At 35.7% G+C, this 72,089-nt stretch overlaps 1 protein-coding gene and 1 long non-coding RNA gene across 2 annotated transcripts; one reads left to right on the top strand and one right to left on the bottom strand.

Moving 5' to 3' along the window:
- Positions 1-25,158: 25,158 nt before the first annotated feature.
- Positions 25,159-28,683, bottom strand: LOC128248152 (uncharacterized). The gene is made up of 2 exons (XR_008264441.2): positions 28,452-28,683; positions 25,159-26,732 (listed from the first exon to the last, which is right to left on the bottom strand). It is a non-coding gene; the product is annotated as an uncharacterized LOC128248152 (long non-coding RNA).
- Positions 28,684-30,175: 1,492 nt separating this feature from the next.
- LOC106874323 (uncharacterized) lies at positions 30,176-68,007 on the top strand. Its single transcript, XM_014922010.3, has 14 exons — positions 30,176-30,566; positions 48,940-49,190; positions 50,788-50,957; positions 51,782-51,912; positions 52,453-52,606; positions 52,711-53,401; positions 54,795-55,020; positions 56,057-56,238; positions 56,995-57,259; positions 59,630-59,829; positions 60,822-61,692; positions 63,254-63,374; positions 66,331-66,545; positions 66,938-68,007. Exons 1-14 carry the CDS (start codon positions 30,269-30,271, stop codon positions 67,435-67,437), a joined length of 4,275 nt encoding a protein of 1,424 aa, XP_014777496.1. The 5' UTR covers positions 30,176-30,268; the 3' UTR covers positions 67,438-68,007.
- The last annotated feature ends 4,082 nt before the right edge of the window (positions 68,008-72,089 follow it).

Genomic DNA, 72,089 nt, shown 5'->3' with positions numbered 1-72,089 from the left:
CTCAGATTTTTCACAGCATGATATATTTCCATAAAAGGAAAAGAGACATCATAAAATTTCCTAATGCCAATGGGAATATAGTCTGGCCAATCAACACTGCTGACTTATTTATGACTAAAGTGGTAACTTAAGAGGAAGCAAGCAAGTTTTCCCACCAAACAGATTCTAGAATGTTCTGGGCTGATAGTTACTTAAAGGCAAGCTATTTCAAATTAAAGCTACTTCAAGATTTGCACAAATCAGTTGTTTTTCCTGCCTGGTAGTCTCTCAACTCACTTATCTTTCTCTCCTATTTACAGACATTCATTAGCTGTGTCAATCAATAAATACTCATTATATGCAATGATTTATATGCCCTGTACCACTTACACAAAATTAATTTATTGAATGTGCATATGTATTGAACGTTTAATTTGTTGAATGTACAAATAAAGTGGTCATAAATATAATACCAGGCAACTCAAATGAATCATAGAATAGTTATTGTCAACACATGCATATTTGATACGAGAACAGTAAGAAAAGCAGATAGGACTAACAACCACACACATGACTAAGTTGACTAGTCTCTGACCAGGTTACAGTTGTACAATGAGAAAATTAAAAAATGAATTTAATAGTTATGGAATTAATTGCTAAAGTGTCTCTTCATTTTATATTTTTTAAATGGTAAACTGGATGTTCCATGATGCAAACTCCTTCATTTTCAACAAGCATCTGATATGAGGTCACTTATTAAGCAAAGGGAATTCATTAATATTACTTCATTCATGCACATTAGCAGTAAACATTTGGGGAAGTATGCTTACTTCATTTCTTCCTGGTCATCACAAATGGCCCTCATCTGGCTATTGTACAACATACACTTTGTACACGAGTATCAATCTGCTCTTTACTCTAAGAAAAAACTCTTTATTACCAGCAGAGGTAATATTCCCCCATAATTTTCCAACCAGTTTTCAATCTGGCTACTACGCTTTTAAAGCATAAAACTCCAATAGTAATTAGGTCAGCTACCAAACAAAAGATTTCAAGCACTTCTAAGTAGTGTTCTGGATATTTGATATAATCTATTTGCCATGAGCACTTAGAGCTTAATATCTTTGTGTGCCTGTTGCATATGAGGTCTACCATCTCTGTTATTCTGCATGTGATTCTACATCTCATACATTCATAGTCTACACTGGATATACAACATGTAATTTGTACTCACTCCTTTTCTACTTATCAAGCATAATCATTTCCTTGTTGATGATAAAAGCCTATTTTCTTTCTTTCCTATTTACAACATCTTATGCATATATCTATATGTCATCATCATCATCATTGTTTAATGTGCACCTTTCATGCTGGGATGGGATGGGATGGACGATTTGACAGGAGCTGTCCACGAAGAAGGCTACACCAGGCTTCTTCATTTGTTTTGGCATGGCTGTTACAGCTCAATGACCTTCCTAACACCAACCACTCCATAGTGTGGACTGAGTGCTTTTTACGTGGCACCAGCACAGGTGAGGTCAATTTTGTCATAGTTTTTGCAGCCAGATGCCATTCCAAATGCCAACCACTTCACAGTGTGGACTGGATGCTTTTTACGTGGCATCAGCACCAGCAGGGTCACCAAGTAACTTGCTAGACAAGGAATTTTTGAGAGGGGAGCAGGCAATAGAGGAGGTGGTCTTGTGTCAGATGATGAAAGATTAAAGCGTGAGAGAGAGACAGAGTGGCAGAAACAGGTGTCTAGCTATAGAGGAGGTAAATGGTTACTCAGCTAGAGAGAGAGAGAAAAGAGAGAGAGTGAAAGAGAGGTAACAAGATAGAGGACAGAAACAGATGTGCTGCTTTAAAGGGGATTCTTGGTTGCCTAGCCAGTGGGAAGAGCAAGGGAAAGAGAGAGTGTGTGTGTGTGTGTGTGTGATCAAGAATGAGAGCAAAAACACACACACACACACATACCTTGAATAAAGTAGATTGATAGCAACATTTTCCTTTTATGGCAAAATATGCACCTAATTCAATAAAATTATGAAGGTTACTCTGGTTACTATACATAAAATGCAAAATATTTAAATTTTTTTGTAGATTAGGTAGGCATAATTTGCTCCTGCCTTTCAATCTCAGTATTTAAGCTATGCACAGTACTGCTGTAGTACACGTGTTGTGTACACTCCTACAACACCATTTTCTTTACGTGCTATAAAGGCAGAAGTAAATCTGCCTTCAACTCAGTCATGCACCTGTGTTTCACATACTTTTTGTGTGTTTTACTACATAAAGTCACCAACTGCCTACCCTGAGTAATTACTGACAACACGTGCCTGATACACACACACACACACACACATCTTGCATGTGCAATTAAAGTGGTATTTAATTAAAACAGTCATCTATGTATCATACCTAATGTATATACACTGTTGATAGGCCAGTTACTGCATATATAATTACTATATTTTTTGTTTGGCAGGGGATAACTTTCTAAGAAGTAGTCGTACGTTTTTTCATCAGACCAATTCTTACATTCTTTTTCAAAGATTTCTTTGTATCTTCGAAAATATGCAGAGAATGTAATTCCTTCTGGTTTATAACAGAATTCTTCAATTGAGTTTGCTAACATTATCTGGCAAGTATGAACCTGAAATATTTTCAGACTTCTTCAACATTAATTCCAGCAACTGTTGGTTTTGTTGTTGTAGTTGCTGTTGTAACTGTTGCTATTGCACCTGTACCACTGAAGCCAATAAGTCTTCCATGTTAAAATGATTTTTTCTTTGGTTTTGTATTAAAAAAAAAATTTAAACATCCAATGCAAGCTTCAAACAACTTGTTGCCACTTTTATATCCTGGTGTTGGTTATATAATTTGATGAAGCAGGGGGGAAAGAGAGTATTTACATGATGGAATACAATTACTATTATATGAGGCTAAACATTCTCAACCAATGGCTCACAATGAACTGCTTACCCCTGAACTACTGACAGTTCTTTATTTTATAACAATGATTCAGTCCACTTTTAGTCACTTGGGGGTGATTGGAATCCTTCCTCATATATATATATATATATATATATATATATATATATATATATATAATTATATGTATTTCTTCTATCTTAATGAATAATAATTCTTCGGATAGAATAAATGAGTTAATAGAAACCAATGTAGCAAAGAACACAAAATAACTTTGGTGTTGTTCCTGTTTTTAAGGCAGGAAGTCCTTGAAATTTTGGGTATTTGAGTATATTTAAAAATTTAAGGAATGGAGAAAACGCATGTTATAATTGCATAATTTATTCCTACATATGTTTCAAAGGATTACAACCTATGTGATCCATAGGGATCTGTGATATTAAGATTGTAACCTTCTCATCAGGGAAAGCATGGGAATCATCTTAAACGTAAGACACTATGACCGAGTATGAAAACAATAGATGGATAAGGTTATGACGTGATTCATTTGAAAAAAACCGTTAGAGAATTGGACGCTGCCGGATAGTAGGTTGGACAACGCATACATATAAATGTGTGAAAACATACATGCATACATAAATACATATACACATACATATACACACATATATATACACATATGTATGTGTATATATACATATATATATATATATATATATATATATATATATATATATATATATATATATATACATATACACATACACACACATACATACACACACACACATATATACACGCATACGTCCACATCTACATACATGCACATACTTGGTATCCCAGTTCCAAAATGCTATAAATAAGAACTTCCCTAAACATTCTCACTACTCCCAAGTCATAAACACACACAAGATTAGATTCGGTTTCTCTAACATGAAGAACATCTCACAGATAATATCTGCACACAATATGAGGCTTTTGCATCCAATAGAGAGTTCAAACAGTAATAACATTGAACCAAACATTATTAACCCTTACCAAAATAACAATAATAACACTAATAATAATAATATAGGGAACAATAATAATAGCACGACACATAATAGTAATAGTCACAACAACAAAATCATTATTTCAGAAGTCAATAGCAAAAGAATTAGTTTTTTAAGTGAAAATGCGAAACTCAGAAACACTATCTACCAATGCCAAGTTAGTACTCCCAAAAATACTCACTAGAATTTCTAACCATTTTTCATCCTTTAGAGATAGAAACAAACGTAATTCCACGGGCCTTAGCAAACTAATTTGGGATCTTAAAGATAATAACATTAAATTTAAACTAGACTGGCTTATTCTTTCTATTTCTAAGCCATATGAAAAGGGTGGAAAATTCTGCAATATTTGTGTTACAGAACTCCTCTTCCTTTTATTTTCAAAGAATAATCTGGTAAATACTTTCATAGAACATTCTTACAAATGTAAACACTGGCAAAAACATACATTTTCTGCATTCAAATAACAGTAAATTTTTTTAAACGCTATCATATTTACCCGTAATAAGTAAATTCTTCAAATAGTTCTAATAAAACATACTATTATTCCCTCAAACGTTAGAAGATTAAATTATTTACGATTCAAATTATTTATCTAAACTTTCGTAATTTATTAACCTAAATTAGAGCATATTTTAAATATTGATAAACTCTTGTAACAACCAAAACATACAAAATTTATGTACGTTTGAATATACCGGTATGGGTTTTTTTTTATATATACGCGTGTATCTGTGAGAGAAAATGTGGATATGTGTGTGTCTGTGTATACATATTCAGGGTTTTGTATAAACTAGAGGTGTTTCTATAGACTTCTTTGTGTACATATACGCATTATCATTTATATTTTTACTTTTACCCTTATATTTACTCTTATTAATATTATTTTTTTTTTAAATATATCAATATGCATTTACGTATGATTTTTTGGATGTATGTACATTTTCGTGTAAAGATGTATTTATTTACACATAGGTTTATTTAAATATTCATATATGAGTGTACTTGTGAATAAGTATGGGAGCATATTTGTGTAGTTGTATTTTTTATATATAAAAAAATACATGTCCATATTTAGATGTATGGGTGTGTGTAAATATACATGTGTGTATATGATTGTGTATACAAGTTTATGTGAGTGTGTATGTATATGTATGCATGTATATGTATGTATGTATATGTATATATATGTGTGTCTGTGTATGTGTGTATATATATATATATTTATATTATGTATGTGTAAACATATATATATGTATATATGTGTATATATGTATATTTTATATATATATATATATATATATATATATATATATATATATATATATATATATATATGGATGTGTGTGTGTGAGTGTATCTGTGTGTATGTATGTATATATGTATACTTGTGTGGGTGTGTGTACATATGTTTGTAGGTATATATGTGTGTATATGTGTACATATCTATGTATATGTATGTATGTGTATGTATGTATACATGAGAACACTCGAATTCTTTTTCTTTTATATATATGTATTTGTATGTATGTATGTATGTGCATGCGTGTGTTTACGTATGTGTTTGTATACATGTATGTATATGTATATGCGCATTTGTTTATTTGGTTATAGGCGTAGATGTATATGTATGTGTATATTTCTATTTATACATGTGTATATATATATATATATATATATATATATATATATATATATATATATATGTCTCTTAAAAGATAGAGCTCAAAATCGATGCATTGAAGATACTTTATTGCAGCAACAATTATAATAACAGAAACAACCACAATAAGCCAAACCTATGCACATTTCAATAGGGTATCCCGGATAAATAAACCACATTATAAGATGTCTCGTAAAATATTGTAACATATTACAACATATCACAAATTGCTGGATACTCCATCTCTTCAGGGTCGCATTATTGCCATCACCAATACTACTATTATTAGCAAAACACACACATCATCCAAGAGGGTGAAAGAATAATCGACGGTACGCAACCTACCATCGTTATTTTCTTTCAGAATGTAAACAAACAAATCAATTCAAATCCAGTGACGTACACCGTCAGGTTTACAGCGTAAAAATCCCTTGCCAAAAATTTATCCCCCATATACATCAAGATTTCCTAATGGATCTTTCTATAACCATAATATATTAATTAATTATACCCGCCCGTACACACGCACACACACACCCACTCACACACCCACACCCACACGCACATATATACCTATACTTACATACACACACCCATATATATCTATATATATATTTTTTAATATATAACTATATACACACAAACACATACATACACATATGCATGCATATACATATACACACATACATATACACATACATATACACCCACATATAAACGCACACAGATACACACATACATATACATATATACGTATACATACTCACATACACACATACGTACATACATACATACATATAGCTATACCTCCTTATATACACATATATATACACCCATACATATGCACATACACACATACAAACATATACACACATATATATGTATACATGTATACATGTACACACACACACATACATCTACATACACACACATACATACATATATATACACACATATATATACATATACGTACACATACATATAAATGTACACACATACATACAACCATAACACACATTCACATACATACAAACACATATACACACATATCCACATATATACACACAAACAAACATAACCATACAAAAATAAACACATATACACATCCACACATATATATCAAAAAAGTTACATATATATATAAATAAAAACCCATATATACATATACACATACATATACACACATACATATATACACATACACACACATATACATATACATACACACACATATATATATATGTACCCACCCACATACACATACATATACAAATACATACACACACAAATATATATATATATATATATATATATATATATATATATATATATATATATATATATATACATACACACACACATATATATATACATATATACACACATACACTCTCGCATGTCTCCACATGTATACCTACACCTATATACATATACACTCATATATTTGTGCCACAGACCTAATTCCAGTAAAATATATAGAGATGAATATACCTATTCCTAAATTGCGAACTTGTGCCTATACTCATTCCGGTAATTCCTATTTATAAAATGCAAACGTATGTCTATACATATGTAGACATCTGTAAGCTTTAAACGTTATTTTATTAACTAGGTGACCCTTGGAAAAAAGTATGGAAAATAATCCCAAGTTACATAACGAACAAGTACTTTTACCCTTGTCGTACGGCATCGATTTGCCTACTATCAGCCATTCAAGGGAGTAATCCCTTTTCTCATCTTTCAATTTCCAAACCAAACTACTAAGCGCCGTACTATATTGTTTACTGCTATCCCTAAAGGACGAGTAATGATTAGAAATTCGTTTCGAGACTTCAAGTGACGAAGCCCCAATATAACTCCAAATCTTCTTATCCGTTATAACATTACACCTATACACAATGTTTTTAGTTTTCGCATTTGCACTAAGGAATCTTATTCTATTAGGGTTATCTTCAGATATTTCTATTAGTTTATTATCAAAGTTAATGGTATTATCCATATCCTTTTTGTCTTGACTAACATCTCGAACATTGTCTGTATTATTATTATTACTCTCTGTGTTTGTGTCAACAGAATTATGACTAGAATTTGAGGATAAAAGTTTAAAGTTATGAGCGGCGATAATTTGGGTCAAATTTTTGGTATTTGAAAAACCGAACCTTACCTTATGATCGTTAATAACCTTATAGTAGAGCGAGTTTATTGGAAAATGTTTACTAACTACATTCCTAAATAAACTAACTAAATTTGATTTTACTTGCCTCCCATATGGGACGATGAACCATAGACTATCCTGTTTCCTAGAATAACAACTTACATTATTATCCCTAAAAAACTTAAGTCTACTATTTTCAGTCCTTGGTACACTATCGTTGGATCTTGGCCTATGCTTAAACTTATTAAATAGGTTAACACTATTCTTATTCTTATTATTATTATTATTATTATTGTTAGTTTTATAACTACCCTTATTCCTATTATTAACGTTATTAATTTTATTAATATTATTATTATTAACATCTTCATTCGAGGAAGCAGAATCTGGTTTAATATAGTATACCTTATCATTATATCCTGCTTCCAACAAAGCAGAGTTATAAAACTTTGCCTCATCTTCAAAGACCAAATTATTTGCAGAGAGGTTAGACAATCTTAATGATATACTATGAACTAAGTTATCTATTATTGCTTTTGGATGATTACTAGATCTATTAATATACCTCAGGTTACTTAAAGGTTTATGATATGGCCTATATGATTTATTATGCAGATCAAGTGTAACATCTAAGAAATTAGCTACAGATATATTATCCTCAAAAATAATATCCATTCCCATTCTACGAAAAAATCTAGCTAATCTATTTTTTACCCTTTGTACCTGTTGTTTCGAACTATTTCTGAGAAATAGCAGACAATCATCCCTATAAAGACCGCCTCTGATATCTGGGAATTGATCAGCTAACTCATAAAGTATAAAGGAACAAACCACATCAGCAACCTGAGCCGAATCTGAGCTACCCATAGGTATGTCAAACACATCAGGTGTACCCTTTCTAATCCAAACCTTGTTATTAAATTTCATAAAGGATTTCCTGGCAGCTAGAACTACATTAATCTCTTCTCTAGAAAGCCCAGCTTTATTGTGCATAAACCACAATGCTTTATTAAGAACAGAAGGATTAATAGAGGGATAGAAATTAGCTATATCAAATTGTATAAATTTGACATTATCTTTATCATTAATAGAATTGAACCAATCTATTACTTGCTTAGAATTGGACCACAGTTGTAGCTCAAGTTTTCCAATTATTACAGGGATATACTTATCTAATATACTTTTGCTTAGTATCCCTATATCCGATTTAGCTGGGCAAATAAGCCTTAATTTAGGATCAGTCCAAAAATTTTTCTTGTGATCTTTCAATATGAACCTCGGTTGCTTTGGCACTATAGGCTCAGTCCTATTTAAAAGGTTAAATTTCTTCATTAATTTTTTTGTTTCCATATTTGCATTTCTCAGTGTGTTCATATTAGTAGTCTGTTATAATTGTTGCTGCAATAAAGTATCTTCAATGCATTGATTTTGAGCTCTATCTTTTAAGAGACATATATATATACATATACAAAAACTCACCTGTGAGCTTTTTGCTAAGACTGTTAACAGATACTATATATATTTTGTAAAATTTTGTTTTATAAAAGTATATATTTAATAATATATATATATATATATATATATATATATATATACCGGAGTAAGCACATGAAATGTGCAACAAGGCGGAAAAAAGAGTACTCAAATACCAGAGGTAGAGTAATATGCTTTATTTAAAAGCAGCAGAAATATAACAAAAAAACCGTTACTCTGAGTTTCACGTTCCCGTTCATCGGACAGTTTTTAAATAAAGTATATATATACACATACATATGTGTATATATGTGTGTATATGTATGTATGTATGTGTATATGTGTATATGTATTTATGTATGCATGTATGTTTTCACACATTTATATGTATGTGTTGTCCAACCTACTATCCGGCAGCGTCCAATTCTCTAACGGTTTTTTTCAAATGAATCACGTCATAACCTTATCCATCTATTGTTTTCATACTCGGTCATAATGTCTTACGTTTAAGATGATTCCCATGCTTTCCCTGATGAGAAGGTTACAATTTTAATATCACAGATCCCTATGGATCACATAGGTTGTAATCCTTTGAAACATATGTAGGAATAAAGTATGCAATTATAACATGAGTTTTCTCCATTCCTTAAATTTATATATATATATATATATATATATATATATATACATATATATATTATTTAAAAGAGTTCCAACTCTGTCTGTTTTTTATGTTTTATCTATATTCTTATAAAATTAATGTGGGATATAGATGATGATGATAGAATATGGAATATATAATATAAAATATAAATAGTAAAATGAAATGAAGTATTGAATGTCTTATTGAATATATGAAATATTGAGTATTAAATATATATAGGGGCTAGTATACTTTCCTGCTTTATAGCAGTCATCAAGGTCACAGACACACACACACACTACATATATATATATATATATATATATATATATAAAACAACATACATATGTGTGTGTGTGTGTGTGTGTGTGTGTGATGGTTGATGTAGTGTGTCTCAAGTAGTAATGTTTAATTGGTATTGCTACATTCTACTTGCAAGCAATCCTCTCTGTAGTTAAACTAGGAAGCAACAAAGTGTTGCAGACAGCTTCTCTCTCATCAAGACTTCTGCCAGACCACCACAGCCAAAATCAGTAATTGGGTGCTTACAACTCCAGGCTAATTTGCCAAGTTGATTGCTTTTTGGCCTCATTTTCAGTGTTGAGCTTCTGTAATTTTTAGCAGTTTGGTCCATTAGGCTAAGATACAAGTTTCTTCAGTGCAGGGTGGTCATTCAGAAGCTGTAACTTTTACACTTTGAGGTTTTAGGTTGCAAACTGTATTCTTAGTTAGCATAGTCATTTTGCTTCAGTGTTAGAAAATATATATATTCTAATGGAAAAGACTCAATTACAAATGATATCTATTTAAATGTATAAAAACTTAAGAATCGCTTGCGTAAATATATTGTGTATGTGGCCATGTGTTAAGAAGTTTACTTCTCGCCCAGTGGTTCCAGGTTCAGTACTACAATGTGACATCTTGGGTAAATGTCTTCTACTAGAGCCCCAGGTCAACCAAAGTGTTGTGACAAGATTAGGTAGACAGAAACTGAAAGCAACTTGTAATGTGTATATATATATATATATATATAAAACCACAGATTTACAATATAAAATAGTGATGAATACATGGAATTCTTTACTAACCTAAACAATATTTTAGCCTAGTGTCCTAACAGCCTAGGGTCATAAAGTATTTAGCCCAGATTGATAATCCGTCACTAATAATTGTGTGTCTGTGTGCATGCATGTGTGTATGTTAGTGTCTACTCATCTTGATATCATGTGATAGATGTAAAATGATTGTCACTGTCATACAAGCAACGTCATTCATTCCAATATTCTGCAAGAACATGTCTAGCAACAAAGAAATATTAGCTTGCTTGGAAACAGATGAAGACTAGTAACAAGAAGGGCATCCAACCATAGAAAATCTGTCTCTTTCATTCACTATACTATGCTAGCCATGTAGGGATATCATTGGACCTATTCAATCTAGTCATCTCTCTGTCACCGTTCTCCTCTCACTAAGCCAAGCCTACCATGTATCATGAGATAGTACTGAACCTACCAGTACTCAGGGCGCTACTTGCCTACCATCTGCACTCAGTACATCTTTTAAACTAGTGTATATATATGTGTGTTACATATATTATATCATACCTTGGTACTGTGTGGATTGAGATCCCTGTTGACATGCCCCTGATATTAAATAAAGTGTTAAAACTTACAATATGCAAATTAGTAACCCCAGTTTTCTGTAGCTTCTGTAATTGTTGAGTATATAAAGAAATTGGCTGCTTGCTTCTCTAGGATTGGCCAAAGTGATGCAGACACTTTTGATGATAATCTCTGATTATGGCTGTTCAACATGTTTTTTCCCAATTTACTGAAAAATTGCTAAATAAGCCGTTTATGTATGTACTATATAGGTTATATATATATTTATTTTAATATATATGTATATACACACACACTCTCTCTCTCTTTCACACACATACACACAATAGACTTCTGTATAGTTTTGCCAATCAAATTTCACACACAGGGACCAGTCAGTGTGAGGTTATACAGAGGACACTTGCCCACTGCATTCTGCAGTGGGATGAATCGGAGATGACATGATTGGAAAGAAAATTTCTAAACTACACAGCCATACCAGTGCTTCAGCAAGCATACAAAATGAGCAACAAACTATTGATGACACTGATTCATAAATTATACCAGTGAGAATGTCTGAGAAATGAACTCCATGAGATGGAGTGACTGCTGCAGTATCACAGGCCATTCTCTATGGCAACGCCATTGTGGTCATTACGGCTGACCTCACCATTTGTTCTGGGGACTGTGGCCCATCACTTCCTCCCCCTCTATCTTCTGCTTTACCCCCTCATTGTTTCTTTCTTTTTTTTCTGTTTCTTTGTATAATTATAACATTTTAAATGTTCTAATTTAAAATGTGAGCTGTTGTATAAATGAATGTAGCAATAAAGCTTTTTTTCTGATTAATTATACCAGTTATATTCAGACTCAGTTTAGTTACATTAATCTGAATATTCAGTTTCATCTGGTTATGTTATAAGTAAAAAATCAATAAACTTAATATAAGTTTAAACCATCATTAGAATCATCCTCTAAGATGAAAATCTAAATTTCACATCAGAATAGACATAAGATATTGAAAGAATGTATTTTTAATAGACATCATATACACATCTTATGGTTTGATGAAATACTTCATTTTATGATTTGTGTATACCTTTGTAACATAAGAATTATAATAATGTTATCCCATTTTTCATTTATTTACCTACAATGTCAAATAAATCAACAGTATCATTCTTCCCTCTGGAAAAGTTAGATAGAATATGAATATTCTGTAATAACACAGTGTTATTGCAGAATACGAATATTCTGTAATAACACTGTGTTATTGCACTAATGTTGTGTGGTTGTTATCACATACTATTGTAGCTTCTTTATTGTATGAACACCTTTAGATCAGGAGGAGCGAGAGAGAGAGCAAGTCATTGATAAGGTTGCAAATGACAGAGAAAGGTCTTTGGCAAAAAAAAAAAAAACTGGGTTTATTATTGGTATAATGACTAAGATACAAAATTTGTTTCAAAACATGAGTAGTTAACATCAAAAATTTTGCAAACCAAATACAAAAAAAAAAGTCACACACATATAATGTTATATATATATATATATACATTTTAATGGAATTGCTTTAGACATTGATATAGTTAATTTTCTCTCATATGTTTAGTTGACATACAATTTTGAGAAAATGATTTACCACAGACATCACAGTTATATAGTTTCTCTCCTACATGAATGCATTTGTAAGTGGTGAAGTTATCTTCCTGAGAGAATGATTTATCATGGATATCACAATGATTACGGATTCACTCTAATATGAATAAGTTTTTAAGTGATTAAGGTATTTCCAAGAGAATGACTTACCAGACATCATAGTAGGAAGATTTCTCTCCTGCAAGAGTAATGTCTACAAGTAGCCAAGGTGCAACTTTCAGAGAATGATTTACATATCACAGTGACATGTGGTAAATCCTGTATGAAAGTGCTTGAGTGAAATTATTTCCAGCAGAATATTATTTACAAGAAATATCACAGTGATATGGTTTCTCTCCTGCTGAATGATTGTAGTTTTAGTTAAGTTACCATTTTAAAGAGTACAACTGACCATAAATATCAGTGATATGGTTTTTCTCCTAAATGAATGAGCTTGTGAGTGGAGAGATGACCTTTCTGAGAGAATGATCTATCACAGACACCACAGTGATATGGCTTTTCTCCAGTATGAACACGTTTGTGAGTAGTTAAGTTACAATTAATGGAAAATGACATACCACAGATATCACAGGGATATGGTTTCTCTCCTGTGTGAATGCGTTTGTGTCTAGCTAAGTGGCTACCATCAGAAAAAGACTTATCACATATATCACAATGATATGTTTTTTCTCTATCATGAATGCATTTCTGTTTCTCTAAGTCACTAGTGAAAGTAAAAGTTTTATCACATATATCACATGGCTTCTCTCCTGCATGAATTTGTTTGTGAATAACTAAGGTATTTCCATGAGAGAATGACTTACCACAGACATCACAATGATATGGTTTCTCTCCTGTGTGAATGCGTTTGTGAACATTTAAGACATTTCTATGAGAGAAGGACTTACCACAGGTGTTACAGTGATATGGTTTCTCACCTGTATGAATTCGTTTGTGTGTAGTTACATGATAATTTTGAGAGAATGATTTACCACAGATGTCACAGCGATATGGCTTGTCACCTGTATGAATATGTTTATGAGTAGTTAAGTCACCACTTCGAGAAAAAGATTTACCACAGATATCACAATAATATGGTTTGTCTCCTGTATGAATAATTTTGTGAGAAGTGAGATTACCTTTCTGAGAGAATGATTTATCACAAATATCACAATGATATGGCTTCTCTCCAGTATGAATACGTATATGATTAGTTAAGTGACTTTCATCAGAAAATGATTTACCACAAATATCACAATGATATGGTTTCTCTCCTGTATGAACACGTTTGTGTCTGGTTAAATGACTTCCATCCGAAAATGATCTACCACAGATATCACAACGATATGGTTTCTCTCCTGTATGAATATATTTGTGTCTAGTTAAGTGGCCATTTAAAGAGAAAGATTTGCCACAGATATCACAATGATATGGTTTCTCTCCAGCATGTGGCTTCTCTCCGGTATGAATGCATTTGTGTCTAGCTATATGTCTGTCATCAGAAAATGATTTATTGCAAATATCACAACGATATGGTTTCTCACCCATATGAATATATTTGTGTCTAATTAAGTGACTTACATTCAAAAATGGTTTACCACAGATATCACAATACAGGAGAAAAGCCTTTTCTCCTGTATGAATGTGTCTGTGTCTAGTTAAGTGACTTCCAGTAGAAAATGATTTACCACAGATTTCACAGTGATATAGCATCTCTCCAGTAGTTAGGTTTCTTTTTAGAGACATTTCAGAAATATCACAGTAACATAATGAATGTCCTATCTTATCAGATGAAAAAAATTCAACCTTTTAAATTTCTCACACAGTTAATTTTCCCAATGTTTTTCTTCTCTAACCATATCATATGGCTACATTCTTTTACTTGTGTTATAGTTTATTCCAAACAAATATTTCTTCAGCTATACTTCCATCACTATGATCTTCATCAGTATCTGAAAATGCCTCAAACACCTTTGTAAGTAAATATGTCCAAGTTTAATTGGAATGCAAAATCATCTTGTACAGATTCCCAGCAGTGAATTAGAGAAATTATGCTTTTAGTCTCATTTCAAAGGAAATATTTTATTGGTATCTTAACAGTTATTATAAACAGACTTTTTATCAGTTGCATGGAGTTTCTTCCATTAGTCTTCAAAATATAACTAATGACAGTGTAACTAAGGTTAAAAATTCTTTAAATCTGATGTCATTTGATGTTCTGAAATAATAAGGAAACAGTATAAGATGTAGTGAATAGTTAAAAATGTAGATTTAACAAAATATTTACATTAGCGTACAACTAAACTGTTTCATGACTTAAAGGCCAAAATATCTTCAAAAGAATCACATCTATTGGAAGAATAATTCATTTAGCATGGAAAATATTATCATATTTATCAACTATATAATATTAATATATATTTGCCTATGTTCCCTTGATGAGGGGAACCAGACTTATTGTAGTGTTTTCATGTGACTGGTTACTGGTTACGTACTCATATTTTTTACACATTTCACCTGCAAATTATGATTATTACATAACACTGGGCATCCTGAAACAGCTGATGAGTTAAGAAATTACAAATTTTCTTCATATTTTATATTGTATTTTGTGGGGAACAAAGTAACAAAGACAGATCTAAAGCTGTTATATCTCATAGTAAAGGACTGAGTTACTGTGTGGAAGGAGGATTGGTAAAATGAATATTAAAATTATTTATATATATAAAAATGAGAATGTGTGTCTGTCTCTGTGTGTGTGTGTGTGTGTGTGAATCCCTAAAACTCGAGAACTACGCAACCAATTTCATTCAAATTTTACACATGCCTTACTTAGGGTTCCAGTTGTGTTTTAGTCAAAAAAAATTTTTAACTTCTTGCAGAGTTCGAGCCCAAGGCAACATAATATCTCCTCCACTATTTAAGTATTACGTGTCAAAAGTGAAACAAAAACACTCATGTCAAATACTTTCACTTTAAAAATGAAACTATTCCACTAACTGAAACAATCACATTTCGATACTGTAATGACAGATACTTTCAGAGAGAGAGAAAGAGAGAGAGAGAGATGTATATGTATACATATAGATGTATATGTACACGTTATTCCACTAACGGAAACAATCACATTTCGATATTGTAATGACAGATACTTTCAGAGAGAGAGAAAGAGAGAAAGAGATGTATATGTATGCATATAGATGTATATGTACATGTATAGATATATATATATATAGATATAGATCTATATGCATACATATGTGTAGATGTACATGTAATATGTACACATATATACATATATATACATGCATACAGATATCTATACATATATACACCCATCACACACATACACATGCACACAAACACACACATTAGTCATTTGTTTTCTTATCCAAAACTACGTCAAAAGTACTGAATGGATCTTTATGAAATTTGGAAATTATATTCTATGCATAACGGCCATAACTCCCATGAAAATTCATATATTTTTGATGTTGATGAAATTTTAACCCGAAAATAACAGATGAGCATTATTTGTAATTCAACGGTACAACAGTGTAAGACTACCCTTTCAGATATACTTACATTGTGATTTCTGCAATGTGGTGCATAAATTGTCAAGTAAATGAGATGCATCTTTGCCTCCACTGATTCACTTGCAAAGTGTTGAGTAAAATTATTTTGTTGCAGACCTTCTTTGAGTCTTTTTATTATCACTGTGACACACATAGTCCCCAGTTGGTAACATTGATTTCAAGACCTTCCCAGATGAGAGACTGGTTGTTCTAAGACATTTATCGATTGTAAATTTTGTCTGCAATTTGGAAATTATATTCTATGCATAACAGCCATAACTCCCATGAAAATTCATATATTTTTGATGTTGATGAAATTTTAACCCGAACATAACAGATGAGCACTGTCTGTAGCTGGTCTTCTCTTGGAAAAGCACTACTTCTCACATGGACAACTGTATGTTGGCTGCTCAAGAGTGGGCAGCAAAAAAACCTATTTGCATATGCTCCACAAGGGAAAACAAGGAACATTGTTTACAACGAGGTGTTATAATCACAACAGCAAGAAAGTATGTACATGATCACCTTCTTTTACGAAACTTCATTGACTTTCATATATTTATATTGATATACATATATATACGTGTGTTTGGGTGCGTGTGTGTGTGTATACATATCTCTATATATAAAGATGAGAATGTGTGTCTGTCTGTCTGTCTGTGTGAATCCCTAAAACTCGAGAACTACACAACTCTCTTTTACAAACCCAGTGAAAATACATATATTTCATATGTCAAAAAAATTCAAGCAATACATATAACACCAAAGTTAAAAACATTCCCAACAATTCCACAATCCCCAACCTCCAGAGCTATTGAAGAAACTGTTATCATCAACTGACCAAGATTCCTAACATTTGCAAAACAAAATTAGACAATACGACGCTGTACTACAGATGACATCATTTGGAACCACAAGAGATTTAACTGAGGCAGCATTCATCCAAACTTTCAAGATCCAACCTCAGATTTATCATCGCATTGTCTCTCTACTACCTCTGTCAAATGAATCACCAAAATTGGCCTTTCATTATTTATAATCTGTACCTGTTTGTTTGGTTACGAAATAAAATACACAAAACGTGTTTCTGAATTACGTGTATTTACTTTATATAAATATGAGTTGAAAACTTTCTACTAGCATTCCACTTAATGTCTATGTTCCATGCTGGCATGGATTGGAGAGTTATTAAGGTAGAAATATGGTATCGTAGCTACTAACAGTTGAGGGTTGCGTAGTCTAGACGGCGTTTTTAGATTTCATTATTCTCTTTAACCCGGGTATTTCTGCTAGTCTTATATAAAGGCATGTATCACTAGGCACATGTATTCATGTGTGTGCACATATACATGCATGTATATATATATATGTGTGTATTATCAAATTTACATCACTGACTTCTTTGATGGCCTCTCAATCCTTCAACACTTGTATCCCTACTCACTGCCCTTGTTGCTCATCCCTCTATCTCATCTGTATATTGCCCACACCACTGTTATCCATGACTTTATCTTTCTTGCTTCTTGAGCCTGAGTCCCTATTAGTCATTTCTCCATCTCACTGCACTAAGTTGTTGTTGTGACCTAAGGTAGCAGTGGATCTCGCTTCCTTTCATCATACATTGCATTCTTTCACCCATACCTCAATCACTCATTTCTTAATTCTTTGTCTTCTCGGTCTCACTGAATTTTGCCTTCAGTGAAACTGAGGGTGGCTCACATTGCTTCCAGTGTAACTAAGGATGCCACTGCACCTAGTCTGACTCTCCCTCACAGACACTCCTTTGTGCAGTTAACTGGTACAGGACCCATATACTTTCTCCTTGCCTCTACCCTCATCACTCAACCCCTTCAACCTACCTTGAAGGCCTATGTGTAGATGACTACACTGAGCCTTGATTGCCCAGTACCCTCTAACTTCATCCTCCCCTCGTATATTGCCTGTCATCAACCCATTTCACTTTGTCAGCTATCATACTCTCTTTTTCTTCCACACATCTAGTCTTTGTCATCACTCTGTCTCCTTGATTACATAAACTTCTGTCATCTCTCTACCATCTATGTTAAGATGCCTGAATATGTGTCTCCATTTCAGAATACTATGTACTCTTACCATTCCTTTCCCTATTACACATTCCTCTCATCACTATCATCCTTGTCTCTATTACTTATGCATCTCACTCTGTAAAGAGGCAGGCAAATGAGAGCAGAGATATGTGGTTGTAAGGACCCTTCAGTCATGTCAAGGACACAGCTACCGTTCTATTGCTGATGTGACAAAAAATTCAACCAGTACACTCTGTTAAGTGTGAGATTGTGTCTTACCATGAACACAATATTTCTCTAGTACTAGTGTCATCAAACAAGAACTCAGTTCACTTGGTAAAGTGGTTGATATTAAGGAGAGTGGAAGAAACCAAGCAAGATGGGGTCCCCCAACTCATCTAGAGGAGCAGTACTTCTAAAGACATACTGAACTCAAACATGAAGACCCATCTAATCTGACAGCATAGAAAATGGGTAAAAAAAATAATGATGATAAAAATTAGTGGTTGCTCACTATTTTTGCCCCCCCCCCCCCCACTGTATTTGACTATTTCAATAACAAGTGGATTATTGTATGTGCTATTTTGTTACAAAAGTCAGAACCTTCATTAGATTTCTACTGAGTCTATTCTGCTATGAAATCTACATAGATTTCACCATACATACTGAAGTAGAATGAGAGAATCACTAATTAAGCAATAAACAAAATATCAATTCAATAATTAGCTAAGCACAGAGTAGCCAGCATTAAGACTTCATTAATAAAATACATCCTTCATAGTATTTGCCAATGTAGTGATGACTCACCACATATTTCTTAGGACATACAATTGCATTAGCTTCTTTTCCATTATAAATTACAAAACCTTATATCAAACATCAGTGTGAGTGATACAATAAGGATCTGTAAAATCTGGTTCTATAGAAATTGTAGTGGGGTTTACTAGGTAAGGAGACAGACTATGAAAGACGAATTTATTTATAATTATATCTATTATTTTTGAGTGGAGACGCAATGGCCCAGTGGTTAGGGCAGCGGACTTGCGGTTTCAATTCCCAGACTGGGTGTTGTGAGTGTTTATTGAGCGAAAACACCTAAAGCTCCACGAGGCTCCGGCAGGGGATGGTGGCGAACCCTGCTGTACTCTTCCACCACAACTTTCTCTCACTCTTACTTCCTGTTTCTGTTGTGCCTGTAATTCAAACGGTCAGCCTTGTCAAACTGTGTCATGCTGAATATCCCCGAGAACTACGTTAAGGGTACACATGTCTGTGGAGTGCTCAGCCACTTGCACGTTAATTTCACGAGCAGGCTGTTCCGTTGTTCGGATCAACTGGAACCCTCGACATCGTAAGCGATGGAGTGCCAACAACAATATTTTTGAGATGATGGAAGTGATGTTGATATTACAGTAAGATCAAAAGTGGCAAGCAGGCAGAATTGTTAGCCTGCTGAGTAAAATTCTTAGCAGTAATTTATCCACCTTCATGTTCCGAGATGAAATTCTGCTCAGGTCAACTTTGCCTTTTATCCTTTTGAGGTCGATAAAATAAGTACCAGCTGAACACTGGGGTCAATGTAATCGACTTAACTCCTCCTCTGAAATTTCTGGCCTACCAAAATTTGAAATCAATATTGCAGTACAGTCAAAGAGGTTAGTAAGATAAGATAGACTGACTTTCTTGGAATAAGAAACACTATGTATTCCTAGATGAAACTAAAATCACTATAAAGTGGTAAAGACCAAAATATGTGTCCTGTACATGCCAGAAGAAGTTACAATAATACTGATCTTCCCTCACTGCATATTTATTTCCACTTAGTGTTTTAATAAATCAACAACACACCTATTGATTTTGCTTTCAGTGTCATTTCTTAATTATTCAGTATCTAAACAATGATATTTAATATCTAAATGTTCATAATTACTTAGTGACCCATTAATTACTACTTCAGCACATACAGTGAAGGCAAAATATTTAATACTAGTTATATATAGTATGTTAATAAGATATGTTATCACAAATTTACTTAAAGGTAAACAAATTGGAAAGAAATTCATTGGATACTAGAGATAGATGAAATTAGAAGAATAAGAAAGAGAATCTTTCCATTGATATCTTATTAAGACTATCTTCATATTGGTTACAAATTTTGGCACAAGGCCAGCAATTTTGGGATAGAGGTAAGTCAAATACATCAACCCCAGTGCTTAACTGGCATTTATTTTGTCAACTATGAAAGGATGAAAGGCAAAGTTGACTTTGGCAGAATTTGAACTCAGAATGTAAGGATGGATAAAATGCCACTAAGCATTTTGCCCAGTGTGCTAATGATTCTGCCAGAGAACATTGCTATCATTCTACTTGTATCTACAGAAGTAAATTACCAGTGTTTGTGTCATTACATGCATAAACTATTAACTGTGTTTCTGATATCTGTAATGTATTACTGGGATACTTAGACCAGCATTACCAGAGAAGTTGCAAAGTTAAACACTATCAGGCCAACCCATAAATTATGCGGTTTCTTTCATTTGCATGAATTAAAAGTCAGAGGGGGACAGGATAAACTACCTGCATCAACTCGCTATAAAAGCAGGTATTAATTTTACCTTATTCTTAGTGCAAGTTTTGAAGAAATCAGTTCAATTTTAACAGTTATTCTTTCAAAGTTATAATGGAAGTGACAATGGAGCATATTCAGCATATTTTGATTTATGAGTTCAATAAAGGCAACAACGCAAAGAAAAGTGCAAGGAATATTAATGCAATATATGGAGATTAGACAATAAACGTAAGCCAGTGTCAACAGTGGTTCCAGAAATTCTGAGCCGGAAACTACAGCTTAGAAGACAAGCCTCGTCCTGGAAGATCTGTAGAGCTCAATGAAGATGTCCTGCAAACCCTGGTGGAACAAAATCCTATCATAACTGTTGCTTAGATTTGGTCATTCAATCATTCACCAACACTTGTGTGCCATCGGAAAGTCAACAAAATGGGTCAATGGATTCCTCACAAACTTTCCGAGTCTAATCATGCACAGAGGGTGAATGTGTGCTCTTCTTTGCTGTCATGTCCCACAAATGAAGCTTTTTCAGACTGAATAGTGACTGGTGACTTGAAATGGGTTCTCTATAAAAATGTCAAGTGCTGAAGACAGTGGGTAGGGAAAAGAGAAACACTGACATGCCAGGCTAAAGAAGGTTTTCACCCATGTAAAGTGCTGTTATCTGTTTGGTGGGATATGAAAAGTTTAGTCCCTTTGAACTTTTAAACCCAAACCAAATGATAACAAAGGAGATCTACTGCCAGCAGCTTGAGAGGCTTAATTTAGCACTATAAGAAACACAACTATCTTTAGTTTCAAGACGAAAGGTGTTCTTCCATCAGGATAATGCTCGGCTACATACAGCGAGGATGACATTCCAAAGGCTGGAGCAGTTTGAATGGGAAACAATGCCCCACCTACCATATTCACTGGACATTGCCCTATCTGATTATCATTTATTTGGCAGTCATCAAAATCATTTGGATGGAAAAAATATGAATTCTGTAGTTGAGATCAGAACAGTAGTGGAGGAGTATTTTTCGTCACGGACAAGTGAATTTTGGAAGAGGGGACTTGCAAGTCTACCAGATAGATGGATGAGCACTGTAGAAAATAAAGGAGTGTATATTTTAGATTAAAAAAGAACTTTGTTTATCTTAATTTTGAAAAATGAAAGAAGTATAAAAAAACCCACATTATTTATGGGATGACCCAATATTTCCTACCATGTGTGTGTGTCAACATTAAATTAAGAAGCGTAAGTTCAAATGCCATGCAAGTGGAATTCACTTTCCATACTTTTCAGTTTGACAAAATAACAGTCAAATGTTAGGATAGATTTAATTGATCCTGAATTTGCCTAATATGTATGCCATAATGTCAATGTTAAAAATTAATATCTAAGAACTGAAGATGACGGTTAGAAGCAGTTGAAGAGTTGGGAGAAATACTAGAGTTCTGGATTTGTTTCCTGCATTTATTTTGTCCATTTACTTCTTGATTTTGATTTTAGCTAGAGTCTACTATCATTCAGCTGAGGTCAATAAAGTAGCAGCAATGGAGTTGCTACAAATGCCCACTCTCCTTGTTTCTACAAATAGTTGCTCCTCCTGTTACTGAACTGAAAATATAAATCATGTCCATTGATCCTAACCAACAATAAACTGAACTGTCATTAGAAAATGACTACCAGTATAGCTTTTATAAAATCCAATTTACTAGAGAGCAACAATTTTATGTTACTCACCAATGACTTCTAACAGTGTCATTACCCTCAACAACAGCAACTGTCATCCATGTTTGGCATAAATCTGTCAAAACTGCCTGCCTATGGGCTCTGTCTCTCATATCTCAGATTGGTGGCTTTCTATCAGATCATACAACTGCAACATACACATGATGGGGCTCTTACACTTTGTTAGCCAGGGTTTGGTCCTCTTCCCTAAACACTTTCCCCATATATTATTGACCCTACTTGCTGTCACCTTCAACAATGCCCACACTCATGTATGATATGACATGCCATTCCACCCAAACCTTCTGCACACAAATGCCATCCACATACACATGAGACACCTCACACTAAATCTGCAATGACTTCGTGAACAGAGATCTCAAAACATCCAAGTTCAAACCCATCTTATCTTCTGCAGTAAAAATCCCCACAATCACTGCACACACCAAGAAAACATAACCACACCTCACACCCCTTTCAACAATAGTGGTTGTGATCACCCCAAATGATGATCACTATCATATAAGATCTTTCCATGTGAACATATACCCTTTACATAGCAATGATTGTATTTTAAGGAATGTTTTTTTTTCTCTTCAGAGTTAGAAGATACTTCTTCCTCCACCAAATACTAACCCTCTATAAAGCCCAGCTGACTCTTTCAGTAGATACTCCTACATCTGAGATGGTGATGTTGGTACATCCTAGTCCACACATCCACCAAGAAAAATTTAAATAGAAGAAAAAAATGAAGTCACAAACATGTTTCAGGCTTTGGTCCAGAGATGTGCTGTCTCCCCCGTCTGCTTTTTATCTTGCTATTTGAAAAACCACATCAAAAACTTGCTACTCCAAAGACCACTTCTGAACTGGCCAGTTGCCACATTCATTCAAGTACTTTTTACTCACTATTGTCTTCTCTCATCACCCACACTGTTGCCAATCCTCATAGATCCCACACCAATAACGACACCCCAGCACTTCCTCCCTAGTGCACGAGATCTCATTAACTCACTCCCAGTACATGTATTTCCTGCAGTCATGAACTTGAAATATTTTAGGTAGAATATTAACAGCATCAACTTCACTTGTTTCACAAGACATGTGAAGGTCATAGGCCCAGCTCCTTCTAGACCAAAGATTAAAAAAATACTAATATTTATTTCACCCTAACATGGTTAAATAATAAACTCAAAATCTTTTGTTTGGTTTTCTTTTTAAACCATACCTACACAATCTTTCTGTATACACCTCAATGAAATACATGTGCAACCTTATGCAAACTTCACTGTAACCTCTGCTCCTATTACCCAAACTTAGCTACAAAACCCTCTTGTCCACATTTCTTTGTGTAGCATCTTCAGTTGTATCTTTCTTGGTTGTTCCCTTCCTCTACTTCTTTCCAGATTCATTTCCATCATAAAGCACAATGGTTTTCATGTAGTTCATTGCAGTGAAATAAAATTGTGATGGCTATCATATAACTAGTAACATACAGATAAATCACTATGGTTATCATATAGCATTTTTTTACTAGCAGAAACTGATGCCATTAAATGTTCTGTTTAAATTGTTGTAGATTAATGCCTGCAGGAAGGATATGAACAGGGAAATGATTCCAGAGGGTTGATGTTGTGGGAAAGAAGCATGGGGTGTAGTGATTGGATGCAGAGAAAGGAATAGTTGCATGCACAAGGGTGTCAAGAGGTGGCGAGATGAGTGGGAAAGGAGTACCTTAGTGGTCAGCGTACAAAAGCAGCTAAATCCAAGGAACAAAGGCCATTATTGTAGCAATAGAAAAGGCAGAGAGAGGAGCAGCACACTTGTGGGGCCAGAGGTTGGAAAGTGTCTGTTAGTGATAGGGTGGTCTGTCTCTGGATGTAATCCAGGATGTCAGTGTGCATAACAGCAACACCATCTCAGATGTTATCAGCAATGAGATAAACCACTACATTTATTATATGGTTATTAGCAGTGCAATAAACCATTAACAAAAATAATCCATCTTTGAAGTCAATAGCAACCATAAAGTCCATTAAAGATTTTAGATGTGTTTCATTAGAGATACCTGTAATAACATTCAAATCATTAACATTTGATCAACAACATTAACACGAATTTTAAAGTGATTTATTAGAATCAGTTGTGTAGCTTGAGAAAGATATGATGATTAAGTTAAGTCATTTTGAGATATCATATCATTTGGGTTTTGTAGCAGCACACAGGAGTGAGTTAATCAGTACCAGGAGAAAATATGTGAAATCATTGATACATTTGCCTGAAACAAAAACTGAAATAACATCATACTGATAAATCTTAATACCAAAAACTCCTTAAAACAACAGAGTCTTTTTATCTTTTGCTTGTTTCAATCAATGGACCTGCAGTCCATGCTGGTGATATGCTGAGGCATCACCTTGAAATTTAGTTGAACAAATCAACCTATATTTTTTTAAAACCTGGCACTGATTCTATCTGTCGTTTTTGCTAAATTGCTAAGTTATGGGGATGTAAACAAACCAACATCAGATATCAAGTGGTGGAGATAAACACAAATACAAAGATACACACACACACATATGTGTATAATGGGCTTCTTCTAGTTTCTGTCTACAAGATATTGGTCAGCTTAGAGCTATAGTAGAAGATGTGTGCTCAAAGTGCTATACAGTGGGATTGAACCCAGGACCATATGGTTGGAAAGTAAACTTCTTACCACACAGCCAAGATTGTATCAAAGCAAACTTCTTGGGAGGCGGTGGAGTAATGGCTACATTTCTAAAAAATGTCCTTAGATTTGTGAGAGTGATATGGTTTACGTTGTAGGTTAGTGTCTGAGAAAAATATAGATGTGGAGGATATTTCAAGAGATGAAGATTTATGAGGAAGTATTAGGCCTAGAGGCTGTGATGCACAAGGCAAGATAGTTCTGTTGAAAACAATGTTTAAGCTATTTTAGTAGCAACAGAAGAGGTATAGAGAAGAGACCATATGTCTTTAAGGCAGTGGCTGTAATATGTTGGTGAATAGATCTTTGCCTGATGACCTTCTGTTTTAATGTAAAGTACATGTGTAGCAACAACAACAGCATCCTAGGTACAAGAATCACCTCTTCAGTGTGACTGCAGCTATTAAACCTTATTGAGAGGAAGTAATTGGGATTAAATTATTTTTGTCTCCAAAAAAGAATCAGATGGGATTTTGGCATAATGTTGTATGTGTGAGAAATTACAATAAAAGATTATTAGAGATTGTTAGACCTAACATTTGTAGCATGTTTAAAGGGTTTAGTTGTGTATTGCTCACGCAGAGAAAAAGTGAGGTACAACAGTGTTACTTTGATACATATAAAAAAAATATGTATTTGTATTGTTGCTAGGGATGTGAGGTTTCTACTGAAAGAAGTGTTTTGCAGCCTCTGTTAATCTCAACAGTGTGAACCTGACATGAAGCATATAGACTGCATATCCTTTACTCTTCTGTGTGCAGAAGAGTAAAGGATAATGGAGGTTGCTATCACATGTGTGTACAAATGTGAGTGTATGGTTAGAAGCGACAGCCAAAAGGTTGTTGAGGTACAGAAAGAAGATCGGGAGATGACATTGAACTTTGGGTTCGGAAAAGTTGAGAGAGTGTAAGTTGGAGAGAAGTCTGTCGGTGGAGGCTGTAATCTGACAAGTTTTCTAATCTGAAAAAGAAAAGATAGATAAAGTCATTAAGCGAATAACTTAGCTAAAAGGTTGCCATTGTAGAAATGAACAGACCGCTGAGCAGTGATATAGGGGAGCAAGTATATAATTGATCTGGTTCTACAAAAGCCGTACTGGTGATAACAAAGAGAGAGGGGGGAGAGGGAGGGAGAGAGAGAGAGTGTGAGTGAGTGAAGATGATGAAAAAATTGATTGTTAATGGAAAGCAATAGGGCTGTGGAAGTTGGCAGGGTCAAGGAGCTTGCTCTTCTTTAAAAAGAGATACACTCTAAGATGTTCTCCAAAAACTGAAATAGATTTCGGTACAGAAATACTCAAATATTTCATAAGAATAGAGACTGAAACTGAAGCAGGATTTAAGGATGATAGGAGACTTTATTTAGTTGATTTTGCATACATATATATATGTATATAATAATAACATTAGGGACAAAATCCAAAATTACAGGTAAAAACTCAATTAAAATCAATTTATAAAAACATAGAAAAACATGTAATCGTTACCAATATAGCAAGAGATTTCACCGCAAAAGGTCTAAAGTAGACTCCTTAAGGATCGTTCTCCTTGGTTATATATCCAAAGTTTTAAATTTAAAAGAGAGTTTTGACGCTAATATCCATTATTATTGAAATGTATTCCTAAATTTAAAACTTTATATATATATATTATAATAAGATAAGAAAATAGAGACAATTAATAAATTATTATTTATTAACTAAAAAATTGACAAACCTCTTTTACAGATGTTTCGATTCAAGACCGCCAGAAAATTAATAAAATTTAAAATTATTTGAATGTCGTATCTCGTCAGAGGAAGTTTTGTTTGTCAATTTTTTAATAAACAAATAATAATTTACTAAATATATGTGTGTGTGTGTGTGCGTCAAAAGAAGAGAGGAGTGTCCATAACTTTTGCAGATTGTGTGGGATTGGTATAGCCGATGTTTCTGTTTAAACATTACAAGTGTATTGTCGACAGCAAAAATATGGGAAATTTAGGGGTGGGTGTTGTGGGAAGAAAGGACTGGGTGAAGTCTTTAATGCGTGGCGGGGAGGAATTGCAGGGGTGACACGGAAAGAAAGACAGGAAGAGTATATCTGAGTGGTGAGGGTATGTACCTAGTTCAGAGGCTATTGTAATAATGTATAGGAGAGGCAGAAACAGCATCTCTGAGATAGTGGTTGACGTCTGTTAGTTTTTATAAATCGGCCAAATAACGTTATTTGGGATGTGTAGAGGTTATGTTTGTGTTTGTAAAACAGTAACTCCGTTCGAAATACGTGTACTATACTCCAAGTGTGAGCGTTATTTAGTCTTTGAAGAAAGTCAGTAGCTAATAGGGGCTGAAGTATTTTCTGATTCTTAGAAGAATGGGTAATGTTTAAACTCGAGGTGCTCTTGTCACTTATGATCGAAAGAAGGTAATATCTTCGAGAAAACTACAATTTACTATCCTTCTCTCCTAAAATTTAAAAGGATTAAGTTTAAAAATATTGTATTGTGAAATTCTGAAGTAGTGATCATAGATTACAAAATTATTCGACCTTTCTTTATCTGAATGACCTTTCTGAAATTAATAAACAAATATTACAGGATTAACAAACCGAATATATAATCAACATAACTGCAGTGAACACAACAGCATACAATATTAGTGTACAATCAATACAGTTCTATCAATAAAACTAAACATACGTAATGAGGTGACATTAATCGATTCAAGGCACGAAGCGTCGATTTTCCCGAGTCTGTGATTATCACTACACTGCGTAGCACACACCCACTTTGTCAAGAGAACATCGCAGTTCGAATCGTATATAAACAGTATATGTAAAATACACTATGTTTTATATATTAGAAATAACCATGACTGAGCATGGTGTTGTTAGGCGACAACGCCGTCCGGAGTATTCCCGGTGTCGTCATTAGTTTTTCCCGCGAAATGAAGAGAAGCTTTATTGTTTCACTTTAATGTTGAGATGATGTTAGAGAACATAGGATTTTTTTTTTTTTATCCCGCCCAGTTGATAGCTTTACGATAACCTTACAATGCAGTATCGCTTTAATTCAACATGAATATCTTACATAATCCTAATTGCTAACGAGATCCAATAATTTTTCTATATTAAATAAGACCACACCGATGTTTATAACGATAACAGACTAAATGGTTATACATAATCTCAGTTTATATCAAAGGAAAATTAGAGCTATACGGTTTAGAAAATCAATACATCGTTTAATATAATCTGGGTAATTAGACAACGTTCAATCTGTTTGTAAGTGTAGCAGCTAACCAGTTTAATTTTATTATTCATTTTTTTTTCTTTACGTCTATTACTGAACATTTACATTAGAATAGTGGATACTATAAGTGGGGGGAGGTATGACACAGAACTGGTTAGTGTTATCTTGACATAGCAGTGGATGACACAAAATATTGAGAGAGGAAAAAGATATGAGACGAAATGATGATGGCTGCCATTATAAATATTGTTATATATTCTCTGCGTAAAATGATGACCGGTTCAGTTTAGAAGATCCGCCCGGATTATTTATCAACATTTCACCACTACGATTTAAAAAGTTCATATATTTTATATTTTCATCAACATAAGCCATGGTAATAATGGCTGCCTACTTCTCTCAGGAAGTTGGAATTTTATTTTGAAGTATCGTAAGAGATGCATCTCCTCTTCACACAGCCTCCGCTGCATTATTCTGTAGAAATAATACTCATATTTTATTTCATTTTCTTTCTGTATCAGAGTAAAAAGAACATTTCGAAATAAAACAAATTCCCAAATAATAATTTTTCAAAACGAAAAAAAAAGAACATATTTTAGAATTGTCAAAAAAACCTGCTTTAGCTCTACTTAACGAAATACGGAGTCCAACGAAAAAAATGACTTTTGTCTACTTTATAAGAAATTGAACAAAGAAAATAATTGCATCACAAAATACTGCTTTACTGTAAAATAAAATAATTGAAAAACGTTTTGAATCTGCACTGAAATATATATTGTCTTATAACTAAAAATATTTAAATTATTATTATCTAGTGTGGGAGCATTTTAAAGATGCTAACGAAGTTATTAACAGATATATTGTAATAATTTCCAAATGACCAGCATTCGTAACCGTAAGAATAATAATTATATAAAATATTTTTCCAAATGTTCAAGTAAATTAATCAGGTGAAATATTTGTATCTACGAAAGCAAAATGTAAATAAAGTGAATAATCATGTAAAACTAAATATATCACAGATATATAAACTATATCATATATTGATTAATAAAGAGTTCAATCAGTATAGATGGCCTTTTTATCAATTCGTTTCGTAATTACATGACTAAATTTAATTGTTTTTTCACTTCCGGAATAATAAATCCGGGACATTTTTCTGCGCGGCCATTACTCTATTCAGGACCGACGGCGGCCATGGTAGTCGGGGAAGCAATCTCCCGATGAAAGATTTTCCCAGGATTTCTAAATTTCCTTTATAAAACATGAAGATTAAAAAGAAGCATGTCGATCTATCGGCAGTTAGTCATTACCTTAGACACGGACAATATCCTGAAGGACTATCTGACTCGGACAAACGGTGTGTAAGAAAAAGATCCAAGGATTTCAGATTGAAAGCTGGCGTGCTATACTTTGTGCGAGATCCGAAAAGTGACCCGAGCAACTCAAGCGGAGCTGAGAGCGACTCAGAACGGCCTGCAACAGAACAAGTCTGGAGAGAAGTGCTGCATAAAGCGGAAGAAATTAGAAAAGCTTTTCTTGAATGCCACGTGGACAACCAAGGTAAATGTATATTTGTAACTCGATCACACGCACGCCATCAACAGAAAACTATCTTTTGTTCTATTTAATCTCCATCCTTTTACAATAGGAAGCTATGATTGTATTTTTAAATGTTTAACTTCAACTTGCCTGTCATGGTGTTAATTTTCTAAGTTAATGTCCCTGTAGATTCATAACGGTCGCTATATTTCGTCTCTACTGTCACTGGCGCTAAAATAAACAATACACGCTCTTAACTAATCAAACATTATTTCCCATCAGTCTGTTTGTTCTTTGATTAACTTTGCAAAGGTGAAGATTACAACGTTTTAGTACCACTTCACTCCCAATTTACGTGTTTAATTGGAATATTAGCTTGGAAGGGTGTCAAATTCCTTCTGTTTTCATTCCATTCCTGTCAATGTTGCTATATTTTTAAACGGTGTAAACCCATAAGAACCTACACTTAACACTATATTGACCCATTTATATCATCTGACCTGTTTCGTTGACCTAATCATACCCGAGAAGCACATCTTTATATTACACGTACAATATATTTACTTGCAATGTATATTAATTAATATAAAACAATACAATAATTTACAAAATATTTCATGCTCTTCAAAATATATTTGAATTTCTTTGAGCCTGCATGATGTAAATTTATAAAAACGTAGCAACATGCAATTCTGATGATGTCTATAAACACTGCATCACATATTCTGCGATGTCCATGTACACACACACACACACACACACACACACACACAGAGTAATGTATATATATCTGAAATGCTGAGATAGTGAGATTGGTTGTGCAGTATAGAATTTCAATGAAGTTTAATAGAAAACTCTTCGAGCAGGGATCTGCATACTCAGCTTCGAAGAAATAATGTTTTGTTTATCATCATCATCATCATTTAACGTTCGCTTTCCAGGCCGGCATGGGTTGGATATATATATATATATATATATATAGGGATGGTCATTTTATGTATGTGTGTGCACTATATATATATATATATATATATGGGTGTGTGTGATTTGAAAGCATAAAACTTCACTAATCACTTAACCATTATTCCGACTATCTCTTTTATGATCTATCATTCGAAGATCAGAGGTGGCCAACATGGAGTAATAATAATGTTTTCAGTGTCTAGAGAATATATCTTAATATTTTGTATTGGGTACGGTTTCCTTCCTGTTCGCACTATCTTTCGTGATTGTGTGTGCGTGTATATAATTTATGTGTGTGCATATATTTATATGTATTTGTATGCATATATATTTATATGTATTTATGTATGTGTGTGTATATATATATATATATATATATATATATAGATATATATATATATAATACACACACATACATATGATGTGTGCATAGAAATTTAGAGAAATAGGAATATACAGCATAGAGGATAGCTAAAAGTTCCTACAGGACAACTTACTGAGAGTTGCAGACCAAATCAGTAGCTAATGTGAAGTTCCATCCAGGCAGAGAATGACATGATGGTGAAACAGATTAGACAAAGTCATAAAAGCTAGGAGACTGACTAGAGAATTGGAATCTGGTACCTAAAAGAGATGATAGGTGACAGATTTATGTGGCAAGAGGAGAAGCAGAAAGTAACTGGTTTGTCAATGTTATACAGCATGTGGTTTATCAGAGATAATGAGGTGTTGGTAATTTTGGAAAGAGAGAAGCATAGAAGTGTTACTATGAAATACTACTAAATGTGGAGGATACTTGGGAAAAAGAGAGTTTTCCTGATGTGAACACAGCTGGGAGACATGTTATTTTAGTTAACAGTGGTATAATAAGCAGACTAATTAAGGATATGAAGACAGAAAAAGCTCCTGGTCTATCAGAGACCCTTAAAATATTTGGTAGAGTGGGACAGCCTAGTCACCAGTATAGTTAACTAGGTTGTACAAGAAGGTACTATACCCATCAGTTGGTGTAGCCGCATTGTAGTCACCTATTACAAGGCTAAAGGAGATCCCTTAGAGAGAAGTAATTAACAGACGTATCAGATCTGTGGTCTGGGTCTGAAAGTTATAGAAACTGTTACAGCTCAACTAATTAGACAAAATTAGCCTAGATAAGATATAGTTTGGTTTTGTGCCAGGGAGAAGTATATCTGAGAAGACAATTGCAGGAGAGGTAGTAAGTCGAAAATAAACAGTCATGCTTGGCATTCATTGACCTGGTGTATAGACTTTAACAGGGTCCCTGGATCCCAGATCTGGTGGTTACTGCAAAAGCTAGGGGCAGCTAAATGACTGGTGAGAGTTGTTCATGCCATGTACAGGAATGCTGTCAGTAAAGTGAGAGTTTGCAATGAATTTAGTGTTGGTACAAGTTCACTAGGGTTTGATTCTCAGTCCCTTCCTATTCATCATTGTCCTCCAGGCCATTACAAAAGAGTTCATGAACAATTACCCTTGGGAACTCCTCTATGCTGTTGACTTTGTTCTAAGCTGATTCTATAATAATTAGAAAAAAAAATTCAATGTGTGGAAGCAAAATGGAGTCAAAAGGCCTTAAAGTTAACTTAGCATAACTCAAAGTTCTAGTAAGAAGGAAAACGGACATAAGACTAAATCACTTCATGTAAATGGCTTTGTTTGATATGTAAAATAGGTGTAGGCAGAAATTCTTTACAGTATACCCAGTGCAGGCTATGGGCACATAAGTGGTAAAGAAGGGGAGACTGTTCTGAAAGTGTAGCTACTAGAATAAGAGCTGACTGGTAAAAGTTCAAAGAGCTCTCTGTTGGTTGCAAAAGGCTTTTCTCTCTCTCTCAATGAAAAATGTATGACATTTGTGTATGAACAGTAATGCAACATGGTTGTGAAATGTGGGCTATGAATGTGGAGGATGTGAAAACTAAGAACAAATGGTGTTACCGTTCCCTGATGGACATGCAATGTCGGTGTACATGTATGACAAGGTGAAAATGTGTTGAGAAAAAAATTAGACTTAACAGGCAAAAACTGTGCCAGTATGGTCATATGGACTGTAGATTGTATGGATGGGGACAGCTGCATAAAGAAGTATTGATCATTAAATCAGGGTGAAACTTGTTAAAGAGGAATACCTGGGAAGATGCGAGATGAAGTCATGAAGACTGATCTCAAGATATTGAGCCTCACAGAGGAGATAACAGTAGACCAAGATGCTTGGTCTTGAGAAGCATCTTGTACATCTCAAGATGTACTTGAGAAGACTTGTACATCTCGGCCAAAAAAAGGAAGTCATAAAAGTGTGTTTTTTGTGTCTATGCTCCTACACCCACTGTCCTTGTCAAGCTTTCCCCTATAACTCATCTTCTTAACATCCATTCCTCCATTGCTTTTCTGACCTTCTACCTATGGTATTGTTCATTCAGTTGCTAAAATTATATGAGAGCAAAGCTTCACACAGTTATCCCTCTCTTAATATCATTTCTAACCACTTTATTTTCCTCCTGAGCTACATCTTATGACTGTTGTAACTCAACCATAGCACCCTCGTATGTATGTCATCAATGACCCCCACCCCAGCTTTGTCACTCTGCATCCCTTTCTTTGTCCCCACACTTCCCATCAGCTCTTTATTTCTCCTCTGTGTATATATTATACTGCCGCCTAACACTTCCACTTCCTCTTCTCTGACCCCCTCCTATTTCCTTCACCTCCCCACTCCAAAACTGATATTTTCCCCTGACCATGCCCCCACCCTTGATCACCATTCACTGCATTCACTTTTATCTCCATCTCTAACCATATGTCACTCTCATTTAATATACTCTTGTGAACTTATCCATTTTGTATGTTGAGGGTATGCCCTGAGACCTCATCACCACCATCTATTTTCCTCTTTCCAGTTGTGGGTAGCCATGTGTCTCTTTTTACAACAAGATACCTGTTCATGTTCCTTTATCATACTTTAGTCTCTCAACAGCTGGCAACTCACCCCAGTGGGGCTTGTCTTGTGAGTTACTTGGTGGCCTACTTAGTGCTTGTGACATGAAAAGAGTGCTCAATACAGTCTGTAGAGTGGTTGGCATTAGGAAGGGCATTCAGCAGTTGAAACCATGCTAAACATAGGAGTGTGACACACTTCTCCAGCTTGTCAGATCCTGTTAAACTAACAAAGATGGAAATTAAATGATGATGGATATGATGTGTGTGTGTATGTACATTTATACATATATATATGTATATGCTGATACCATGTAAAAGCATCTGTGCTGGTGCTATGTTAAAAGCACCCAGTACTCTCTGTAAAGTGGTTGATGTTGGGAAGGACATCCAAGCATAGAAACCATGCCAAAACAGGCAAATAGACAATTGGCCAGCTCCTGTCAAACTGTCCAACCCATGCCAGCATGGAAGCAGATATTAAATGATGATGTCTTTTTATTCATCAGAACTCTTTCTAGAAGCTGGAATTGGATAATACCAATAAGTGTTACATGTTCTTTAAGGAAGTCTTCCATGTTTTTACTGTTCCACTTATATATTGTATCTGTAAAGTGCTTGTTAGCTGGTCACTTTCTTTGCTTCAAAACCTTAGCCTTTTCAGATTGTCATTTAAATATTTACTAACATAACCAATAATTACCATTATAAATATGGATTTATTGTAGGAGTAATGAAGCAGCTGTCATTAGATATTCTCCTTCTTGTTAATTTTGGAAGAGATGTTCACATTAATGATGTTTCTTTTTTGTCTCAAATAACTATATCAAGCATGTTTGTAATCGCTAGAAGTTTTGATGGAAATGTTTCTGTGATATTCTATGCAGTGATATGTATGCATTGTATATTCTTTTGGCAACATCATGTTGCAAAGGGTGGTAGTAGGTAGTATCTTGAATCCATATATATATATATATATATATATATATATATATATATATTGGGTTGACCGGAAAGTTCGTGCCAATTTATAGTAGCTTAGCTTTCGACTTATTTTAGAATATGGTTGAATCCATAAAATAGGATTTGACTACACCTCCGTTTAGAGCACAGTTTAAGCTATCTTTTCGTAGAAGAAGGTTTATGTTCCTGTAACCTGTGTTAATTCTGTAACCCTTTAAAATGGAAAATAAGAAAGTTCATTTTTGGCACTTGATACTTTTCTTTTTCCGTAAAAGGAAAAATGCCTCACAAGCAACCAAAGAAATATGCGCAGTTTACGGTGATGTTTCTTTATCCGAAAGAACGGTACGGAAGTGGTTCGCAAGGTTCCGAGCTGGAGATTGTAGCCTTATTGAAAAAGAGTGATCAGGCTGACCTTCCACTACAGATGATGACCAAATCAAGTCATTAATTGAGAATAACCCACATTGCACAACCCGAGAATTGGCAGAAAGCCTCAACCTATCAAAATCCGTCGTTCATGAGCACCTGGTAAAGCTTGGGTACACAAACCGCTACAATGTTTGGGTACCACATGAGTTGAATGAGAAGAACCTTTTGGATCGCTTTTCTAGCTGTGATTTGCTTTATAAACGGAATGAAAACGTGCCTTTTTTAAAGCAAATTGTCACAGGTGATGAGAAATTGATTATCTACCAAAATGTTCAGAGAAAGCGATCCTGGAGTAAGCAACATTAGCCACCCCAAAGTGGGTTTTCACCCTAAAAAAGTCTTGCTTTGTGTCTGGTGGGATTGGAAAGGAATTCTGTACTATGAGCTTCTCCCAAGTAACCAGACAATTAATTCTGAGAAATACTGCACACAACTGGACAAGTTAAAAGCAGCAATTCAAGAGAAACGTCCAGAATTGGCCAACAGGAAGGGTGTTGTTTTCCAACGTTATAATACAAAACCGCATGTTTCTTTGGGAACCAGACAAAAATTGCTGCTGCTCGGCTGGGATGTGTTACCCCACCCTCCATATTCACCAGATATTGCTCCTTCGGATTTCCACTTATTCAAGTCTCTGCAGAATAGTCTTAATGGTAAAAATTTCAATTCCTTGGATGACATAAAAAGATACTTTGATGAATTCTTTGCCATGAAACCACCTCAATTCTGGGAAGAGGGTATTTTCAAGTTAAAGGAAAGATGGAGATGCATTGTGCAACAAAATTGTTCATATTTGGTTGATGAAAAATGTATGGCAAGTATTTATCGACCTTTTTCTTTCCTTTAAAAATCTTTCCGGACAACCCAACATATATATATATATATATATATATATATAGTCAAACGTATATCAGAAAAGAAGCACACTCTAAAGAATAGAGCAGTAATTATTACAGCAAAAATGTCTGAACATTTCCTCACATCACCTTTGGTGACTCTATGTTCAAAATTAAAATTTTTGTTGTAATATATATACACCTTCTCCTCTACTTATGACCAAGTTCCATTCCAACTGACAGGTCACAAGTCAATCTGGTCGTATGTCAGATTTATATTTTTACCTCCATCAAGGAAGGAGGTTATGTTTGCATCGGCATTGGTTTGTCCGTCTGTGTGCAAAATAGCTCAAAAAGTTGTGAACGGTATTTGATGAAACTTGCAGGAACAGTTGGTAATGACACAAGGAACAGATGATGAAATTTTGGTAGTGATCCAGGAATTTTTATGGATTCTTGAAGGATTTTTCCTTTGTTATATTTACTTTACATGAAGTATTACAATGTTACATTATTTGATTATCTCCCTTGAAAACACGTTCATTGTTTCCATGTAACCTATGGTGGCATTGCTGTTTCCAAAGTTTATTTTTGTTTCCTATTAGTAATTTTACTCTATCTTAAAATGAGCTGCTTGGCAGAGGTCTGCGGAGGATGACATGACAAGCCTTGGCTATTGGGATCGACTCAAAAAGCTTCAGATGATTCCTGTTTTTAAAGATTTTTTTTTTTTTCGGAAATCATATGGCTGTGTTATTTTTTTTTTACCCCCGCCAAGGAGGTTGTTTTTGCTAGCATTGGTTTCGTAAATTGGGCGATTTTCAGCATGCGTGTATATGGGTGGAAATGAGCTGCTTGGTGGGGGTTTGCGCTCTCTGAGTGCTTTTCTAGTTCAACACTATTTTCATTCATGCAACTTATGCTTGAAAACATCTGAGTGAGAGACAGTGGATGCCTGGGTCTGAGGGAGGCCTACATTGCCAGATGTTACCATAGTTATCATATGCACAGCTGCCCAATGTCCAAAAATTGATTTTTTAATTTATTTACTTTTTTATTTATTTTTTTGTGGTCATAAGTGTGGATGTGGTCATAAGTGTGGATGGTTGTAAGTGTGGAAGCTGTATTAATATTTAGCAGAATTAACAAAGTGATTCAAGGTCCAAGAGTTTCATGCGTTGTTTGATAAGTGCTGCCAAAGCAAGAAACTCTTAGACCTTGAGTCACTCTGTTACTTCTGCTAAATATTAATAAAAAATATACATATACTCATATTTTGAGTTCTATTTTTTCTGTTTGCATCAACAGACCTATATGTATATATATGTGCTAGTGTCACATAAAAGCATCCATACCATTGCCACATTAAAAGAACCCAGTATATGCATGTATACGTAGGAGATTCTTCAGCTATGTTATTCCATTGCAGAAATTTGTTTTTGCTTCTGTAAATGGTCACATTTAGTGGTGAGTTATTTATCTGGTAGGGATTTGTGATGCTATTATGAAAAACCTTGATATTAAATTATCTTCTTTCGTATTCCTGAGTCTTGTGAGGCTGAGAATGCAGAGACCAGTTGGTCTCTACCACCAATGTAATCCAAGGGATTATTTAGATGTCATACTGTCTTAATAAGATTCTGATTTGTAGAATATTTGCAATTCATTATCATAATATAATTACAACAGCCAATTGGCACAGGCATGGTTGTGTGGTTAAGAAGCTTACTTTCCACTCACATAGTTTTGGGACCTGTCCCACTGCATGGTACCATGAGCAAATGTCTTCTAATATAACTCCATGTCAGCCAGAGCCTTGTCTGTAGATTTAGTAGATGGAAACAGAAAGAAGCTTATCATATATATATATGTATGTGTGTGCATGTGCACACACACACACACACACATAAAAAGCACTCAGTCCACTCTGTAAGGTGGTTGGTGTTAGGAAGGGCATCCAGCCATAAAAAGCTTGTCAAAGCAGACAGTGAAGCCTGGTTCAATCTTCTGCCTAGTCAACCTGTCTAACCCATGCCAGCATGGAAAATAAACGTGAAATGATGATGATGACAACTCATGTTTGTGTCTCTTTGTCTTGGTATTGTATGATTGTTGTAAATATGTGTCATTGTCATACAAGCAGTGTCATTCATTTCCGGTATTCTGTGAAATCATGTCTGTCCTTGGGGAAATATGATCTTGGAAACAGGTGAGGATAGTGAAAGAAGGGCATCAGGTCACAGAAAATATACCTTAATAAACTCTGTCTGACCTATGCAGGCATGGAAAAGTAGACATTAAAATCATGATGATGATGAAACAGACCTAATAGATAAAAAAAAAAAAGTATATCTTTTGTTGTTAATTAATGCAGCAGCAGTATTTTAATGTCCACTTTTATTGGCAAATTATTACATTTTGCCACTTTTTCTAAATCTTTCTCTAGTAATGCAAACAATGTAATATTGGATATTCTATAATTGTCTTCTATTGTTAATTACTAACTGGAGACTTATATAAAATCACAAGAGTCATATGATATGCATTCTATAAAAAGTGTCAGCCTGTAACTTCCAAAGTATGAAATACTTCTATGGTTGAATATTGATTTCTTGAAATTGCAGATTACAAGCAAGATATGAATTGTAGAGAAAGGAGTTAAGTTGACTGCAGTACTTGATAGGTGTTTATTTTATCAACCTCAGCTGAAATCAAGGCTAAGTTGACCCCACAAAGATTTGAAATGAAATTCTAAAAGAAATGTAGCTAAATACTGCAAGATAAATCTATCAACCAGCTCTGCTCTCTACTGACAACAGTCTATTATTAGAAGTGATCCTTTTGTAGGTTGACATATGAAAGAAAAACATGGCTGGAAGAAAATTCCTGAGGATTTCTCTCATTCATTATCATGCATATACTCTCCATGTTGCTATGAGTTGGACTGGTCTGTGTTAGTTCTTATTGAGTATTAATGCCTTTTTACTCTGGTCAGGGACTTATCTTCCTTGTACATTCCATTTTTGGTCTGGTTTCTACAGCTGAATGCTCCCTGACACTAATGATTCAACGGAGTCATTAGTTGCTTGTTGCATTTTATTGTGGCACCAATGCTAAAAGAAGTTGTTGTCTCTTTTGCAAAGCTAAAGAGTCCTCATTTGCCTGTTTTCTCCATTTGTTCAAGATGTGACTGAGATGATTTATAAAGAACCGGAACAAGAAGAGAGATTTTGATGGGAGATAGAGTGACAGGGGGGGGGGGGCGATGATGGATGAGAAACAGCTACATATATATTATTGGTGTGCAAATTGACTGAAAGATATGACAAGGGAAGGAGGAGGAACAGAAGTGAGAACGAGTGGTGGATGTCAGCTATGAAAGAGTACTATGAGAGTGTGGTGGCTAGTGATGAATGTTAGGTGGTGCTCTAGGAAATGATCCAACTACCAAATTGTTTCATGCAGTGTGTCTTCCTCCACCACTACCGTTGAGTAAAAACTGGTCATCCATGGAGTTGATGAAATTCAACAACTGATCATCTCTGACTTGAATATTAAACTAACAAATATTAGAGCAAAATCCAGAAAGAACTGCATAATTAGGGATTACATTGGAATACCTCGCTTACATACCTGCCTGAAGTTATAGCCTCATTCAGGCATATTGAGAAAACCATGCATCTGCCAAGCATAATGTAATGGCTATTTATGTATCCAAGAAATGATTGACCTATGGGCACATGCCAGCATCTCATCCAACTTTAACTGTGTTCTTCTAAAAAAATGTTTTTCATTTTGATTGAGCTGGATCCAAATCCAAACCCATTAGATTGACCTTTTTGAGTTCTACCAAGGCACTCGCATATGGTTAGCCTGGGATAAAGTTAGGCATGCAAATTGAATTGTGTATTAAACTTGTTCTGATTTGTCACCCTGAAGCTACATATTGTAGCCTCCTTGAATCTTGACTCAGTACTACATGTTTCAGCTTATGTGGTGATGGACAAATCTGAAAACTAGCCAAATCAGGTGACATGTGGAAAAGAGATGCAAGCTGGCCTGATGATATCAAATCAACAGTGGGTAGCAATGCAAAAGCCCTGAGAAACTAAACAAAAACTATATACCATCCCCTATGAATCATGATAAGCTTAAATCCAAGTACAAATTACTGTTTTTAAATACCTGCAGTTTATGCAGCAAAGTTCACCCTTTTGACTCTTGTGGTAAAAGTATTGAGCCTGATTTCTGTTATTTACCACTACTTCTGAAACTGTTATCAGCATCACTACTGTGGAACTGTCAGGTGACTTTGATCATGCTATGATCATTACCAATTTGTCTCTGAGTCACATGCAAAGCACCAGTACCAAGTAAATACATCTTAGAAACCATAAAAGTGTGATTTGGGAGACTGCAGAAAAGGATGGCAAGGTACTGAATGTAAACACATGAAACAGAACAGAGAATCATAGGAAAAGGCAGTCAAGCAAGTGACTAAATAGGCAATGCTTAAATTTGAGCAATGCATAGCATCCAACCTAGATAATAAAGTGTTCTGGGGAAATGTGCATTCAAAATAGAGGCCTCTCTCTCCTGTCATTCGTACCTGCAATCCCCACAGAGTTCAGATTATTGATGGATCCAAAGAGTGCACAGAGCTCATTACAAACTGCTATGCTGGCATTTTTATTGTTGAAAATGCAAATGTACTGTTTTCATTGTTACTGACACCAAAGTTCATAACATCTGTTAAATTCAATCCTGCAGTGCTACCTCAAGCATATGCATAACAGCAAGTTGGTTGCTAATGTATACAAGGAAGAGTGTAGAATACATGACTGATCACTAGGATACACCAAAATTTGTTGGGTTGGTAAGGGAAGGCCCCATTAACATGCTGTGATGGGTTGGTTTGACAAGAAACATCCAGTAAAAGAGATGAGTGAATGATGAACTCTAGTAATAACAATTTCAAACATTGGTGCTTGCTTGCTCGGTATGGCTGGGGTCATCCTAGGTTGGTGGTCCCAGAGGCGTCTTCATGTGTAGAGCCAACCAGGTCCACTAGTGCTCCCAATTACTGGCAGTCCCATGCCAGCCCCTCTGCATTCTCCAAGATGATGTCAAGTCTCTGGAGATCTTCCTTCATTACATCCAGCCATCTGGTGCTGGGCCTCTTCCAGCCCACAGCTGCTGCATCGAGTGAGAGTAAGGCCCTGATAGGTTGATCTGGCAGGAAGCGGAAGACATGTCTGTACTAGCACATGCAGTGGAAGGCTACAACCTGATGCATGCACATATGCACTTCTTTACAGGAAACCTCGTGGTATCATCTGACATTTTTAATGGTTTTCAGAGCTCTGCTATCGAAGCTGTCAATCCTTTTTACCAGGGTCATTGTGAGGGGCTACATTTCTGCTTCATAAAGGAGAATGTGAGGACTGACGCATTATAGATGCAGAGCTTCATCTCCAGGAGATAGGTCTGTTGTGCCTAAGGGGGTTCCATTGGGAACATATGACCTTGGCAGCCAGTCCACATCTGTGGTTGATCTCCAAGGTCAGATTTCCTTTGTTGGTATTCTATGAAGCCCAGTTAGATGAACGAGCTGACAAACTCCACAACATTGGAGCCAATATAGAGAAGAGGAGGGTCTGGGCTATCACCAACATGCATCAGTTTGGTCTTTGGCCAACTCACCTGAATGCCAAGCTTTGCTAATTCCTCTCAATATATGGTCAGTGCATACCTAGGCTGATAGATCAAATTGCTGAATCATCTGGAGACTTGCTTACAGATTTTGGTCATCAGATAATTGATGACACAGTTGAAGAAGTTAGGAGCAGGCACAAAGCCCTGTGTAACCCGTCTGTTGATGGGGGAACCTGTTAGAGTCCTTCCCATGTAGCTCTTGACACTGCTGTAGAGCCATTGGAATGGCTTTGCAGTATGGTATTATTGATTTTCTTATTTTAATGATTTGGACTGAAAACATAAGGGTCACAACAGTCAGCCATTTTCTACCATCTTCTGTAACAACAACAAAAATAATCCTTTCTTATGGCTCAATGCTAGCAAATTTGAGGGGTTGAGTAATTGATTACATCGACCCCAGTACTCAAATGTTTTTTTTTTTTTTTATCAGCACTAAAAGGATGAACGGCGAAGTCGACTTCAGCAGAATTTGAGCTTAGAACATAAAGACAGATGAAATACTGTTAAGCATTTTGTCCAGTTTGCTGCCTTTTCTAAAGACATCATCATCATCATCGTCGTCGTCGTTGTTTAACGTCCGCTTTCCATGCTAGCATGGGTTGGACGATTTGACTGAGGACTGGTGAAACCAGATGGCTACACCAGGCTCCAATCTGATTTGGCAGAGTTTCTATAGCTGGATGCCCTTCCTAACGCCAACCACTCCGAGAGTCTAGTGGGTGCTTTTATGTGCCACCGGCATGAAGGCCAGCCAGGCGGTACTGGCAACGGCCACGCTCAAAATGGTGTATTTTACATGCCACCTGCACAGGAGCCAGTCCAGTGGCACTGGCAACGATCTCACTCGAATGTCTTTACACGTGCCATCTGGCACAAGTGCCAGAAAGGCGATGCTGGGCGCAGGTGCCATTGACGGTTATCTCAAGGTACTTTGCTTGATGATGTAGTGATTCTGCCAAACCTCCAAAACAATAACAACAGCAATATTAATCAGAATCATAATGATAAAAATTTCAAATTTTGCCACAAGGTCAGCAATTTCAGGGAGGGAGTATATTGATCAGATTGACCCCAGTGCTCAACTGGTACTTATTTTATCGTCCCCGAAAGAATGAAAGGCAAAGTTGAACTCAGCAGCATGAGAACTCAGAATATAAAGATGGACAAAATGCTGCTAAGCATTTTTCCCTTTGTGCTAATGATTCTGTCAGCTCACCAAAGCAGTGCTAATAGCTTGTGAACTTCAATACCATTGATGTTTTAGTATTGCTATAAATGTTGTTACACATTTACAAACAGGACATTAATTTGGTTTCATATTGTGAATGGCTTATTTAGACATCGATATGTCTTACTGCGCATGACTCTGTGTTCCACGTCCATCACCAGATATACTACCAAGTATTATTGCTCTCTACACATGCATATATGTTAACATTAATTCATGTCTATATTATAAATGCCAACCAAATCTACCCTACTTACTCAACACCTGTCAGGTCTGTCTATTTGAAAGACAGTCACCATGGTGTATATATTAAGCTATGACAGCTCAGAAACGATATAGTTCATCATCCATCAGTCAGTTTTAATTAAACAATCAAAATATATGAGGAGAATATGTAAATTCAGGGATAATGTCAACTGTAGCTCTCTTTGTTTAATAGCATTGTTGAAAGTAGCTACACAGAGAAACTGCATAATATTTTCACTGCCATTTTAATTAATGTAAAGTAATTTCAAGCTAGCTCCTGTGGAGGGCTCTTCATTGGGCCTTGAGCCCAATAATGACATTTCATGCATTGAATACATATTCAATTTTACTAAACTTGACCAATATTTTTCAAGCAATGAACAATTTTCATCAAAACAATGATATAATATATCAACTTGGAACTTATTGCAAAGATTCATGATGAGCAACATTTTTTGTCTTCCCATTCAGGGGTCAGTACAATTTTTTTTTTTTTGTCTAACCTCTTTCTTTCTTTCTCTCTCTCTCTCTCTCTCTCTCTCTCTCTCTCTGTTGATTGTTTTCAACCATCACCCTCACCAGTACCACCACCATCACTCCCACAACTGCCGTACACACACCATTCAGACTTCTGACACCACTACCATCAACATCTTTCACTTTGCTGCCTTCCCCTCCACCACCACCACCACCACTGTCTTTCACATCCCTTACTATCACCATCATGCTTGACCGCCTCAGCCACTACCACCATCATCACTGTCGCCTCCACCTCTGTCATACTATACAGCTCATACTATTACTATTACACCATTACCATCTCAACTGTCAATCTACTACTGCCATCACCATCTCTATGCCTACTATATTACTCTCACCCCAGCAAGAGGAGTAGAAGTGTCATTGAATAGTGAGAGAGGGGGGTCAAAGTGTCACACACTGACACACAGAATTTCATTTTGGCATTTATTATTATATATTTAAAATATTTCACAGAAATTTCTCAAGGATTAATAATGGCTGTATCTGTTTAACTAGTGACTGAAGTTAATATATAAGTAGATAACAGTTTGGGGCGCAAGGTACCACTGTGTAAGAAGTAGCATAGCTATGTGGTTAAGAAGTTTGTATTACAACAACATAATTTTGGGTTCAATCCTACTTTGCAGCACTATACCTCCAATGCCTTGTGGATGGAATTTAGCAGATGGAGACTAGTATAAATATATGGATGGTTGGTTCCCTCACAGCTTCAGCAATGTGTGTTCAGTTACTTGATCAACTGAATTATCCACTCTTTGAATAAACATATAAGTGGCTGAGTATTCCACAGATATGCATATCCTTAATGTACTTCTCAGGCAGAATCAATGTGACATACAGTGTGTGACAAATGTGTACAGTTACAATCTATCTGAGAGACTTTTGATCTGTTTCTGTCTATCAAGTTTCTCTCAGAAGGGATAGAGAAGTCAAAGTTACAGGAGGCAATTGCTCATGTATGTTGTGTTGGATCAAGCAAACTTCTTAACCATTCAGTCATTCTGAGTAATTCAAGCGATGTATAAATAATCACAGGTCCTCTTTTAGGATCCCATAGAGGCACAACGTTATGTCCTTAACCAGCATTGCATAGCATTTAAAAGAGGAGTTTGTTGTACAAAATTAAATGCAAGCTCTCAGAACAACCTGGGCTCTATTTTAATGGGAGTGGATAATGTAAACTTAGCTTGGTTGACAGGGCAAGGTTCCTAAGCAACTTGCTTGACCCAAGGGCCTTCTTAAACTCCAAATGTGTGGTGTGTAAGTAGTGCCCTTGTCAGAAGAAAATTGTGTTGCAAACATGGAATTCCCCTATGCACTGTAACCAGCCAAAGGGAGTTAATTCCATCCTGTCTAGAAGAGATGTCATTCAGTAGAATTTTGTTTTGTGGGGTTTTTCACAACCCTAGCTGACCGACACTGTATTCCTACCTCAAGTTATAGAGAAGTAATGTGCCTCTGGCCAATGAGACTGACAAGTCACCTTTACTACTCTGAACATCATTATAGGTGTGAAACTAATGGTTGCTCCCTGACTGACCATAGCCAGCAACTATACTCTAGGTGTGTGTGTATGTATCATCATCATCGTTTAACGTCCACTTTCCATGCTTGCATGGGTTGGACGATTTGACTGAGGACTGGTGAACCAGATGGCTACACCAGGCTCCAATCTGATTTGGCAGAGTTTCTACAACTGGATGCCCTTCCCAACGCCAACCACTCCGAGAGTGTAGTGGGTGCTTTTACGTGCCACCGGCATGAAGGCCAGTTAGGCGGTACTGGCAACAGCCACGCTCAAAATGGTGTATTTTACGTGTCACCTGCACAGGAGCCAGTCCAGCGGCACTGGCAACGATCTTGCCCGAATGTCTTTACACGTGATAAAATGTGCATATGTCTCTTTTGGTGATATTAGTGTGAAATGGAAACACTAATGAGAAAATTGAACTGCTGGTACTGAAAATAAGACTTCACTCTGTCCATGTTATGCTGACATTCCCTTATCATTTCTGCCACCATGAATGCAGTGAACCAGAAATTGCTTGGTTAGAAACATGTGACCAATGGCATTATTGTTCACAAAATATGCTAAAAATTAAGTAATAATGGTAATAGTTCTTCAGCCCTAGGTCAGCCCTGACTGAGCAGACCTATGATCAAAGACATTCCAACTGTAATCATGCCACCTTTTTTTTGTATGAACAGAATTTAGGACCACATTATCCAGTGTGTTTTCTGTAAGACAATAGGGTATGATTTAAGAGACATTAGGCTACTGTTTCTAGTAGATTGAGTGACCATTTAGAAGCCCTCTCATTGACTTGTTTGTGAGCCACTTATAGTAAACGTACAATTATTAGTATAGTTGTGCAGTCCTGGGTCAGTTTTGACTTTGCAGACCCATGATATATAGATGATCAACCATATATATATATAAATTTAATATAAACAGCTAGGTGCAGTGTGGTACCATAAAGGGAAAATTCAATCATCACTAAGGGTGCTGACAACTACATTGCTAGAAATAAGAATTAAAATATTCTTAATGCTGTAGGAAGAGCACAGATATGCATACACACATGCTAACAGGCAATGTAGGTGCATCAGCACCCTTAGCCACACTTAGTGATGATTGTGTGTGCATGTGTATATATGTGTATATATATATATATATATATATATATATATATATATATACAGTTAAAAAATCTGAAAAAGAAGCACACTCTAAAACATTAGAGCAGTAATGTAATTATTTTAAGTTGGTTGTGAAACCACTGGTCACTCTGTGACTGGCCATGTGTGTGTATGTAAGGAGGCTTCATATATATTAGATCTATTTTTCTAGACTTACTCCATCTATGCACTCCAACATGCAGTGATCATATGAGGTGTAGTGGTAATCTGGACATGTTGCACTCCCTCCACTGTCCAATCATTTAGGATGTTTGTTGTGGAGAGGTTGGCATCATCTGTAATGCAGCTGATGTCTTTGTGCACTAATGCTAGCTTTCTGTCAACTAAATGGACCACCTATAGTAACTCTAACTATACTTGTATTCTTTTCAGTCATTTGACTGCGGCCATGCTGGAGCTCTGCCTTTAGTCGAACAAATCAACCCAGGACTTATTCTTTGTAAGCCTAGTACTTATTCTATCGGTCTCTTTTGCTGAACTGCTAAGTTACTGGGACATAAACACACCAGCATAGGTTGTCAAGCAATGGTGGGGGGACAAACACAGATACACAAACACACACACGATGGGATTCTTTCAGTTTCCGCCTACCAAATTCACTCACAAGGCTTTGGTCAGCCTGAGGCTATAGTAAAAGTCACTTGCCCAAGGTGCCACGCAGTGGGACTGAACCTGGAATCATGTGGTTGGTAAGCAAGCTACTTACCACATAGCCACTCCTGTGCCTATTATGTTTAGCTTTCTTTCCTGTCTTTTGTCTATATCTTCACATTGAGTTCAAATCTTGCCTAAGTCAATTTCACCTTTTATTCTTCCTGCTATTAATTTGACTGCTAGTATGTGACAGCCTGTATTGGTGTGTGTGGCACAGTAGGATCTAAAATCCCTGCCTGACTTTGGAGCTTTAGCAATAGATGAAATAATACACTAGCATTTCCATTCAAAACTGGAACTGGTAACTTTCACTAATCCTCACCATGAATTATCATTGAACATTCTCACTCGAAGCTGCTATTGGATGTTACTTATAACCGTAATTTTCATTTGATCATGGATCTACCTAATGCATTCCTATTTTACTCTGACCCTTCCTTCATTCTCGGCAAACTGGAATACACTAATATCCTCGATTGGGGACTTTACATCTCTGACTTCTCCCTCTCTGAAGACAGGGTACTCAGCCTATGGAATCTTTACTCAATATGATGATCTACATGTTTGACTCTTATTGAAACAGCTGTAAGAGATTGTATATCTGTATTCTTTATCTAAATTAAATGTCTTTTCAAGTGTTGCCAAGTGGTCTGCCTTTTCATTTTAACTTTAATCTTTATCTACCAGCTCAAGGAAAAACCACCTATAAACTTGTGTATTGATATGATAGTATGAGAAAATAAATGTGATGCTATGTGTGTTTTCTTTGTTGAGCAGCTTAGAGACTTAGAATATTTCTTAAATAACCCCAGTGCATTTCTGGAAATTGCTTTAGTTACTTAAAGAGGATAAATGACTAAGTCAATTCTGATGGGAACTGAAATTATAACAGTGTTCTCCAGGTATCCTTTCAATAGCTTCAACTTGGTAAAAGTATTATCTATTAACAGTAATAGGTTTACAAAAGTTGTAAGCCCTCTGCAATCTAACAACAGTTGCTGTCATTCCCATTGCTTGATGGGAAGTCTGACTGTTATGGCATTTGCTTTTTATTTCTCTCCTCCACCTCTTTGTCATCATTATTTTCATCACTATCATCATAATCATCATTCACTAATTCATTATTAATGGAAATTTTTTGTACTTTCTTTGACAGGAAACCACAGAACATATGACAAGACATTGAAAGAATTTAGCGACCGTTATTATTTGGCTAAAACCATTGAAACTGTCCGCAATTACATAAAAGAATGTCCAGTTTGCCAAGCTTACCGCAGTGGCTACTCAGCTACTGCCACTCCTGCCAGCAAAACTCCATCAGAAAGGGAAGAACATGTTGCCGAACTAATGGCAGCTTTACCATTTCCAGAGACCTTGGGGGAAGTGATCAATCACTTTTGGCAAAAGGTAATCTCATTGATCTTTACATTAAATAGCCTTAAATAACTCCTAATTGAGCAGATAGTAGTGATTTTAAAGGTGTGGCAGACTTGATCTAAACAATATATGATCGATTCAGTTTATTGTCCAGCCTGGTTATAAAAGTTAATGGCACTTGCAGTAAAGTTAGGCCAAGTCTCTCATTGCAAGATAACAGTTGTCCTTTATCAACTATCACAAAGTTAGAGGAGGTTGACAGAAGTGATATCCAGTCTAATTGTTGTCTAAAATGGTTACGTTTCATCAACATATCATCATTTTTACATCTGCTCTTTCTGTGCAGATCGAATGCTTTTCATGACGCCAGCACTTGTTTTCAATGTCATATTTGCCTAGCTACCAAACATATTGTTTATATTAGACATGAACAAATAATACTGCTGCCTAAGTGAAAATTGTGTGAAAAAGCATGTAAGCAAACGCACAAACAAACACACACACACACACACACACACACACACACACACACACACACATATATATATATATATATATATATATATATAGATAGCACTTGTACTTGTGCCACATAAAAAGTACCCAATAGACTCTGTGGAGTGGTTGATGTTAGAAAGGGCATCCAGCTGTAGAAACCATGCCACTGGTGCTGATGTCATATAAAAAAAACATCCACTTCACTCTATGGAGTGGTTGGCATTAGGAAGAGCATCCAGGTATAGAAATCATGCTAGAACAGACAATGGAGCCTAGTGTGGCCTCTGGCCTTACCAGCTCCAGTCAAACTGTCCAGTCCATGCCAGCATAGAAAATGGTTGATGATGATATATATATATAAATATATATATATATATATATACAAGACAACCTTTTGTACAGTTTCTGTCTATGAAATTTTACTCACAAGGTATCAGTCAACGCAAGGCTATAGTAGAAGACATTTACCCAAGATACCACTCAAGGGAATCAAAAACAAAAGCATGTGATTGCAAAGGTAACTTCTTAACGACTCAGCCATGCCTGCACTTTGATGATAAAAAGGGCACAGGAAGAACTGGTGAACGATTACTGATAGCTTTCACAAGTAATCTAGGTGGACTTTGAGTAACTTTAGATTCAATACAAAGTTGCTTAAACTATGATTTAGGATGTGAAATCTGAATTACTAATACTCTGCTTGTGGGCATTCTTGTGTGTGCTCTATCCACAAGATACTGTTATTTCCTGCCCTTTCTACTGGAAAGTACAGGAGAGGATGGGATTTGGTAGAGCACAGAACTAAGTACAAATGGATAAATAGTTTGGTAGTTTAGTGTTATTGCTGATTTATCTTCCAGTGATAGAAAATTTTCACATTATTTAACCTTTAGCATTCAGATTACTCTGTGAAATGTAATTTTTATTTTGTCACATTGTTTTGAATCAATCATTCATTACCTTGTAGTTTTAAGAGTTTGATGATGTAATAGTGTATTCTTAGAATGACATGGTAATATTAAGATATAAGAGGCCAGATCTGGCTAATCTGAACATAAAACAAATAGCATATTTGGGCCAAATATGGCCAGTTTATATGATAAATAAAGTGTTGTTTGTGTACTTCTAGGTGGAGGTTGATATTCTTGGTCCTATCAAGGTGACTGGAGGCTCAGCTGTGCAAGTTATCCTCTGTTTAGACGTTTATTCTTTGTGGCCAGAAGCACGTTTTGTTGAGTACAAAGATGGAATTATACCTATAACGGAGATGTTGCAGTTTATTCTCAGTCTTATTGCAAGGTGAGAGGTTTACGTGATCTTGTTATTGAGTATTAGGTGTTGAGTGTTGGCTGTATGTATGCTGAGTGTTGGTTGTGGTGCTTTGAGTATTGAGTACTGGATGTGTTTTGAGTAGGTATAGAAATCATATAAATTAGTGTATATAATCATATAAATCATATAAATTCAGTGTGTGCCTGAAATATGTAGCCTTTTGGTAGCATGTAACTTGAGGAATATGCTCTTAGGTTTTGGCAACACATTATTCTATGTTTTATTACTTACATTCATAATTTTTCTGCAATCATCTCTGTGTGTATGCATGCATGCCCTCACATGCACATGCACACACATATTTAAGCTTTTGAAACCAAATTTGAGTTGTATCAAACCAAATTTCAAACTAAGGAGCACATTATTGTGACTGTCAAAGACAATACTTTTAGTGGTTGACAAAATGACTGACACAACATACATCTATTTATACAGTCCGGTTATACAACATGCTGTTATTTATAGTCTGATTATGCAGTGTTTTTATTGATGACCATTTAGAACAGTGGTCTTCAACCCTTTTTTGCCCATGGACCCCTTTGTTTCCTTTTTTACTCTACTGGACTCTCATATCTATTCAGTGTTTAAAAAAAAATCTTAATTATATTTTTATAATTGAATATTAGAAATTGTATTAAAAAAATTAAAATATTTTGTGTATTGTAGAAATAGTCAATTTATTGCTCATAAATTTTAACAAAATCTTATATGGACCTCAATGGTTATGTAGGTCCAGTCCAGAACCACTGGTTATAGAAATTTTATTATTTAAAAAAAAATTTTTTTATTAGATATGGTGTCATGAAAACCTTGACATTCCGTAAAGAATCATTCAGTTGTAGAAAGATTGCTGGTCGCTTTGATTTACTCACTGATAAAGAACACGCCATTGACTTGAAATTTGGATGTTGCCAAGATACAAGTATGTTAATTTTAATATTTATATTTATTTTCTTCATCAGGTTAAAATTCACTCACAGACATGCCCTGGCCAACGGGTGCACTGTCTCCTATCTCTACCTTTTCTACTACTACTACTACTACTACTACTACTACAATGACTTCTGCTTTTTGGAGCTTGATGGGTTCATGTTGTCTCTACCCCATCATTCCTGTCCCACTTGTCTTCTCTTGTCATCACTTTTGTGTCCAAATTTTGGCACCAATCACTATACTCAGTCCATTTTCTTCAGGACATCAGCCCTCTTGGACTGTGTCATCTCTGCTCATACTTTTCCTGCAAGTGTTGACCTATAAAGGTTCAAGAGGAACATTAAAAGCCTCAGTCATACTGGTCAAAGAAGGCCTGTGAATACCATATGTACTGCCTCTTCCTGTGGACCCAAGAAGTGAAATACAAAAAAAGAAAAACACCCTTTTTTTTCTTCATTATTTATTGAAGTGATTAGTCTAATGTATTTGACAGTAATTCATTGTGGCTGTATTATTGATTAAACTTTAGATGGCATGTGGAAAGACCTAGAGGCAGACCTGAGAAAGTTTGCTAAATCCTATCCTCGCAACTGGCATGAAAGTCTTGATCTTTGGTTGATGCCACATCGAATAAACCGACCACAGATTGCTGAATATACTCCAGTATACCTTGTACATCATAGGTGAGAGTCTGTTATTGTAATCTTGAGTGTACTTGTCCGTATGCCTCATTGCGTTTGTCTGTCTTTATCAATAACTGTCGCTTATGATGTTCTGTCTGTTGTAGGGAACCATGTCTACCATTGAGTATATCTTTCCGTCAACCTGGATCTGACTTGGACCCAAATCTGTCTGATTCTCAGATTCAGTCTATTCAAACGAAGATGATGAAAGTAAGTAAAGGTCTGACAGAGAGTTTGCTGGCAAACACATCGGAACAGCCAAGTAGTTCTGAAAAAAATTTACCTGTACTGTATTATTACCCTGGAGAAGAAGTGGTTGATGAGAATTCATCGCAAGCACCTGTTGCTGCTACAGAAGTAAATGGGGAAGTTAACCCTAATGAGCTTCATTCTGAAAATATTGTGGATACTCCAGCAGAAAGCAGTACAACAACTACTACTACTGCTACTACTACCACTACTACTACTACAACAACTACTAATAATAATAATAATGTCACTAACAAAACCTCATCCACTCCAGCTTCCTCCACACCTGTCTCTGTTAAGTCAAAGAAACTTTTGTCTGCAACCAATGATAAACCTGTCAAACCTCGTGGGCGACCACCATCTTCTCAGTCCACCCAAACCTCAATAGAAGACGACACTAGTAATGTCCCTATTGATGAGGATGAGTGTTTATCAGGTTCAGAAATGTCACCTGGTCGTCGTGGACGCAAGAAGAATTATCTAGACGTTGTCAACCGTTATTCACCCAAGAAAGGCAATAAACGAAAGAAACGAGAAAATCGTGATGTAAGTAATATTCCTTTTGATTTTACATCTTGTAGGACTGTAAACAGGTCAGATTGTTTTGATTATAAATCCTAGTGTCTGGGACAATGTTCCATCTAATTTATAGTTGCAGGTATGCACAGGAATTTGTTTGTGTGCAAATTGCATTTTCCTTTGCTAAGTATGTCTGCATCCATATGACTGACCATCACTCAAATTCCATATTGACCACCTAAGCAAATGCACACCATTTTCAGTGTATATTAAGATTTTATTTTGAAATTTTATGATTACTTTTTTCAATTAGAAAAATTTTATTTCATTACAGAAACCTTATTTACACTTTTTTTTCCTTTGTGCATTGGGTATCAAACATGCATGCACACACACAAATGCACGACTTCAAAGAAATATTAGTTAAAATTAAACTTTATCTTTTAAGTTTACTTTGCTGATATAATAAATATCTATCTATTATCAAAAAAATCAATAGAAACAAATTTTCACTAAATCTAGGTGAAGTTTTCTTTTAATTTTTGTTGGCTCAATAAAGTACTGGTCTAGACAGGTGGACTTGTTAGAGTGTCAGACAAGATGCCTTGCAGAATTTTTTGGTCTGTGTTCTTAGTTAAAATCTGCTGTAGCTGCTATGGCCAGGTTTACCACCACAACCTGACTTTTGGCTACCTGTAATTAAGAAATCCTCTTTTATAGGAAACATTTGGGCTTGGCCTTCAGTTTGAGGATATTATTCTTTCTTCCTCACATCTGTTTCAGAAGACCTAGTAACAGTTACGTCCTTCGTCGTTTCTCATCTTATGTGATTTCACACAAACTCAGTGTTACATTCTTTCTTCATCAGCCAATTAGTAACTCATTATTGATGTGAGCCAGTGGCCTTGAGGATAATCCCTAGTTTGCAAATAAAGGTTTCTTGTTTGAATCCAGCCTGAAACTATGTATAATGAGACAGCTGATAACATTCAGAAACCAAAACATAGTATAAGATATAGAAATTGTAAATATATACTTTTGTTGCATAGCCTGGAAAAAATATGTCTGAAGAACTTGTATCTGATAAAGACAGTGGAATGGCATATTTTGTAGAACACCAGATAAAGTGCTTTGCAATATTTGCCCTGGCTCTTTATGCTCTGAGTTCCTCTCCGACTACTTTGGTGTTAAAATGTTTTGATGCTTGCTCTTGCTTGAACAACATTGGTGGCATGAAGAGGGAGAAGTGTTTCATGGATAACTGTTGTTCTTCCATAGAAAGCTGTGCTCAGACCTGAAGCACAACAGAAACTTTAGAAATTTCTAATAATTTAGACATATACATTTGTCTTTTCCAAATTATGGTTCTCTCTCTCTCTCTCTCTCCATATTCTAAGACATCATTTTGTGATTCATGCAGGTACCATTAGATGATTATTACCTCGCTCTAAAGCTATATATTGAACAGAAACGTTACCCTCCTGGTATAAAAGATGACTATAAACGAGTGATCCGGAAAATGGCTCAGAATTATGTCATTCAAGACGATGAAATGTATTATAAATCAGGCTCCAAACTAAAGAAAATTGTGATGGATGAACTGGAACGCTTCAAGCTTTTAAAAGCAGCTCATGTGCTGGAAAATGGTAAGATGACTTGAACCCTTTTGTTACCATATTTCTGTTGAGATGCTCTGTATTTCTTTCAATCAGTTTTAAATATAACAAAGAATTTAGTAAAATAACTTAGTTATCTTTAAGCTAGTGTTAGGAACATAGATTTTGGCTAAGGTCTGGTAGATTTTAATTCAGAACTTGAAAACAAGACATTTGTACTACAGAGCCAGAAGCAGTTTCAAGCAGGTTGGTATCAAAAGGATTAATGTATAAATCTTTCTACCTTGATAGGGTTAACAGTGAAAAGAGCAAACTATATGAATTATGTGTAAGAATGTGGTACAATAGTGGTGAAACATGTATAAGAATATGATACTGCATGGTAATGGGACTTGTAAAAATGTGGTACTACATGATAGCAATACATGTACAAGAATAATGTACTACATGATAGTGGTACATGTGTAAGAATGTAGAAGAATACGGTATTACTTAATAGTGTGTAAGAGTGTAGTACTGTGTAGTAGTGAGTTAGATATTGAAAGTGAAAGTTAGAAATAAGTGAAATGTGATTTATTGGTTACATGATATCAGTGTGAATGGAAGAGAGAGAGACTTGGCAAGAAATGACTCTGCTGGCATACACATGTAATGTGAATACACCGCATCTAGGTTAGAATAAACTGTGCTAATAGTACTAGTTACCACAATAGGGCCAAGAAGAGCTGGAAGGAAATTCTGGGAACGGATCTCAAGATATTGTGATTCACCAAATTGATGTGAGTAATGACATTTTGTACAATAAAAGATTCATCTAATCCCTTTTAGTAAAGAAGCCTGTTGAAACAGTGGAGTAGTAATCAGTATGTTTCATAGGCTGATTGTATAACATATCACTTGTTATTTTTATTGTTGTTACAGTTAGCTCAGGTGAAGCTATGATTTGAGCTTCAGTGAGGTCTTGTGTGGGTAGTGATCCAAGTGTATTGCAGTTGTGTGGTGGTAGTGGTCTTTGTAGTTCTTTCTGTTTCTGAATATATATTCTTGTTATTTCTTTTCTTCCTAGGGACTCACTTGGGGCGATTAAGGACTTTAGATCGCTTGAATGATTATTATTGGAAAGGTATGACAATGGATGGTGCTGCCTTAGTGAAGACATGTCCTGTTTGTGAACATGGCAGTGAGCGAAGGAAGTCTGAAGCTGACACTAACCCTGCTCAAGAAAGTTTCTTGAATTTAGTCAAGGCTGTAAGTATTTCTTCTCCACATCTTGCTGTTTTGGTAACGTATTTGTTACAGTAGTCTTTCTCTCCATCAATAGTCAATCGATTTTTATTGGTTTTGACAATAAGTATTTAGTTGTTCAATTAACTTATTTATTCATCATTAAGTTAGTATGTAAGTAGCTGAGTATTCCACAGACGTGTATGTAATTTTCAAGTAGACTTAATTTGACGCATTGTTTGATAATGCCGGGCCTTTCAAATTACTGGTACAATCCATCCTATAGACTTTCACACAGTTTCTTTTTACCCAATTTCACTTACAAGGCTTTGGTTGACCCGGTGCCTTGTTAAATTCACTTATCCAAGATGTCACATTGTGGGATTGAACTTAGAGCCTCATGACTATGTACTTCATAATCATTTGAATGTGCTGCATCTATACAATCAATTTACTGCCGTCAACATAAGCATTTATCAAAAGCTTATTGGCACCTGATAGTGAATAATCACTAGCATGTAGAGTGACTCTTGACACTGGCAGTGTGGAGTGACCCTGCACACTAGCAGTTGGGATTGGTCCTGAACACTGGCAGTGTAGCATTTCTCTAAATTGTAGAATATTTCTGATATTCAGCTTATATCCCTTTCTGAATGTAGGTAGCACTCCACCCTTATCAACCATTAATTCTTTTCTAACTAGATTGTCTAAAGTAACTGTTGACATTTACTGTACTTGTACCATTAGACATGGTCTAATATTGTTCTGCTTTGTTGTCAGGCTGATGCTGAACCAGAACCATTGAATGAAGAAGTCCAAATCAGGTTGTATGAGATTATCAAACAGTTCCACTTGACCGGTGCTAAACCAGCAGACATAACCACTGAGGAAAATGACTATGCTGACAGAGAATCTCCAAAGTATCGTGTTAATGGTGGCCAGTTATATTACACAGAAAACCAAACTATTGGTCGTTTACGCAAAGTTCTGATGACAGCAGCTGAGAAACAGAATGCTGTTACAGAATCACACATTCTTAGAACAGGTAATATGTTAGTGTTGTTTACTGTGTCAGGAGTCAGAGTGTGTGTGGGTCCCAAAATTATTAAATGTCAAACTCAGAAAAGGGCAACAGAGTCATTATAGAAAAGCCATGATCCATACCTGGAAAGAAGGTGTGCACCAACAGATTAGTTGTCTATTGGAACAGCATGTTGATTTTGCTAAACGCAAATACCAGATCAGTCAGAGCCTGTTGATCAATAACAAAAAAATAAATTAGGGAGTTGGTGATGTCTCTTGCTTTGTTCCCTGTCATCCCCTCTCTATTAGTGTTTCTTCCCAGATTTCATATGAAACACTACCAAGTCTTCCATACACCCACAATTTCCTGAAAAAACTATCCTCTTACTTGTATCACTTTAAAGTAAATATTAACAAATTTAAATTAAACTAAATTAGGAGAGTTTCTAAAGAAAAGTAGGCCTTGCTAAACTGCCTATCTATGTACTTTATCCATCTCTTACTTTTTGGATTGGGAGCTTTCTCTGACCCACGCTGTATCTACTATAATATGCCCTTAAGTTCAGTTGTTTCCTCATACTTTTCTTCCTGTACATTAACAACCAGTTGTTGTCACCTCCTAATAATACTTGCTCCTATACACATGACACACCTGTTGCTAATCAATTAAAAGCCTCCAGAGAATTGAATGCAGCCCTCACATCTGGGCAGTGCTGTTGCTACTGTTGTGCAAACACCTGAAACCACTTTGAAAGGAAGATCATTTAAGTAATTCTCTTCACTCTATCTTTTCTGTCTCTACTACAACAGTTGTCCTTCTCAAATAAATACTCAAAAAATGCCTTCACCACCCAAGACCACTTTTATCCTTGTGTCACTCCCATCCCCACCTTTACTGTTTTACCTTTCATTGGATGTTAATTCTCTGAAATTCCTGCAGACATTGATTTACAGATGTTCATGTTGAACATAAACCTTATGTCAGAGTCCTTTCAAATGTCATTATGGGCATTATCCTTACCTCCTTATTTAGACAAAAAAAAAACCCCTGCTCTTTGAAGTCAAAACTGAAATAAAATACCAAAATCTTACATGAATCTTAATTTGGTACTTGTTTGATAATAATATCCCTAGGTAAGCTCTGATCCAGTAAGGATCTTATGATTTAAAAGTATAAAGCAAAGACATAGGACTACATTATTCAGTATATGCTTCCTTTTTAAAATGGTAAGGTGTAATTTAAGACGGAGTAGCTGCTTGCTGGTCAAATGATGTGTAGAGGTTCCCTATGTTGACTCATTGATTTAGTTCTTGATTATTATACTAGCTCCCTAACTTGCACTTTATATCAATGTGATGAGATCCTACTCAAATATCTCTTTTTAACTGAGCAAAACATGTTCTCAGGTTGCTACTTGGGTAGTGATTATCCTGCATTGGTCTTAGATATAAACAATACTCAAATTGACTCCCCCACTCTCTTCAATGTAAACATTATTTCATTCGTTCATTTACTTCTACAGATTTTATCCCCCTCCTTAGGACCTTCTATCATATTACCCGAGGACTCTTTATTACTTACACACACACACATAGCTTTCTCCCCTCTATACTACCACCTTTCACAATCATATTTAAGAACAATAGTACTCTGATTCTCCTTTATCATAATGCTAATAAAACTGTCAGCGATACACCTTCCAGTAAAATTTCCTGCAGTACTTTTCTCCTCTTTGTAATCTATAAGAAGTTACATGAAACTATATAACAGGTACTTCAAAACTGTACCTTGTTGCTGTGTACTCTGAAACTAAATTAAATGTAGCTGATGAGAAATAATTCTATAAAATGTAGTCCTGGTTTCTTTGCTACATTCTGCCAATATGTTGGAAATTTGGTTGGATTTCAGTGTAGATGGTATGTAATCAATTAGTTGAGAGGAATATAAGCTCTTATTATTATGGCCAGGTTGTAGTAGTGTTAAACTAGGTGAAGAGGAGACCATGTATCCATGGGCTAGAACTCTTTGCCAGTTGTTGGTTTTCTATTAAAGGTGGTCTCTTGGGCTTGTGTATAAGAAGGATTTGATCAGAGCTGAAATATTTTCTGGTCCTGAAGCAGACATTTATTCTTTCAGTCAGAGTTGTCTATGTTATGTATTTAGAGTCACTAGGAATGCTAATCAGAGATTGTGGGGCCTAGCATATGTTGTGACTTTGACAGTTTTGTGTGTTGTCCAAAACTGGAGAGAGTGAAGTATAAAATTATCATATTGCCAATATATAATAATTTAACTTTGTATCCACAATGAATAGAGTGAACTGAGTACATACCATACCCACTTATCCAATGTATAAAGTTAAACCAGTACTTAACCATTTCCTTACTTCAGGTATCCATCGTGGTGTGGAACGGACCAAAGAACTCCTGCATGGTAGCTACTATTGGATTGGTATGAATCGTGATCTGAAAGAATTCCTTGATAAATGTTGCTTAACACGAGTCTTCCCCGAAGATAAGAAACTTAAATCTCAAGAAGAGAAGCTCTCTAAGTTTGCCGAGTTCTTCCAAATGGATATCAGTCCTTTCATTGTAAGTAGATGGCCTCAACCATTTCATAATGTATTCACAACTCTCATGTGTTATACCCTTTATGTTGCCAGTACCGCCTGACTGGCCTTCGTGCGGGTGACACGTAAAAGCACCCACTACACTCTCTGAGTGGTTGGCGTTAGGAAGGGCATCCAGCTGTAGAAACTCTGCCAAATTAGATTGGAGCCTGGTGTTGCCATCTGGTTTCACCAGTCCTCAGTCAAATCGTCCAACCCATGCTAGCATGGAAGGCAGACGTTAAACGATGATGATGATGATTTAGACAGACATTCACTTCAAAATTTTTTTATCTACCCCATGAAAATTTAACCATATTTATGTGCTAAATGATTCATTCAAGCATACAAAACATACATGCATTCATTCATACACACACACACACACACACACACATAAATATCATAAATAAATTCTATAAACATTTATTGGGTGGTTTATTATTAGACACTCACAGAGACAACTAGTTAGTGTAATACATGCCTGCAGACACAAGCACATGCACATAGCAGCCTTATGGCATTACAATTAAGGACAGCATATCATCATTTTAAGTCTGTTTTTCATGCTGGCATGAGTTAGGCTGTTTATCATACTTTGAGTTGAATCAGTTCTTTATTCCTATTTACCGACCTCCTGGGTGGACTGGAAGACCATGTCTTGGTTATACAATAATACAATAATCACATACAGAAATCATAAAACTACAATACTATAACTTTGAAAAATAATATAACATGATTTTTCCAAACTTTTCAGAAAGAACTGCAGTAGAAAATCTATGTAACCAACCATGTACATTACTTTGTGTTTTGCAGTTGTGGTTCTCATAGTGACATTAACCAATACATGGAGTTATTTAGCTAACCAGCTAAAACATTTAGTTCAATTATGTTTTTTGACTCTTGTAATAAATCAGAAAGATCAAGTAATGTTATTTCTGATTCTCTAATAATTATTGTTGTTTATTTCAGAGTTTAGAGCAGACTGTTGAGCTAAAAGGTGAAAAAGAGGAAGATGCAACAGTGCTGACATCTGTTGGTCTTAAAGTGAAGAGTCCTTCCCCACCTCCAACAGAGGAGCTTGAAACAAAGACACTGACCAGTCAGGAAGAAAGTAATATAGAAGATGTCTTCTTAAATGCAGTACAGGTTGTGGAGCCGGACAGTATAACAGCACAACCAGAAGAAACAACTCTAGCAGAGAGCAATGCTATTCTGTCACAAGAGATCACTGATTCCAGTAAAACAATTGAGGTTTTGTCACCTTCTGTTAAGACTTACAATGAGGTTGCTTGTAACACAGAGGACAGTGACAATCTTGATGAGGTCGATGATGTGGAACTAGATCAACCAAAGGCAATTGTAAAGAAGATGAACATTGAAACAATTAAAAATCAAACTTCACGGCGCCAACAAAAGAGTGTTACTGTACATGTACCAGAAAAGACTGTCGAAGATCACTTGAGTGAAGAGGTGCAGAATGCTGTCGACAATATAAAACCTGATGTTAGTGACATCCATATAGCTGATGATGTGTCTGCATTAACGTCAATGATTCAGAGGAGACAGAATGCAGCAGAGAGCAAGATACAAGAAACTATTGTGTCGACAGTTGAAAGTGATGTGGAGATGACAAAAGCTGAAGAGATTGTCAAGGAAATTGAACTGGCTGAAGCTGAAGAATTTGAAGAATCAGTGGATGGCAACCAGACTGAAAATACTAGCATGGTAGACAGTAAGGCATTTTTAACAAAGAAAACTAAAGGGAAACGTATGAAACGGAAGAAACAGCTTGCTTGTAATATTTGTGGCTTAATGTTTGGAGGCCCTGTAACATTGCAAGGTGAGTATATCTCTTTATATTGTTATAAAAAGTATATGCATACATATGTGTATTTGTATGTGTGTAAAATCTCTTATTGTGAGTTGTGTTTGACTTCCTACAGTCCCATATTGTAAAGTGTATGTTCATTTGGTCTTTATTTTTTTACCTCTGCAAGATTATTACCTATTATTGAGGCATTGTTTTACAGCCAGATGCCTTTCTTTTCAATAATTCTTTCTTGTTTTTCAAGCAAGGCATATGGACATCTTATTCCACACAACTTCAAAGTTGCAAGCCCACAGATGGCCTGTAACTGAGTGATTTTTTTGAAACATGCAAATGTAAATAAATACACATGCACACATACATACATGTATATGCATAATCTTTTTTTCTTTTCATTTTAATGTCCATTTTTCCTTGCTTACATTGGTCAAACAACATTTATTGAACCAGATTTCTATGGTCAGATGCCTTTCCTGTGTAACCCTAACCTATTTCCAAGCAAGGTAATATTACCCCATTGCTCGATATATTTTCATAGAAAATCGGAAATAAATAACATCAATTGTATAATGATGTTACTTATTTACAACTATTACTCATCAAGATAAGGACACACATACATGTACACATATGATGGGTTTCTTTCACTTTCTTTATCGTCATCATTTACCATCCACTTTTCCAATGCTTGCATGGATGGAGTTGATTGAAGCTAATTTTCTACTGCCAGATGCCCTTTCTGATACCAACCATCACCTATTTCCAAGCAGGTAATGTTTATTTATGACCAGGCATTTTTTTGCTGAATATGGGAAATGACTGCCTTTGCTTATATGATGGTAACACTCATTTACAGCTATCTCATGATGTTAAGACAAGGGCCCCACCACCGCCGCACACATATACAATGAATTTTTTTCACTTTCCATCCATTCATAAGGCTTTGATCAGCTTGGAGCTATAGTAGAAGACACTTAACTCAAGATGCCACACAGTGAGGCTGAACCTAAAACCATGTGGTTGAGAAGCAAACTTATTAACCACTTGCCACGCCTGCACCTATACACCAGGACTAATAAAAGAACATGCCACATCAGATTGTAGTCTGGTGCAACCTTCTAGCTTGCCAGTCCTGGTCAAACTGTCCAATCCATGCCAGTTTGGACTACAGATATTAAATGATGATGATGATGATGATGATAATGATTTGCACGTGTGGGTGGGGTATATGCATATGTATTGCTATAATATTTTCATTGTAAAACTCCAAGGTGTGTGTACACTAATAATGTAGGTTGTATACAACTTATTTTAATGTGTGTATCTGTATACATTCTTGTGACGTGTGTATCCCTCCCTTTGTGGATTTATTGTTTAGCTGCATGTTGTTCCAAGTATGACCATCCTGGCAGAGTTGTGACAGTGAGACTATGTTACTGAACCATGGTGACAATAGGACAGAATTATTGTATTATGATGACAATGGAATTGTGTTATTGTACTTTGATGACGGTAAGATAATGTTATTTTGCTGTGGTCTAGTGTTGATATGATCTCATTTTTCTTTTGCCAGTTCATATGAGTACACACTCTGGTCAAAAGCCTTTTGGTTGTGATGTTTGTGGCAAGCGATTTACTGAACGGAAATATGTTCGTATCCACATGAGACGTCACACAGGAGAGAAACCATATCTGTAAGTAGAATTTGTATCAGGACTGTTGCATGTTGTCACTGTTTAACTTCTGGTCAAGCTTGATCCAACAAACCTTTGATGAAAGGCATTCCATCCTTGTCTGTTTGCCCTTCCTTTTCTTTTCTGCCAGTATATTGTTTTTGAAGGTTATGCTTTCCATTGTGTCATTTCCTCCCCCATTTTTAAAGGTTAAATGTGGTGATGAAAATTTGGCTGCTATTTCTTCCAGAACAAGCAATCACATCAAGATTTCCTTGGCACATTATGGCTATTATTTGTTATGATGTCATACAGTTGTGTCAATACAGATATGTTGTGTATAGAGTTGTTTGTTTTGATGTTACATTTATATTAGAATTATCACATCTTTTACTGCTGTCCATTGCAGATGCTTTTTACTAAGACTTATAGGAAGGAAACAATTTAGTATGTTGTGGTTTCCTTGTTTTGTGCATACCTATAATGCAATGGTTACTGCCAATGTTAGGTTTCATGCTGTATGAGTATTTCTCATGGTGACCCCGCATACATAACGTAGCTATTACTGTGACCTAAGTGTAAGCATTCATCTTCAGAAACTACTTGAGTTACCAGTCACTTGCTAATTCTGAACAAAACTCAAGTAAGATATACACTGGAGTTCTGCTCACATATCTGAAGCGGTGCTGTTGTGATACTTCCAGGAAAAGACTGATTCCTTCATTAACATACAATAACTTTTAGTCCATAGGTATTCTGTCTTCTCGATTTCTCCTAATGCTACTACAGGTACCACTTTGGTTCCAGAGCCTTTCTAGATCACTGATTTTTCCAAACAAGGAGTGGTCACCTGGGTCAACACACTCTAAATTTAACAAATATATAATTTACTTCAATAATTAAATGAAATACAGGTACTTGTATGTTAGTATAAATGATACAAGTTTATTAATACTCTACTGTGCAAAGTACCAGATAACTAGCCTGGTGGCTTTGGAAATTTGATGTTCCTGCTCTAAAATTAGTGCTGATTATAAGAGGTTCCATATCATCAAACCTATTTGGTATTTTTGTCACTTGTACTGTATCATGTCCTGCTGATCCTACACTGACAGCTTCCTCTTCTTCCTCCCACTTTTTTTTTTGGGGGGGGGGGGGACAGAATCCTTAGCATGTCCAGCAAAATGCTTAATTTCATTTCTTTCAGCTCTTTATGTTCTGAGTTCAAATTCCACTGAGGCCAACTTAGTCCTTCATCATTTCAGGGTCAATAAAATAGGTACTAGTCAACACCTTAAAACATTGCTGGCCTTCTTCAAAAATTAGAATAATTTCAACACATTTTTTCATGCTAACATGATCACAGGATATGGCCTAGTCACCAATTTAGTAAATCAAGTTGTCCAGGAAGGAGTATATCCAATGGCTGGTGTAGCAGTATTATAGTCAACTGCTACAGAGAAAGGTGATGTCTCAGACAGAAGTAATTACAGGGGTATCAACTTACTGGACCAAGTGATGAAAGTTACAGAAAGGGTCATAGCTCAACTAATTGGGAGAAGAATTAACATGGATGAGATGCAGTTTGGTATAGTGCCAGGGAGAAGCATTACTGATGCTATTTTCCTAGTTAGGCAACTTCATGAGAATGCTTTTGACAGGGTTCTTTGCTCACTTATCTGGTGGTCAGTGCAAAAGCTAGGATAAATGAGTGATTGGTGAGAGCCATCCAAATCACGTACAGTGATGCTGTTGGTAAAGTGAAAGTTGGTGTTAAATACAGTGACAAATGTGTGCAGCTACGAGTTCATCAAGGATTGGTTCTCAGCTCCATCTTGTTTATCATAGTCCTCCAGGCCATAACTGAGGAATTTAAAACTGGTTGCCTTTGGGGGCTCCTCTATGCTAATGACTTTCTTATAGCTGAATCTCTCAGAGTTAGAGAAGAAATTTCAGGTATGGAAGTAAGGACTGGAATCTAAAGGCCTTAGAGTTACTTAGCAAAGACCAAAGTACTTGTAAGCAGGAAAACAGACAAATTCCTAATCCCTTCAGGGAAATCGCCCTGTTCAATATGTAGAAAAGGTATAGGTAGAAATTCCATTCAGTGTACCCAGGGCATGCTATGGACACATAAGAGATGCAGTGGAATCACAAGAAGGTTAAATGAGAAAATAGTATTTGTGTGTGGTTGATGGGCAGGAACAATAAATACTAAGGATATACAGGAAGTAGATTTCCTCAAATGTGCAGGGGCTCCTGCAAGTTTTTCTTGGCAGCATGTACCATACTTGCAGTAATTGTTTTAGAAGCCTATGTAGTTGTAAGCAAACATAAACACCCTTTCAACCATCCCTTCCTTGACCCTGTATAACATGCAGGATGTGACAGGTGAAGGATAGAGGAAGGAAGCACTTGGATGGTAATCATTTTCAGTTGAGTAGACTATGTGCATATAATTATCATTTTAACATCTACTTTTCCATGCTTGCATGGGTTAGATGAGTGTGTTGGGGGAAGAGTTTTCTACAGCAGGTTGCTCTTCCTGTCACTAACCCTACCTGTTTATAAGTGAGGTAATAATCTTTGTTTAACATCTACCTTCCATGCTGGCATCAGTTGGATGGTTTGACAGGAGCTCACCAGGTAGAAGACTACTCCAGGCTACTGTGTCTGTTTTTGGCATGGTTTTTACAGCTAGATGCCCTTCCTAACACCAACCACCCCACAGAGTGGACTGAGGGCTTGTGGTGTATTTTAATATGTATGTACTGTTGCTGAAATGCTGTAGTGGTTTATGTATACTCACATGTATTTTGGTGCATATATACAAAATATTATGTGCATGCTGCTTTGTCTAATAGAATATTGACTCCCATGTATTTGTTGAGAGTTTCCAATAAAAGTTCATTTAAAGTGTTTCCAATTTTTTTTCTATTTGTGTATAGTGAAAATATCTTTGACCTCCAATTTGCAGGTGCAGTGTTTGTGGTAAAGGTTTCCCCAGGACCCAGTCTCTTTTAGCTCATATGTCAGTTCATGAAAAAGACAAGGATCACATGCAGAAGTGTGAAATATGCAATCGACCATTTGCTTCTGATAATCGTTTGAATGCACATATGGAAGCCAAGCATCCTGCAGTTCCTAAAGTTTACAAATGTGCAGAATGCAGCCGTGTGTTCACTGCAATGAGTAAGTAATAGAATACTTGATCTTCTCTACTGCTACCTTTTTCTGTATGAAGTATATGTTAAAAGTATTGGGTTAATTGGATGAAGATGTTTAGTTTGATACATTAATTTTTATGTTAAACGAGAGCTGTGATGTTTAGATATAAGCCATGGAGTAAAAAGTTTTAAAATAGTTATTTGCTACTGTCTTTTGGTATGAGAAGCAGGGTGCTCTGCATACCTCAGTCTGTTTAGTTGATGCCTTCGACTTTAGGATTTAGTGGTGAACAGTAACCAGGACACTGTTCTCTTTATGATGTGTACACAAGTGTTTTGTAATCAGCTTACTTAAATTAATTACCTAAAATAATAAAATATATTCATTACATGTCATTTTTAAAAAAATCTTTTTAGGGAGTCTGAAGCGCCATATTGAGGCCCACATGGGTTTGAAACGCTATGAGTGCCAGCATTGTGGTCGACGCTTTTTACGGAAAGAATATCTACGTAGCCATGCAGCTCAGCACACAGGAGAAATATACCCTGCACCTAAACGAAAGAAGCCTGACTTGCCATGTCCTCAGCTTAAGATAACTGTTGGTTCAAACACCTATTCTGTATTTACTTCTGATGCCACTGCTGCTGTCACTCCAGATCAACAAGAAACTTGGGTTGCTGCTGAACTTGTCCAAAATGAAGAACAGATACAGGACCCAACCGAGACAGCACGAGCCACTGAAAGTGTTGAGCAGAGTGTTGAAGCACCTTTGTTTTTTATTGCTCCTAACCAAGTTGAATATGAGGTTGAGTGTACCTCAAGTGGTGGCACTGAACTGACTGAAGCAGATCTCACTGCTATCAACATTCTTGCTCAAGCTACACTCAATGCACCAAACACTCTGCCACTCACATGAACCAGTTTTATTACAAATTCTGCTTCATCCATTTTTAACAAACCAAACACCACTTTGCTGGTTTAATTTGGTTTTAATTAGCTCAAAGGACTCATAACATGAAAGGAAGAAACACTTCAAAAAAAGTTCTTGTTTGACATACAATAAAAAAAAAAAAGCACAACTGAAGCAATCAAAACAACTCTCGTATCCACTGAAAATTTCCACCTCAGCTTTTTACTTCTACTTCTTCCCTATCTATATACATTTCAATTTTAGAATCTGTTTGAATTGTGCATCTTCTGTGTGTATGTATAGATATCCGTGCATGTAAGCATACATATATATATATACATACATGTATGTATACATATACATATGCATGCATACCTTTTGAGCATTAGAGACTCCTATTTGAAAAGAATGGTTTGATATAAAATGCACAAATTCATTTGAAACCCCTCCAGAATTCACCGTCATTTCATATTTTCTCCGATTTTGTTACCTCTTGTGCTAGTTTAAGGTTTCTTTGTGTGTAAATATCTCCTCATTGCATCCTTCGATATCATTATTAAACTGATTTACCATTAATTTGCATTTATTTCTCCTCCTTCTAGGGGTTTTTGTGTCTTTTTATTTTACTGTGAGAAGTAGATCTGTCCATCTTGCCTTATCATGAGGCAGCAAGAATGCACAAAGGTGTGGACAGATCTACCTAAAATGAATACCTCTCCATGTCTCTTCAACTTGTTTTATTGACAACCCTTTTAATTCTAACAAGAAAAGACAATGATACACTTGAAATTTTAGTTGGTTATAATTATTGAATTTTATTTACAGATTGCTTAAATAATTTCCTGTTATTAACGGTAAATGTGAGGGAGTCAATAATCTACCTGCTTGTTTCACACTTCCTTCTCTCATTATTTTTCTCTCTCTCCACTTGACTTGGTTTGACACAACTGTTGACAAAGGCTCTCTCTCATTCCACTTCCTTCAAACTAATATTCACACTGCTGATGCATTACTGTTTGACCCTGCATTATCATGTGCCTTGTGGTATATTGTTCATAATAGTTCTGCTTTCTCTGTTGAGTCAAGTGATCACATTGAGGCTGCTGTTTCTTTGTAGCTACATTATGTCTCCCAGGTTAACACTGCTTTCTAGCCCATATGGCTGCCTTTAATAGGTTTCACTCTGAGGCAAACATTCAAATCAACTCCTAGCAAAGACTGAAAGCATTCTCTTTCATATGTACCTCTACATCACACACATGCACACAACCAAAACAATGATCTTAAATCCCTTTTTACATTCACAGTTACAGTGCAGTAGTTTAAGGCTAAGAACACAGCGTTAGAGAACATCACCCACTGCAGTTCTTGCAAGGCTATCATTCAAAATGCAAAGGATGCTTCTTGCCCATTAAACACCATCAATATGGCTTCAGTAAAACCAGATCTACAGAGCTGCTCTCTTCTGTCATTTACATGTAGGCTCCCATCTTCTTAAAATTTGGTGAAAATGGTGTTGTTTCTTGTGACAACCATAGCATTCAATTATATCTATGTGACACTCTTAGCCGAATTAATTGCTGTGGGTTCCACCCTAACTTGTCTCTTGGGCTGAGGATTCCTGTCATAATTGTGTCATCCGAGCATGTATTGGTGGAATTCTATTTGACCCATACTTTCTGACTGTTGTGCCCAAAGATTCTATTTTTCCCCCTCAATCTCTTTTTATCACACATTATTTACCCACCTACTGTTGACCTCCAGCCAACAGCACTCACTTTTAAGCAGATGGTATCACCCTTCAATCTTCCCTCACCCTCCACACCCAAGGATCATCCATATGTAACTGAGACACCTTATACCAAAAGTATTCTTCAGTGGGGCCTTGCCAATCCTGTCAGACATTGTTACTCGTATCATGAAAATATCAAACTTCACTCATCTTAAACATGCAACAAGACACCTCAGTCACTACAAATCCTTGATTTTACTATCACCAAGGATGTCTTTTGGCAATCCCCCTTCTCAACACTGCAAAGTCTGCATAACAAGGATTGGTCTTTGCCTTTAGAGCCAGAAAATACCTAAGCCTCATACTCTGCTACCACACACATATATTTTAGATCATATCCAAAAAGTGGGATTCAACTGATTAGCAACACACTCCACTTTTGGTCCTCAAACCTGCTGTCTCTGTCTTTATTACCTCTACTACAAACAGCACTCTGCTTGAATGAAAGTGTGAGAACTCTCCACTCTGGAATTCATTACTTACCTCACTGAACTTAGTGGGTCTTGGAAAGCTATAGATACAGTCCCTTTCTCCAGGCTGAATTTTTTAAATATTTCATGCAAATTAGGATTAATTCATGGCTAAGAACCTTTCATTATAATGGACTCATTTGAAATATAACTATTGTTAATTCCATGTACCATGAATAATTAGCACTATCTGCTAATTTCACCTGGACTTTATTGACTAAATACTCCCCCCCCCCCATACCTTATAATGCTGTTATACCAGTCTTTTGCTATAACACCCTCCTAAACTACTTGGCATCAATCATCTTGAAGTGATGTAATCAATGCTTGAAGCAGAATTCTTTATCCAAATGTCCTGTTAGAAGGAAAAGAAAAATCAAACATTACAGGGAGATACTTTCTCAAAATTAATTTACGTGTTAAGGGAAAACCTGATCGTTGTGGCAAAGGTCACAAATACGGACATATTCCAGGCTATTAATTCTTGTCAGCATGGTATAAGTCTGCATCAGTTGAAATTTTCAGAGAAATATGTCGCGAATATAATGACATATTTTACATGCGCTAAGGGGAAATAACTCATGAACTAATTGCAAGAATTTGGATAAAAACGGAGTTATGCGGGAACTTTCACCTTTCTACTAGAATATCCTACTTTAGATAATGTAAATCTTGCAGAATACATACTGGGAAGTTGTTTCAGTAGATCATTCAATAGCTTTCATTTTCTGATGTTGGGATTTTTAGCACTCTCTTTTGCCGTATTTTATGGAGATGGAATTGACTGAAATTATTGTATGACTCTTCAATAATCCTGCTACTATTGACTGTGTGGATTGTTTCATTCTTCTAGCTAGATTTGTTTACAAAGAAGGAAGATCTTTTTCACAGGACCGCACTAGCAGGAAGAAACTGAGTAAGACCTGGTTAGAGTACAGTGACAGCACCTCTGATCTTCCACGATGTTTGTTTACCAAAATCTGAGTAATATATGGTATCAAACCCAAGGTTGTGATCGGAGACACTTGTCCAAAATGTGATGCACTAGAGTTGAACCTGAAATCACAATCACAGCAAACTTAACCTGGCCAAGTTTAAAAAGAGATTGCGGTCTTATCTTGACTGACAAATGTTAAAGAGAGGATTTGTATATGTGAGAGGGCCATTGTAAGAGGTTATTACACAAATATTCAACACTAGACTGATGACTTCCTCAACCACAAAATATCTCAGCTAATTGTCAGTATTGCCATATTTATTCCCCTTTGCAATGTGTAGCCCAATTTACACTAAATCCTAGAATTACAATAAAGGAAGCCCAGCTTTAATCTTAACTCAGAAAAATAACTTAACTTTGGCAATAATATATCCAATTTATTGAAGGCAAATTTATCAAAGTAGGACACCCTGCTCACTGTAGTACAGTTGTATATGATCAACCTTGTTTCCCTTACAATTATGTCTTTATTGCCTACAGGGGGACAAACAAGGACAGACAAAGGGATTAAGTCGATTACATCGACCCCAGTTGGTAACTGGTACTTAATTTATTGACCCTGAAAGGCAAATTCTTTTTTATGTTCAAATCAGCCAGATCTGGCCTCTCACACATACAATACGTAACTCTAAAATTAAACAATCATATCAAAATCTTGAAGCTATGAGATAATACATAATTAATTCAAAATAATGTGAATAAATAAGCATTGCATTCGACAGAGTAATCTGAATGTTAAAAGATAAACAGAGTTAGTAACATTGTCATTTCAAACATTTAAAGTAGATCACAGTTGCCTTAAATTTACCTCTAATTAATACATTTAAATGAAGTGGATGGGATTAAGATATAGTACAAGTAAACCCCAAAACAGGCTGCAGTAACAAATCCAAGCTAATGAGAAAAACGACATCAGTTTAATTGGCCAATATCTTTAATCAAAGATGGACTTCAATTAGAAGTGTTATGAAAGTAGTAATGATATGAAAAACAATTAAAATGGTGAAATGGTTGTCAATGAGTTCCTGTAATAGAGAAATATGCATATTCCTACATCCAAGCATGACCCTCCATGAGCACACAATTACATAAAACTGAAATTCAATACTGTTGACAGTTTGACTGAAAATAAATCAGGGGACTAAGATTCAAGATGAATGAAAAAGGCAACTAAAGGGCCTAATTTGCAAGACAACAAAGAGTCAACATAGTCATGCAAATACTAGATATAATAGCCAAAATTTCCCTCAAAGCCCAGTCTAACATTAGAATTGTCTGGATACATTATGTCTGAGAAGCACTGTCATTGCAGTTAGAACAATTTTGGTCTTCAGGTCTGCTCAGTAAGAAATAACTTGGCACTAAAATACAACAGTAATTCAAAAGATCAGAAGAATTA

The sequence above is a fragment of the Octopus bimaculoides genome, chromosome 6, assembly GCF_046866305.1.
Source record: "Octopus bimaculoides isolate indiv1 chromosome 6, ASM4686630v1, whole genome shotgun sequence".
In the NCBI taxonomy this organism is placed as follows: Eukaryota; Metazoa; Mollusca; class Cephalopoda; order Octopoda; family Octopodidae; genus Octopus; species Octopus bimaculoides.
Note: the sequence above shows the minus strand (reverse complement) of the source record. Positions and strands in the feature narration are given on the sequence as shown.

Bases quoted from the DNA above. Each gene is read 5' to 3' on its own strand.
- LOC106874323 (XM_014922010.3), top strand. From the start codon at position 30,269: ATGAAGATTAAAAAGAAGCATGTCGATCTATCGGCAGTTAGTCATTAC. The intron at 57,260-59,629 runs GTAATATGTTAG...TCCTTACTTCAG, and splicing joins ATCACACATTCTTAGAACAG to GTATCCATCGTGGTGTGGAA. The intron at 61,693-63,253 runs GTGAGTATATCT...TTCTTTTGCCAG, and splicing joins AGGCCCTGTAACATTGCAAG to TTCATATGAGTACACACTCT.